The sequence below is a fragment of the Dreissena polymorpha genome, chromosome 11 (assembly GCF_020536995.1).
Source record: "Dreissena polymorpha isolate Duluth1 chromosome 11, UMN_Dpol_1.0, whole genome shotgun sequence".
NCBI lineage: Eukaryota > Metazoa > Mollusca > Bivalvia > Myida > Dreissenidae > Dreissena > Dreissena polymorpha.
In genome coordinates, this window is record NC_068365.1 from 81,635,935 (window position 1) to 81,687,364 (window position 51,430).

The 51,430-nt window shown below is 34.5% G+C and overlaps 2 protein-coding genes and 2 long non-coding RNA genes across 6 annotated transcripts; 2 read left to right on the forward strand and 2 right to left on the reverse strand.

Annotated features, from left to right (window-relative positions):
* Window positions 1-1,141: 1,141 nt before the first annotated feature.
* On the reverse strand, window positions 1,142-7,176 carry LOC127850860 (uncharacterized). 3 transcript variants are annotated; one of them, XM_052384200.1, is made up of 3 exons: window positions 6,400-7,162; window positions 3,477-3,600; window positions 1,142-2,588 (listed from the first exon to the last, which is right to left on the reverse strand). In XM_052384200.1, exons 1-3 carry the CDS (start codon window positions 6,728-6,730, stop codon window positions 2,582-2,584), a joined length of 462 nt encoding a protein of 153 aa, XP_052240160.1. In that variant the 5' UTR covers window positions 6,731-7,162; the 3' UTR covers window positions 1,142-2,581. The 3 variants fall into 3 exon arrangements, with proteins under 3 accessions (XP_052240160.1, XP_052240162.1, XP_052240161.1); XM_052384201.1 differs by lacking the exon at window positions 1,142-2,588 and adding an exon at window positions 2,621-3,150 and having other exon boundaries at window positions 6,400-7,165; XM_052384202.1 differs by lacking the exon at window positions 3,477-3,600 and having other exon boundaries at window positions 6,400-7,176.
* A 19,321-nt stretch (window positions 7,177-26,497) lies between these two features.
* LOC127851487 (uncharacterized) lies at window positions 26,498-30,137 on the forward strand. Its single transcript, XR_008035792.1, has 7 exons — window positions 26,498-26,612; window positions 26,770-26,819; window positions 27,476-27,528; window positions 27,804-27,870; window positions 28,390-28,483; window positions 28,839-28,883; window positions 28,971-30,137. It is a non-coding gene; the product is annotated as an uncharacterized LOC127851487 (long non-coding RNA).
* A 3,916-nt stretch (window positions 30,138-34,053) lies between these two features.
* On the forward strand, window positions 34,054-45,180 carry LOC127850757 (uncharacterized). Its single transcript, XR_008035438.1, has 2 exons — window positions 34,054-34,338; window positions 40,483-45,180. It is a non-coding gene; the product is annotated as an uncharacterized LOC127850757 (long non-coding RNA).
* A 1,479-nt stretch (window positions 45,181-46,659) lies between these two features.
* On the reverse strand, window positions 46,660-48,838 carry LOC127849976 (uncharacterized). The gene is made up of 2 exons (XM_052382713.1): window positions 48,359-48,838; window positions 46,660-47,989 (listed from the first exon to the last, which is right to left on the reverse strand). The coding sequence occupies exons 1-2, from the start codon at window positions 48,836-48,838 to the stop codon at window positions 47,123-47,125; spliced, it is 1,347 nt and encodes a 448-aa protein (XP_052238673.1). The 3' UTR covers window positions 46,660-47,122.
* Between the last annotated feature and the right edge of the window lie 2,592 nt (window positions 48,839-51,430).

Genomic DNA, 51,430 nt, shown 5'->3' on the forward strand with positions numbered 1-51,430 from the left:
ATCGGCATTATTAATAACAGTTTACCGCGGTATGAACAGGCTTCTTTTATTATTATGTAGTTTCAGAACAAATGTTAAATAACTGTAAAATACAATTATACAGAATTGGGTATGCCCAATGTATTTTCATACTTTGTTGTTGTTTTACTTTAATGTTTAGTTTTAGTCCGATAAAAGTAATATTGATGAGAATTTTTCTGATCGCAGATAATTGGAAGCTTAGATGTGTCAACAACCAGCTCGATCTTTGTGGTTACTGCTTAAATACTGAACACATTACACGCATTTAAAACTTGTTTAATTATATTAAGAAACAATTCAAAAAAGAAAAGCTATACATTAAAAATCGTGTTATTTCATTTCAAATGTCTAATTCAGACATCATGTATTTGCAAAATATTTTATACACATTGAATTATCGTGAAATAAACGAAGCTTTACTCGATTTGTATACACATACATTCATACCGATCATTTGTCTTACGCATCAACCTCGCTGTATGAAAAAAGTAAAAATTAAAAGGGACAAATATTAATAAAAGCTGCATCCTACTAGATTCATATGTTCTGTCGAAATTATTTTAATACTACACATTCTTGGACGTAATGGTGAAAATTGATTTTAAATGTTGTACATGTGAATTTCTAAAACGTGTTGATTCACTGACTCTTGATTAAGACGGTGTTATCAGATGAACATAGTACATACATACTGTTGAAGTTAAGACTTTAACACACAAGAAAGGTTAGTGCCTTGCATTATCCTTTCCCTTTTAGAAGCACGTGTATCGATATATCACTAGAAAGGATATCGCTTTACGTATACTTTAATGTTCTTACTGATTTAAAGAAAACACAGACTGTTTCGAGCTTATTTATGCGCATTGATTTATTGTATTGGTATAGGGCTTCTGATACTTCTGAAGGGCTTTATGTATACAATAGAAACAATGAGTTTAAGATCACCCCGTGAAGATAAGGCATTTGTGTGAGATAACACATTCTTAGAGTGTTTACTGATTAATTTAATTACTCGAAGATGTCTTACTTTTCGAAAAGGTTTGTGTTAATAGTAAAACGCAAAAATAACACAATTATACTCCGATCACAATTTAATTACACTTTAAAGTAGTTCGTACAACAATATCTTTTACTTTAAACATACTTTATTTCTAAAAAAATGACTTTGTACAAATATATACATTGGTCCATACATACATAATGGAAAAAGAGTTAGACCTGAAGTTCTTCAACATTATCGGGGGTCTTTCCCTTGCGATAGTTTTAACATGTTGTAATGGTGACAAACTTACAAATTGTATTCCGCAAGTTATTATTAAACAGAAATCATTCTAAGTTCTAATAACCGTTCGATCCTTAGAATAAGTTCATATTGAAACACAAGTAAAACATTTAAATGATAATCAAATTTTATTTGTCCTTGTTACACAGCGAATCGATGAATCAACATTTAATTACCATACAAATGTAACAGTTCAAATGTAATAATTCAAAGAATATTCATATAAAGCCACAAACAAAAGTACAGCAACATATCGAATATTCATACAAACTCGAAACATTTCATTACAAATTCAATAAATACAAATATACATCATTAAATTTACATTTAACACAAGTTTACCTTTATATATTTACAAAAGCACACAAAAACCTTAATCTCTCATCTGCAATGACTGAACTAAACAACTCTTAATTAATTACCATTCGCAATGATAAACCAATGTGCCTATAACTGAATAATCAATTACCATTAAACATGACATAAACATATAATCTATACATATACATTCTGTACAACTGGCTTATTTTTTAAATGATTTAAAGATCAAACGATGATAACTTGTCAATCATAAGGGTGGGAGGGATTAGGTCAATAAAAATTATTTTCTAGTAAATTTTTAAACGCTGTGATTTCATCTAAAACAAAAACAAGTATGAAAACTTCTTCACGGATACCGTGCGCACGAGATATTAAATCGACCAATCAGAAATAAGATGAGTGCATATCACCTGTCTAAAAATAGATAATCTTAGATAAAAATAGAATCTTTGACAACATGAACTTTTGTCAAGACAATTAAACATTTTAATCGTATTAAAATTAGCCAATTGTATTCCGCAAGTTATTATTAAACAGAAATCATTCTAAGTTCTAATAACCGTTCGATCCTTAGAATGAGTTCATATTGAAACACAAATAAAACATTTAAATGATAATCAAATTTTATTTGTCCTTGTTACACAGCGAATCGATGAATCAACATTTAATTACAATACAAATGTAACAGTTCAAATGTAATAATTCAAAGAATATTCATATAAAGCCCAACCATAGGCCAATTAGAAATAAACCCACATATAAAGACAACACATCAACTAAACAAAAATTGCATGCAAACAAATTTTTTTTTTTTTAAAACAGATAACAAAAACCAAATTATCTAATTAAGCGAAGCAAGAAACGAAACCATGCTCTGCGAAAGCACAATGCGTAACAAACACTAAAACAGTGCTTACCAGTTATTCTTGTAAACAGTGTATTAATAAACCACTACGCCTACATTCTGGAAATAGAAATATGAATACATTTGTACATATGATGTTAAAACATAATTCACAATTTTTCAGAAATAAAGCTAGCAATGTCAATCTTGTCTTCTAAAGACATATGCAAATATCTTTTATACGCGTCAGATGACCAGTCACCTAAAAGCTGAATTTTATCAGCTGATATATTTAATTTGAAAGCAAAAGAGGCAAAGCCTCTCCTAAAAGAATGATTCGAGTATGCTCTAGGATCGACATCACATTTAGCAAGTACTTCTCGAAGCTTTTTGAGATAAAGACTATATGTGACTGGTCTTCCTGACTTCAATATAAATAGAGGCGATCCAGGTCCAGCGGGAATCTTACTAACCATATTCTTAAAAGCTGCCACAGGACATAGCGGAGAGTTCATGACAACAACCAATGGTGTAACCAATACACGTTGTCCAAACTGAATAGTTTTTGTCCATTTCATAGAAACTAACAATTTATTCTTATCAATAGAAACATCCTCTCTTAATAAGAACCTTTTATGAAGTAAATCTTCAGTCGTTGTAGGTACCAAATTTGATTTTCTAGCTAACAGAAAAAATGCAAAAACAAACAAGCACCAATAAACAATGTAATTTATATCAGACTTATCTAAAGCTTAATAAATTTTTAGCAATAATTCTGGAGTGATAGGGCATGCTTGTTTAATTTTATGACATTTTATTCTCTAAATGCCTTTCAACGTAAGATTCAATATAAATTGATTAACTTTTTCTAAAGGGAAACCAAGAAGTTGATGCATGGTACGTACTCCACTGACGTAATTTCTAATTGATTCGACAGCTTTAAAAGATCTACTTAAAAATTGTACATATAACTGCAATTTAATTGTAGAAGCCGAAAGGAAAACTAACCCGAAATGGCAGCAAAACAAAAGAAAAGATTCCCACTGGATCCTCAAATTTTTCCTGGATCCCTCAGCATAAGCCCTTCTATTGGATGCCTTGAGGTCATCCCTCAGAACACGTAATTCTCTGTCTGAAACAAACATACATACATGTAATTAAGATTACTACCAATTATTTACAAATTCAAAGTCTTCTTTTCGAACAAAATGTTCATTCAATGCAATATCTTTTGTACAGTCTTTAAATAGATTGGCATGTCCCTCGTTTAAATGCCATCTAGACAGATAATCTGCTAATCTGTTATCAATGCCTGGAATATGTACAGCTTTAATTTCAAATTCATACAACGCTGCAAAAAAGGTTAATTCTCTTAAACACTTTTGCATAAACTGACATTTCGATTTTCCAGAATTTAAAACTAAACAAACAGCCATATTGTCACACTGTACCACAATTCTTCTGTTTTTAAATTTCATGTACCACAAGTGCACACACACCACAATTGATAACATTTCTAAAGCGCTTATGTGCAAGTTTTGATTGTGTATGGCTGTGGGGAAAATTGCATGAAAGTAATGTCCCTGTAGATATCCACCACAGCCACTTAAGCAAGCGTCACTAGAAAATATATCGTCAGGAGTAGACTATGTCTCTGTTGAAATGACTGAAATACCATTATATAATGGTAAAAATGTTTTCCACCAATTCAAATCCTGTTTCACATGAGATGGAATTATATGAGAATTAATCTCAGAGTTCACCACATATATCTCTCAAAGCCAATTCAGTAATCTGTTTATGTATACACGACTGGCTTTGACACAAGCTCCTACAAAATTAAGCTTGCCCAACAACTGTTGTACTTCTTTCAAAGAAGCAACTTCCTTAACTAACCACTCATCTACTAATAACAATATTTCCTGCAACCTATCAGCAGTTATTTCCATAGTCATTTTAACTGTATCAAACAAAACGCCTAAGAACACCATTTTAGTACAAGGTTCTACTGACTTATCTTTGGCTTCTTCTAACCCACACTTTTGTAATACTGTCTCTAAACACAAATAAGCAAATTTTGCATATTCTTTCCTCTCAGCCCCTGCAAAGTCATCAAGATAATTTAAAATTATCACACCAAGCTTTAACAAAATGTAAGCTACAGCGTTTGTTACTCTCTGACAAATATAAGCTGCAGATCTAAGACCCATTGATAACACAGTATCACAAAAAATATGTTTTTTATAAATAAATGATACTTAATTGTAATCTCCTGGACATATATTAATTTGACGATAAGCCCGTTTTAAATCTTTTTTAAACAGCAAACAACCTTTGCCTTTTGATTTAATCAAGCTACACATATCATCTATCTTAGGAAACATTAAATTTATAGTGTCCCCTAAATATTCTGATTTTGCTATACAATCATTCAATGCCTCACCTTTTGGGAAACTCAAATCTAAAATTATTCTTCTATTGTTAACATCTTTCTTGGGGACTGAATTTAAAGGTGATATCTTTAATTTGCTACTAAAAGGATTAGATCTAAACGGACCTTATATAGCATTATATTGCTTTTCTGTAGTCAAAAAATTTAACATTTGTTCTGGAAATTCATTGCAACCTTTATGATTAAAATATTTCCAAACAGGAAGTGTGTTTTCTAGTATGCTATCACATCCTACTGCACCAGTTGGAAAACCATATTTCAACAATTCACACACAGTTATGTCCGTATAATCTTGTAACATTGTCTGCATATAAGCTGTGTTAATTTTGAAATTTACTGGGATTTTGCATCCGATAAAATTATGTTTACCAGAAAGTTTTACTTTCTCATGAATCTCCACTTTTTCTTATGTTTCATTTACTGTGCCTTTTGTCCTGGTACAGATTTTACACGATTTAGAATGTGAACATAAATGCTTATTTATTGTTTTGTACATGATTTTGATTTAAAACAGAATTTTGGCAAGAAAGCGTCCAATATCTCATTTTCATCTTCGAACATCTGCGATACTTTTGTGAGTCACATCACTCGACTGGGGCATTCTGAGGAGCATTCTGGATGGGGTAATTTGGATTGATCATTTTGCCAGCAGGTCGCACAGATGTGTAAAGCATATCTCATTTTGCCTTTAACTACGGCGGTATGGTCCGTTTTATGCTGGCATTTGTTTCTTTGATATGAAGCACAAAACCAAACTGTGGACTCTTCTTTGAGTGGATTTTCAGCTTTTCTTGTCTTGAAATTAACATTAGAGTTCCGTTTTATGCTGCCATGACTTTTAATTAAGAATCTATTTAAAATAGCTATTTCTAGATATTGAAATTCGTCACTCCATTTCTTTTTTCCCACCTCAATTTCTCTCAATACTGCCGCGTAATAACATTTGAGACCTTCAAATTCATACGATGAACTTAGATAAAGAATTCGTTTGAGAAGTTCTAATCTCCCTTTTCTTTCAGTTCTATTTGTTTGTGAATCAGATATGATTTCCAACTCTCCAGCAATAATTAAATTGAGCTCTAGATCTTCGAACGATATATTTTTGCTGACAAATTCATATCGTAGATATGTATGAGGGTACCTTTGTGCGTATTTAACTTTATCCTGTGATTTTATTGCTATTCCTGATTTTTTTGCGTTTATCTTTTTTAATTCTGTGCACACTTTCCCTGTCAGATTCAGATTGGGATTCTTCATAAGAACTAGTTGAAAACTGTGCAGAAGAGGAAGATGAGCTATTAACTTCTTCACTAGAATCACTACTATCGGAATCTGATAACAACCCTAATGTAGAGATTTGTTTTTTAACAGTCTTTTTCAAATTGTTATTCTTTCTTAAGTCTTTGATGGTGAGTTTTTCTGCCTTATCTTTCTTAGTTTTAACATAAACAAAGTCATTCTGTAAAGAGTTTACTTTACCCTTCAGTGATTCCACTTTTGCCCTTTGTCTGTCTAGTTCCTTTTTCGTCTCCTGGAAGGCCCTTCTCCTGGTCAACTTTTCTTCCTCCTGCTTCAGCATTTCTAATTCTTCCTTCATCACCAGAAGTTGCTGTTCGTCTACTTCTTCGTCATCTGGCAACTGGAGGACGCCATATTGCTTGACTTCCGATCCCGCCATTATCTCTGAACTCTTTGTTTGGTTCGTCTCAATCCCTTCGAAGGCCCCTTCTTCTGTCTTTCCAGACGTGTGTAAAGATTTATAATCTTTTCTTCTTGTGTCCCTTTTTGATCGATTACTCATTATATACATTTAAAATAACATTTACATAGAGACTATGTTTGCTAGGGGAAGCAACTTTCCCCTTTAAATTATGTGGTTACACTACACTCAATTGTACTTTCATCGTTCTTTCCAATGTTTATAGAATTAATACGACAGAAATCTCTACTTGACAAAAGAATCCTGTTTACAACATTTCATCCAAATAAACCGAAGTCACAAACGATAACAATGACTTAGAACCACAATAAAAATTATTTTCTAGTAAATTTTTAAACGCTGTGATTTCATCTAAAACAAAAACAAGTATGAAAGCTTCTTCACGGATACCGTGCGCACGAGATATTAAATCGACCAATCAGAAATTAGATGAGTGCATATCACCTGTCTAAAAATAGATAATCTTAGATAAAAATAGAATCTTTGACAACATGACCTTTTGTCAAGACAATTAAACATTTTAATCGTATTAAAATTAGCCTAAAATAATAATGATGTCATTTACACAGTATACAATTGAGAATATAAATCGCAATAATTAAATGTATTATTTGATGACAACAGTACTACTAATAATAACAGTAGTTACCAATAACAGTAATAATAAAAGTAATAATAATAAATAATAATAATGATTAAATAGAAAATATACATATATATATATTATACAATAAAGGATATTAATAATGATAGTTATAATGATAGTAATTAGTCCTGACCAGCAAAATAAAAAAAATAGTTAGCTAAGTTATTAATCGCTTTGTCGTAATAATATATTTTTTAACTTCGTTAAAAATGATGGTGTTGTTTTCAGTATTTAGTGAAGGCTTACCACCAAGGAGCATCTCACAATTAAGGGGATGACAATATCAATATACATTTGAACCATTTAGTAGTATTATAAAGATTTACGCATAAGGTAAACTAATAACATGTCTAAACGCAGTGTTATAGTTTCACTGTCGCAATCTCGTTAGTACAAAGCATGGTTTAAATATAACAAGAGCATTCAAAATCACATACACACAACAAAATATGGCATAATAATCAAATACATAATGACGTGAATAAATACATAAATAGCATATATAATATGTTCTAACTTTTCCTAATAAATGTTTACTTCGTTTGTTTCGAAACTTTACCATATATCAATTCTATATTTCATAAATTATCACTGTTTCTGTTATTACTTATAACAGTATACGGATAAACAAATAATTCAGCAAGCATACCGTTTTTATAAAACAAATACGTAACGTTGGATTAGAATAATGTTGATTTTATGTGCAACACATTTACATATCATCTGTATCTTTATTGTTTTGTCTTGTTATTGATTGCAGATCTGTTCCGCCAGAATATTTTGATAAGAGCTTCCTAATTTTACAGAAAATCTTCACAAATGAATCGCGAAACACTTTACCCGACAATATATATATATATATGAAGAAGTTAACCCAGTTTTGAATTTCAGATATTACAAATCCGATGAATGTATATAAACTAAAACGAACAAAATCAGTTGGACTGTTCATCAATATAACGTCTGTGTCCGGATAGAGTGTATACCACAATAAAGCGAGCGTTAGTGGACATGAAGAAACACAAAGACTGAAGAAACTGAAATCAAAGTAATAGTTAACATCCTCTGTTCTTCTTTCTTTTTCTCAATAACTTGCTTGTCTTGCCATCGCTATACGGGTTTTATTTGTATTTTTTAGGCGTAAAATTATTGCTATATATGACGTTACGATTACAATTAAGGGTATTAACACAAGATAAAAAGCTTCAATATAAAACCAAACTGTTGACAAAATTTCTGTTGGATGACAAATCTGGACCTGTCTCGTTGGTGAAGTCTCAGCAATAGCACCAAATTTGTAGGGGCTTGTTACAGAAAATGAAAAAATAAACAACAAAACAAGTATGCTATTGATACGTTTAAGAACAAACCAAGATGCAAATTTTAATGGAAACCATACCGCACAGAATCGTTCAACTGTCCAAAAACAAGAACATAGTAAGAAAACACAGATAATGAAATAAGTACATATTGAAAAATACGATATAGCTCAGTGGTCCAATAAAAATTTATCGAGTCGATATAGCTGTATATAAAACGACATATATTTATTATGAAATCATTGACACCGAATACCAGAATGAACAAGGATGTTGTATTAAACGGTTTCATATGAACTATTAACACAATCGTACATGGGTTTGTTACAAAACCGGGGACATTCGTAATATAGTAAAAGTATTCTATTAAAAAGAGATATATTTTCGCTTCATATATGTTCTCTAGTCTAATTGATGTAAAACGATTTGTGAAGTTATCGCATAAGTAAGCGGTATCCAGTGAAACATTGGATGCACCAAGACATAAATGTGTCACATTCAAATATGTAGTCACCAACTATGGTGCGGATGATGCGGTGATATTAGAGTCTATAAAGAAGTTTGCAGAAGGTTCGGTCAAGTTGTCTTCTTTTTGCTCTGCATAAGCGGCAAGCACACTCAGTCCGACGACAACCAATAAAGTAACCATCCTTACTATAGATATGTCCGTCTCTGTAATAATAGAATATAAAGGTTGGTTGAAATAATATATGTTCATGGATACGCAATGTCTCGCGTATATTATTTACCATTTATTAGTTTTTAACAATTTCAAACATGTGCATTAAATAATTTTGCTATTAACCAAATTCGCCTAATTTTAAACCAGTTTCGTATTATAAATTGAGTGAATATTAATACTTAATAATATGTGTTCCACTAACATTATCATTCCTGTGAGTGTTTAATTGTGCAATATACATGTATTAAATGCGAACTTGTCTATTCTATAAATACATTACTTCATGTTTTTAGATACTGTCTTACGACTGAAAAACACAATACCAAAAACGTTATTCAAATGAAAGTTTCGACTTTGTAGATCGATTTGTTATACATTCAAAGTTTTCGTTAAAGCTTGTGTCACATATTTAGTTTGCATATGCAAATTACTACATATGTTTATAAATCTGAAATGTTTTATCAATAAACACAAGAAATACGCACATTTCATTCATATTTAAGTCACTAAAGTCGTTCTGAATGAACATGTGAACTTTTAAGTCGATATGATGCACTAGTATATTTAAAGCACCAAACAAACCGGACACACCTTTGCGTTTATAATACAGAACAACTTTTGCGTTAATTATATTGACAAGCCTTTGCGTCATCAAATCCAGTTTTCGTTTTGGTCAGGTTACAGCTTTTGGTGTATTTTTACCGATAAACTTAACGCCGGCTGTTTTGTTGTTGTTGTTGACGGTTTTAAATATATTAAGTTACTCGTGTTTCAAAGTTAAACTATACTCAAAACAGACGGGAGCAAAAAAAGCATCATAGAGCGAGGTAAGAGATACAAACTGGATTCATGGCCTGATGGTAACACATTGGTATCAAAAAGGCAGGGGCCGCAGTTTTGATCGATCGCTCAACTCTAAACTACAAAACACCGGGTCGTCCCTGAAACGGGGCATCTTATGTATCGCGTTCTACTCCCACCCCACAAGCCAGTCTTTTCCGGGGGTTGATGATCATATATGAAGTTTCAGGTTCAATCGATAAAAATCTACTCCTAATCTTGCAAAAATGAAAACATGCAATGGTGTGTTTTTGCGATTGAGGTTTTATACGATTTGCATAGAAATCAATTTACCGGGAACAATTTATTTGTCGGGTGCATAAGTACATCCGTTTGCATCCGTGAAGTTACTTTTCTTATATGGCACATCGTCGTCAGAAGGTTGTTACTTTTTAACAGCGCCCGTGTTGCAGAATTGAATGTCATAGATTGGGTTTGATATTGTCAAAATGTCGTTTTTTATTAACAAACGGTGTTTTTATGCAAAGGAAGAATACGGAGAGAAAAATTATCATGGTCAAACTTGTGTGACAATAATATCGTTAACCCTCACCTGAATGCAAATATATCAAATGTTCAAAAAACTGTCAATTTCAGTAATCCAATGTCGGCAATATTTACGACATCAACATTGAATTTTTGTTCATGCCTACTGTATCATTTATGACCATACCGCTGCCATTTTAGTTTCGCTTGTACCATTATGATTATTGTCCTATTTGCAATATAGTAACCATTATCATTTGAGGATACCTACTAAACACATAAACCAATAATTCCCGTGCAAACGAAATGGAGGTTTTGTTCTTATTCAATTAAATTAACATACTATTTTAAAGGAAAATAACATAGTATATTCTTTTTGACAAAACGTTCGTTTATGAAAGGATTTTTCTCATCTGCGCAAGTACGTATGGAACTTAGTCATTGATTGCGGTTTTACACATAGAGCTGGGATTGCACCAACACGAAATACTTGTCCGTTTTCCCAGGGCCCTATAAGTCAAGTCGCCGCGTTAAAAAGACAATTCGGAATAACCCAAAACGGAAACCTTCAATCTTTATTCAATACTTAACGCAAATAAAGAAGCACGTTCATGTTATTCTGAATTAATGATGATAATGATAATTACAGTCGCAATGAATGACCCGCTGTTTGCATACTCGAACATTCGATTAAAGCTCTTTGACACGTTCAGACAGGAACTAAGTGATATAGTATTGCTAAATGCAATTGAGGCCAATACACAATGGCCTTTGTATATGTCCGTGAAAATAGAAATTGACATCCTCTGTCAAAAAAAAATCGCGCAATAACATAAAATCTTTCTAAACTCCATTTTACCAGTGGCACACGACACATATACATATTTTTTAACACACGTGTGAGTAGTGCACTTTTATCGAGTACAATTTGATTCTAACGCATATGGTCATCGATCATAGAAGACTTGTTTGTTCTCTTTTTTGAAAACAGTCATACATTATACAAGAGAGTACACCTGATCGATAGTTACATGGTCAACATTGCTTCTCGTTTTAAGCCTATGCGAAAGGAGACTATATGTTATAGTTGCATGGATTCGAACCTGAAATCCCCGAAATGTAGAGGCACTGCTTTACTTATGCGACAAGATTTAATTAGATCAACACCAAGTCGCTCGGTGGAAGATAATAACCTGATGCAGCTCATACGTGGTGAGTAAAAATAGTTTTGAAAGAGTCTACCGACGCGCAGCAAATGCATTTTAACTTACGCCAACACCAGAGCACTTGTCGCGTCCCTAATAGACCTAAAACATTAAATAAATACAATAGTATATAAGAAATAGCACGAACCTGCTTGCTTTTCAGTGACCTCCCTCAGCTGCGTTCTGTCCTTTTTGTTGTCTTGTGGACTCTGATATAACGTAGTATGCATTTAGTGATCATCTGTACTTTTTATAAGCCAAACGAGCATAGCAAACCGAAGAGGCGGAGCGAAACGAGCACCTGTTTAGCAAATAAGATTCTAAGGATGTTGGCGTTAGACAACCGAAAATTTAGAGTGTCAAATCAGAAACACTTATTAGGGTAAATTATGTGACCGGAAATAAAATGCGTGTTGTTTGAGTCATATAATTGAAAGTTAAATTAGCAGATGGTAATTGAAATGAAATATTTACACTAATTCTGGCAGTATTGTGTTGTCATTCTTGTATATAAACACAAAGATTGCTCCCGGAACGGGCTACATGCTACTATACTGCCTGTTCAAATTTCTGTTTTTGACGTCTTATTTAAATTATCCTTTTTCATAGAATCAAACTGTATTTTGTCATCATCGGATAAATATATATGAACATAGTAAATAAAGCAAATGTTAATACAATGAACGCTATTTAGAAATGTCGGTGTTAATGGCTACTCACAGCTAATGTTATTTTGTTAATATGCCTTCCCGAAAATATCTCAAATTTGTATTGTAATTGAATTGTTTTGTATAGATTTATTGTTTATTACGTATTGTGTACACATTACTCAAATGAATGTGTTTGAACACTCCATTTAATAGTTCCCCTTTGTATCTTGCATCATAGTAACAATATCTAACACTACTATTATCTGTTTACATTATGGATGATATAACTGAGCACAACTTGAACCGGACAATATTGTTAGAACTCGTTTTGTTACGTTGCCCTTATTGTATACCTTGTATACTTTGGTGTAACATAAAAAGTTGTTCTGTTCTGTTCTGTTCTGTTCTTTTCTGTCAACCAATTTTTGTTGTAAGCTGTGTTTAAAATTGTCTGTTAAATTAGATTTACCTACCAAACATAAAATTTGATATTGATTCTTAATAAATCAATATAATCTGCTTTGTTATTTCTGAACCGATCAAAGATCTTTCAGGGCTGCCACTTAACTTGAAAAGTCAGGGAAATTTGATTATTTTTTCAATGTCAGAAAAGTCAGGGAATTTAAAAAAATGGTCAGTGAAAAATGAAATGTCAGAAAAGTCAGGGAAAAATTAAATTTTGGGTCGATGAATATCTTCTTTTCTGTCAACCAATTTTTGTTGTAAGCTGTGTTTAAAATTGTCTGTTAAATTAGATTAACCTACCAAACATAAAATTTGATATTGATTCTTAATAAATCAATATAATTTGCTTTGTTATTTCTGAACCGATCAAAGATCTTTCAGGGTTGCCACTTAACTTGAAAAGTCAGGGAAATTAGAAAAAAATTTCAATGTCAGAAAAGTCAGGGATTTAAAAAAAATGGTCAGTGAAAAATGAAATGTCAGAAAAGTCAGGGAAAAATTAAATTTTGGGTCGATGAATAAGTTATGTAGTGGCTATGTCAGTCTTCAGGTATCACTTGTTTTAGTAGATTCAACAATTTATATTTTATTTGAAATATTTTGACTATTTCTATGTACATAAAACATTAACATGTTTAAAGCATGTTCAAAAATGTAAATTTATCTATTTGTATGCCCCCGAAGGAGGGCATATAGTGATCGGACCGTCCGTCCGTCTGTCTGTCTTTCCGTCACACTTTGCATTTAGGTTTCGCATTTAGGTTTCGAAAATGCTCATAACTTCTATATCGCTTCAGATAGCAACTTGATGTTTGGCATGCATGTGTATCTCATGGAGCTGCACATTTTGAGTGATGAAATTTCAAGGTCAAAGTCATCTTTCAAGGTCATACTTCAAGGTCATCCTTCAAGGTCAAAGGTCAAATATATGGCTTCAAAGCGGCGCAGAAGGGGCATTGTGTTTCTGACAAACACATCTCTCGTTTATCTTTGATTAAATTGTAGTATCCTTGAAGGCTGAAAGGCTTTGCAACACTTGCCCCCAGAGCTGAATAATTCTTTATTTTATGCTTTGCAGGATCATTAGAGATGACAGCATGAAAGAGCTTTGCTTATTTATTTCAGTTTTCAAGAAGACCTGCTTCTGCTCCTAACTGCATGATTTTCATGTATTAACCTACCATAAATCACAGATCACAAATTGATTTTCTCTTTTAATTTCAGATTTTATATAATGTACACATAGATATACATATTATCAGCATGAGTAAACCGACATTATTTAATGATTGTTGGCCCAAAGATCCTGAGTTGTCATCATGGGCTGGCAATAATTCTAAAAATGAAAATATTTACAAATATATTAATTTCTATTTACATTTTTAATTACCCATACTCATATGTATTCACCTATGCTTGTGTCTAGATGTTAAAATATGATCATAGTATGTAATGGATATTGCATATGGACAAAATTTTGTGTCATAGGTGTTGTGCTACTACCGTATTGCAAAAACTAACATCACAAGTATCTACCTATAGAAGTATGTTTTGTTCATAGATTTTAAGACATAATCATATTATGTGGTGGTTGTACATGCATAACTTTTTTTGCCCCCTTCGCAGAAGAGGGGGTTTATTGTTTTGCACATGTCGGTCGGTTGGTCGGTCGGTCGGTTGGTCGGTCGGTCGGTCCGTCCACCAGATGGTTTCCGGATGATAACTCAAGAACCTTTAGGCCTATGATCATGAAACTTCATAGGTACATTGATCATGACTTGCAGATGACCCCTATTGATTTTCATGTCACTAGGTCAAAGGTCAAGGTCACAGTGGCTCGAAATAGTAAAATGGTTTCCGGATGATAACTCAAGAATGCTTACGCCTAGGATCATGAAACTTCATAGGTACATTGATCATGACTGGCAGATGACCCCTATTGATTTTCAGGTCACTAGGTCAAAGGTCTAGGTCACAGAGACTCGAAATAGTAAAATGGTTTCCGGATGATAACTCAAGAATGCTTGCGCATAGGATCATGAAACTTCATAGGTACATTGATCATGACTGGCAGATGACCCCTATTGATTTTCAGGTCACTAGATCAAAGGTCAAGGTCAAAGTGACTCGAAACAGTAAAATGGTTTCCGGATGATAACTCAAGAATGCTTACGCCGAGGATCATGAAACTTCATAGGTACATTGAGAATGACTGGCAGATGACCCATATTGATTTTCAGGTCACTAGGTCAAAGTCAATGTCACAGTGACTCTAAATAGTAAAATGGTTTCCGGATGATAACTCAAGAATGCTTACGCCTAGGATCATGAAACTTCATAGGTACATTGATCATGACTGGCAGATGACCCTTATTGATTTTTCAGGTCACTAAATCAAAGGTCAAGGTCACAATTACTCTAAATAGTAAAATGGTTTCCGGATGATAACTCAAGAATGCTTACGCCTAGGATCATGAAACTTCATAGGTACATTGATCATGACTGGCAGATATCCACTCTTAATTTTCAGGTCACTAGGTCAAAGGTCAAGGTCACAGTGACTCGAAATAGTAAAATGGTTTCCTGATGATAACTCAAGGGTACTAAGGCCAAGGATCATGAAACGTCATAGGTACATTGGTCATGACTCGCAGATGACCCCTATTGATTTTCAGGTCACTAGGTCAAATGTCAAGGTCACAGTGACAAAAAACGTATTCACACAATGGCTGCCACTACAACTGACAGCCCATATGGGGGGCATGCATGTTTTGCAAACAACCCTTGTTTATCTTTGGTTTTGTGGTATTTACTATATAGCCTTGCATCATGCATAGTTTAGTGTACAAGAAGTACTGCTTTGTTATTTGTTAACTATTTTATGTCTAAGAATAAAATAAACAATAAATGGATGGATTTGGTAGGCTGTATGGGGAGGAGGAGGCCGAATATGTCGCGAAATTAGTCAGTGAAAACCAAGATTTGGTCAGCGAAAAGTGAGTGAAAAGTCAGGGAATTTTATTCCATCAGGTTGGTGGCAACCATGTCTTTAGTTGTGATTGGACTTCTCATTATGCATAAATATTATTTATGGAAAATGTGACATTAGGAATGTAATTCATAAATAACTTTAAAACATATCAATGCTTCACAATTTCTTCTTGCACTGATTCAAAATAAAGAAATATGTATTCAAAGAGTAGTTAAATAATTGCCTAATTGATCTGACTATGAATTCCTTATTATGTAAATTATTGTAAAAAAAACTTCAAGAACTCATGCTCATCTCAAAATGTATATAGAGAGTGCTTATAATTAATCGTAGGATCACTTTATAAAGTTATGCATATATTAAACAACGTTTAATGACACATGTAATGTTTAAAGCGTGAATTACCAAAATAAGAATACACGTGTACAACAGTACAGTATGGATGAAAGCTTATAATCGTGCCGGCTCAATGTTTCTGATCTTTGCTTTCATATTAAAGCCATCAAATTCAAATGTCTGTAGTTTGAGAAAAGCAACAACACCTGTTTCTTGTAAGGAAACAGGTTTAAAAGCTAAAACAATCAAATGTTCATTTCGACTTTTTAGCCGAAAGTCCAATTCTTTTATCCGTTTGTCAAAGAATCCCTTTAATGCTTATCGGCTGTCACGCGTACCACATTTGTAGCAAACGGTCACATTGATCCTAAACGAAACACATCTTTTATTGTATCAGCAAATCGGCTGCTTATAAGTTATCAATATCACAGACATTTACAGTTGCTGACGATTCATCTGTAAACGGAGTTAGTAAAGAATTGGGTGTGAAACTAGGCGTGACAAAATTCTTGCCATGTAAACTGGGAAAATTCAAAAAAATATTCCCAATACTATACGCAAACGCATCTCGATATGTGTTAATAACATTTGAACGTCACATTTATATCATGGTCATGAATTCAGTCATGCATGTAACCGTCTAATATTTTTTCTATGCGGTATTGTTTGATTTTTTTATGTTGCCTTAATCAATACATAAACAACACAGAACGTTGCGCCAAATAACGTTTACGTTATCAATAAAAACGTAACGGTATCTGATTATGCCATGCTGAATAGTAATTTACAATTCACGTATCTTGAATTAATCTTAATTCGTTATTTTGTGATAATACTTAATTTATTTTAATAATATAACAAACAACAGGCTAATGATAGTGTCATGTTAGATGTGTGAGTAAACTATTATTAAATAACTTGACGTAAGCAATATCGTAAGTAACGTGCCTTTATACAGTATAATAACCTACTGTCCAAAATAAATATTCAGAAAAAACACCATCAGATTCGTAAGCACATAAACATTATTAACATAGAACCGTACATATATTATAGCAGCACGTGCACGCAATAACTGTTAGTAAGGGATGCGTGTTATAATACTATACACTAAATACACTCCATTTTATTTAGCAGTATATCAATATAATTGTGTACAGTTAATTGCACACATTCTCTTTGAACTCCATTGACAATCTCGTGATATCAAACGTAACCCATTGGAGAGGGTTGTTAATTAATTTGACGAAGAAGACTTATGGTAATGTGGCGTCTTTTGCTGCATTAGACAGAAACACTTTGCATATTAACATGCCGTGAACAGTTATCTCATTATTCATACTAATGTTGTTCTTAAATATGACCCAACAGCCCCCAACTACAAGTGAGTTGGTTCCGATATATATACATGTAGTCTAACTAAAGCTTCTTAAAACGTTTGCAATTACTACGCATGATACTCGTATTTTATAGCATACCCAATGCATCTCATTATCCAGTTTTACCTTTTGTGTAAACCATTGTTTATGATTGGAGTTTCGGTTCCTTGACATTAATCAATGACCGCATTGAATGATCAGGTTTCTTTTCTACTGGTGCAACTAAATGTTCACTTTGCGTATATTTTGTAGAGTAGACGAAAGGAAAACACCTACACCGTTTGCATGTATTGTATTTATTAAGAACATATACATGGTTTACATTATAGTATATACTGAAATTTGAATATCGTAAACTTTTAAGTTCTGATATTATTATAAACATGTTTGTGGAATAATCAATGAGCCTAAATACACAAAGCATATGACTACATGCATGCTTTAAAACGGACGCAGTAAACTATGGCGGCGCGATGACCCGAACACTGTTCAATATGTTTTCAACCAGTTTGATTATGCATATAAGCGTGCTCTGTGAAAAGGGGGCTTAATGCATGTGCGTCAAGTGTCATCCCATATTAGCCTGTGCATTCCGCAACAAGATTTTTGCTACGAAGAGACTTTCTTTAAAAGAAAAATATAAAAAGTCGAAATCAACATTGTATAATTATCGATAACAAACACGTTTTCGCGTTCTACAGACACTCGAAACTGGTGGCTTCAATAGGCAAGTCATATTAAATGAAAGAAAACATCGAGCAGGTACGATTACCGGTATACTTTTATATGCACACTATACTGTTTACACTTGTATTCATATTTTGGTAATTTACTCGCACTTATCTTTAAATACTTTGTGTCTCGCGTGTGCTAAATATATGCATACCTTAATAAAGTGATCATTGGATTTATTGTAAAACCTCTGAATACATTTTGAGATGTGCATTGGTACAAGCACGTTTTTCTGCAATCATGATGTACATAGTAAGGAATTATTGATCAGATCAATTAGGCAAATATTTAACTAATCTTTAAATATATTTTTCTTCAATATGAATCAGTGCACGAAGAAATAGTCAAGCAGTTTAATGGTGTAAAGTTATTTCTGAAACTCAAATATATTAATGACGCACATTAACAAAATAACATTACGCATACTGAGACACACTGCCAATTACAAAAGAGGATAAGTGATCTGTTCAGAAATCGAAAGGCAGATTAAATTCCTAATTGTATGCTGGTAATGTTTGTTGGGTTAAGCGTAATTTACACAGACGTTTTCATAGCTTACATCAATAAATGTTGGTGAACGAAAACGACAAAAACATTTCCCGAATGATGTTTAATATTTCGTAACAATTAGCATCGGCTAAATTAACTTCCCATTGCATGACTCAACAACCAGGTATTTTATTTCCGGTCACATACACATGTATTTGACTGACTTTAGAAGAGTAACTGTTTATCTGGCATCAAAAGAAGTGATTTTTCAAGTACTAGTTTCTGATTTTACACTCGTAATCGGCCGTTGGCTAACGCCCGCATCTTAAGAATCTTATTGGCTGGACAGATGCTCGTTTTGCTTCGCTAGCTCCTATGGAACGCCTTGACTGTCTTATAATACCAAAAACTTGTGATATTACGTCAATCTGACTCTGCATGAATGCCTGTAACCATTATATATATGCATAATCACAATATATAAATACATAATTTGAATATATACATATAAAGCATTAATATATATAGATAAAATGTAAAAATATACAGATACAAATGTATTATACACAGATAATCTTCCATTATATAAAGGCATTTCTTCTTTATATGAAGGCAAAATATCTTTATATGAATGTCTGTAACCATTATATGTATGCATAATTATAATATATAAATACATAATTTGAATATATACAGATAAAGCATTAATATATAAAGATAAAATTTTCTTATATATAGACAACATGTAAAAATATACAGATACAAATGTATTATACACAGATAATCTTCCATTATATAAAGGTATTACTTCTTTATATGAAGGCAAAAGATCTTTATATGAACATAAATCGTTATGCAATAATTATAAAAGATCCTTATATATACATAAAACATTGAGAGATACAGATAAAATTGTATTATATATATGTATTATACCTCGATACATAGATATTATGTATTGATATGAAGATATATGTATTTTAATTTTCTTATATGAAGTTTAGACATTAATATACGAAGCTATTCGTTATTTATGTATTGGTCACTCATCATTATATAAAGTGCTTTCCTCATTATAATACTACTACTAAAGAGTGAATTTTACAAGCCAAATATTTTGCACGCACCGGAAAATTGCGCGGTAATCTACGGGAAACACTCTTTTCCATTTTCCTGATTCCATTGGCTGTTTCGATTGGCTGTTTCGGCTATGAAAAAATAGTTGTATGGCCATAGACGAGAAAGAGCGGTTATGGAAGAGAAAGACCGGTTATAGAACATTTAGTTTTAGAAAGACGTCGGAGGACTAAAATATAAAAAGTAAATAGTAATAACATAAATTTCATTCTTAAATACGAATGAAATTATATGTACTGGTACTAGTCTTCTATCTGCAATGGTAAAATATGGATGTGTATGGTGTACTTAATATATAAATAAACTACATGTATGGTTTATATGATTAATGTACATCGATAATAAATATGTAATCAGGCAACTTGATAGTGCGCGTGCATGTGATGAGCGCTACTGCAAGTCGACTATGGCCACAGTAAATAACTATTAAAATGACAACATTGCTCATTTCTTCAAGTCGACTATGGCCACAGTGAATGACTCTGAAAATGAAACAATTTTTCGTTACTGCAAGTCAAATATAGCTACAGTAAATGACTCTTAAAATGTCACCACTGTTCATTAATGAAAGTCGACTATGACCACAGCAAATGACTCTTAAAATGACACAATTGTTCATTATTGCAAGTAGATTATGGCCACAGTTAATCACTCTTAAAATGACACCATCGTTCATTACTGAAAGTCGACTATGGTCACAGCAAATGGCTTTTAAAATATCCCCATCGTTCATTACTGCAAGTCGACTATGGCCACAGTAAATTACTCTTAAAAAGACACCATTTTTCATTACTGCAAGTCGACTATGGCCACAGTAAATGACTCTTTAAATGACACCTACGTCAAATACTACAAGTCGACTATGGCCACAATAAATGAATCTTAAAATTACACCATTGTTCATTACTGTAAGTTGACTATGGCCACAGTAAATAACTCTTAAAATGACACCATTGTTCATTACTGCAAGTCGACTATGGCCACAGTAAATGACTGTTAAATAACACCATCGTTCATTTCTAAAAGTCGACTATGGCCACAGTAAATTACTCTTAAAATGTCACCACTGTTCATTACTGCAAGTCGAATATGGCCACAGTAAATGACTCTTAAAATGACACCATCGTACATTACTGCAAGTTGACTATGGTCACAGTAAATGACTCTTAAAATGTCACCACTGTGCATTATTGCAAGTCGACTATGGCCACAGTAAATTACTCTTTAAATGACACCTACGTCCAATACTACAAGTCGACTATGGCCACAGTAAATGAATCTTAAAATTACACCATTGTTCATTACTGTAAGTTGACTATGGCCACAGTAAATGACTCTTAAAAAGACACCATTTTTCATTACTGCAAGTCGACTATGGCCACAGTAAATGACTCTTTAAATGACACCTACGTCCAATACTACAAGTCGACTATGGCCACAGTAAATGAATCTTAAAATTACACCATTGTTCATTACTGTAAGTTGACTATGGCCACAGTAAATGACTCTTAAAATGACACCATTGTTCATTACTGCAAGTCGACTATGGCCACAGTAAATGACTGTTAAAATAACACCATCGTTCATTTCTAAAACTCGACTATGGCCACAGTAAATGACTCTTAAAAGACACCATCGTTCATTACTGAAAGTCGACTATGGCCACAGTAAATTACTCTTAAAATGTCACCACTGTTCATTACTGCAAGTCGAATATGGCAACAGTAAATGACTCTTAAAATGACACCATCGTACATTACTGCAAGTCGACTATGGCCACAGTAAATGACTCTTAAAATGTCACCACTGTTCATTTCTGCAAGTCGACTATGGCCACAGTAAATGATTCTTAAAATGACACCATTGTTCATTACTGCTAGTCAACTATGGCCGCAATAAAAGACTCTTAAAATGACAACATCGTTCATTACTAAAAGTCGACTATGGCCACAGTAAATGACTTTTAAAATGACACCATCGTTCATTTCTGCAATTCGACTATGGCCACAGTAAATGACTCTTAAAATAACGCCATCGTTCATTACTAAAAATCGACTATGGCCACAGTAAATGACTCTTAAAATGACACCATCGTTCATTACTAAAAGTCGACTATGGCCACAGTAAATGACTCTTAAAATGACACCATCGTAGAGTACTGCAAGTCGACTATGGCCACAGTAAATGACTCTTAAAATGACAACATCGTTCATTACTGCAAGTCGACTATGGCCTTAGTAAAAGACTCTTAAAATGACATCATCGTTCATTACTAAAAGTCGACTATGGCCACAGCAAATGACTCTTAAAATGACACCATCGTTCATTACATACAGTCGACTATGGCCACAGTAAATGACTCTTAAAATAACATCATCGTTCATTACTGAAATTCGACTATGGCCACAGTAAATGACTCTCAAAATGAGACCATCGTTCATTACTGCAAGTCGACTATGGCCACTGAAAATTACTCTTAAAATGATACCATCGTTCATTACTGCAATTCGACTATGGCCACAGTAAATGACTCTTAAAATGACACACCCGTTCAATACTGGAAATCGACTATGGCCACAGTAAATGACTCTTAAAATGTTACCACTGTTCAGTACTGCAATTCGACTATGGCCTCAGTAAATGAATCTTAAAATGACACCATCGTTCGTTACTTAAAGTGGACTATGACCACAGTAAATGACTCTTAAAATGACACCATCGTTCATTACTACAAGTCGACTATGGCCACAGTAAATGACTCGTAAAATGAAACCATCGTTCATTACTGCAAGTCGACTATGGCCACAGTATATGACTCTTAAAATGACACCATCGTTCATTACTGCAAGTCGACTATGGCCACAGTAAATGGCCCTTAAAATGACACCATCGTTCATTCCTAAAAGTCGACTATGGCAACAATAAATGACTCTTAAAATAACACTATCGTTCATCACTGAAAGTCGACTATGGCCACAGTAAATGACTTTTAAAACTACACCATCGTTCATTACTGCAATTCGACTATGGCCACAGTAAATGACTCTTAAAATAACACCATTGTTCATTACTAAAGGTCGACTATGGCCACAGTAAATGACTCTTAAAATGACACCATCGTTCATTACTGGAAGTCGACTATGGCCACAGTAAATGACTCTTAAAATGACACCATCGTTCATTACTGCAATTCGACTATGGCCACAGTAAATGACTCTTATAATAACACCGCTGGTCATTACTAAAAGTCGACTATGGCTACAGTAAATGACTCTTAAAAGGACACAATCGTTCATTTCATAAAGTCGATAATGGCCACAGTAAATGACTCTTAAAATGTCACCACTGTTCATTACTGCAAGTCGACTATGGCCACAGTAAATGACTCTTAAAATGACACCATCGTACATTACTGCAAGTCGACTATGGCCACAGAAAATGACTCTTAAAATATCACCACTGTTCATTACTGCAAGTCGACTATGGCCACAGTAAATGACTCTTAAAATGACACCATCGTTCATCACTGCTAGTCGACTATGGCCACAGTAAATTCCTCTTAAAATGAAACCATCGTTCATTACTAAAAGTCGACTATGTCCACAGTAAAGGACTCTTAAAATAACACCTTCGTTCATTACTGAAATTCGACTATGGCCACTGTAAAAGACTCTCAAAATGAGACCATCGTTCATTACTGCAAGTCGACTATGGCCACAGAAAATTACTCTTAAAATGATACCATCGTTCATTACTGCAATTCGACTATGGCCACAGTAAATGACTCTTAAAATAACACCAACGTTCATTACTGAAAGTCGACTATGACCACAGTAAATGACTCTTATAATAACACCGTTGGTCAATACTAAAAGTCGACTATGGCTAAAGTAAATGACTCTTAAAAAGACACAATCGTTCATTTCTGAAAGTCGACTATGGCCACAGTAAATGACTCTTAAAATGTCACCACTGTTCATTACTGCAAGTCGACTATGGCCACAGTAAATGACTCTTAAAATGACACCATCGTACATTACTGCAAGTCGACTATGGCCACAGTAAATGACTCTTAACATATCACCACCGTTTATTACTGCAAGTCGACTATGGCCACAGTAAATGACTCTTAAAATGACACCATCGTTCATTACTGCTAGTCGACTATGGACACAGTAAATGCCTCTTAAAATGACACCATCGTTCATTACTAAAAGTCGACTATGTCCGCAGTAAAGGACTCTTAAAATAACACCATCGTTCATTTCTGCAATTCGACTATTGCCACAGTAAATGACTCTTAAAATAACCCCATCGTTCATTACTTACAGTATACTATGGCCACAGTAAATTACTCTTAAAATATCACCACTGTTCATTACTGGAATTCGACTATAGCCACAGTAAATTACTCTTAAAATGTCACCACTGTTCATTACTGGAATTCGACTATGGCCACAGTAAATGACTCTTAAAATGACACCATCGTTCATTACTTACAGTCGACTATGGCCACAGTAAATTACTCTTAAAATGTCACCACTGTTCATTACTGGAATTCGACTATGGCCACAGTAAATTACTCTTAAAATGTCACCACTGTTCATTACTGCCAGTCGACAATGGCCACAGTAAAAGACTCTTAAAATGACATCATCGTTCATTATTGCAAGTCGACTATGGCCACAGTAAATGACCCTTAAAATGACACCATCGTTCATTACTGCAAGTCGACAATGGTCACAGTAAATGACTCTTAAAATGACACCATTGTTCATTACTGCAAGTCGACTATGGCCACAGTAAATGACTCTTAAAATGACACCATTTTTTATTACTGGAAGTCGACTATGGCCACAGTAAATGACTTTTTAAATGACACTATCGTCCATGACTGCAAGTCGACTATGGCCACAGTAAATGAATCTTAAAATGACACCATTGCTCATAACTGCAAGTCGACTATGGCCACAGTAAATTACTCTTAAAATGACATCACCGGTAATTACTTCCAGTCGACTATGGCCACAGTAAATGACTCTTAAAATGTTACCATTGTTCATTACTGGAAGTCGAATATGGCCACAGTAAATGACAATTAAAATATCACAATTGTCCATTACTGCAAGTCGACTATGGCCACAGTAAATGAATCTTAAAATTACACCACCGTTCATTACAGGAAGTCGACTATGGTCACAGTAAATGACTCTTAAAATGTCACCACTGTTCATTACTGCAAGTCGACTATGGCCACAGTAAATGACTCTTAAAATGACACCATCGTACATTACTGCAAGTCGACTATGTCCACAGGAAATGACTCTTAAAATATCACCACTGTTCATTACTGCAAGTCGACTATGGCCACAGTAAATGACTCTTAAAATGACGCCATCGTTCATTACTGCTAGTCGACTATGGCAACAGTCAATGCCTCTTAAAATGACACCAACGTTCATTACTAAAAGTCGACTATGTCCACAGTAAAGGACTCTTAAAATAACACCATCGTTCATTACTGCAATTCGACTATGGCCACAGTAAATGACTCTTAAAATAACACCATCGTTCACTACTTAAAGTCGACTATGGCCACAGTAAATGACTCTTAAAATGACACCATTGTTCATTACTACAAGTCGACAATGGTTACAGTAAATGACTCTTAAAATGACACCATTGTTCATTACTGCAAGTCGACTATGGCCACAGTAAATGACTCTTAAAATGACACCATTTTTTATTACTGGAAGTCGACTATGGCCACAGTAAATGACTTTTTAAATGATACTATTGTCCATGACTGCAAGTCGACTATGACCACAGTAAATGAATCTTAAAATGACACCATTGCTCATAACTGCAAGTTGACTATGGCCACAGTAAATGATTCTTAAAATGACATCACCGGTAATTACTTCCAGTCGACTATGGCCACAGTAAATGACTCTTAAAATGTTACCATTGTTCATTACTGGAAGTCGAATATGGCAACAGTAAATGACAATTAAAATATCACAATCGTCCATTACTGCAAGTCGTCTATGGCCACAGTAAATGACTCTTAAAATTACACCACCGTTCATTACAGGAAATCGACTATGGTCACAGTAAATGACTCTTAAAATGTCACCACTGTTCATTACTGCAAGTCGACTATGGCCACAGTAAATGACTCCTAAAATGACACCATCGTTCATTACTGCAAGTCGACTATGGCCACAGTAAATGACTCTTTAAATGACACCATCGTTCATTACTGCAAGTCCACTATGGCCACAGTAAATGCTATCTAGGTCCCTGTGGCATACAAAACGTGCTTTTCCATTGTCACTTCGACGGTGGAAGACAGGTGAGCAATGGTTTCATAGGGTTTCTACATGTTCTAGTGGTTACAATATTGTAAAAGAAAGTCATATATATTTTACTCTCCATTAGATCACATAAGTTCATAGGAATTTGGTCGAAGTTCTATCGCCATTTCATTCCGATCTTTTTTATATATATTTCAGTGACGTTTTGTGGTTGCAAAACCATTGCAAATTTATTACAAACGTAGACGCGGCACCAAAAGTTCCATCGGATATGGATTTTGCGTCTTCACGTTAGAGGTATTAATTCATACATTACTCTCCGTTGCATGCCTATTGATTATCATATTCAAATATTAATGCACAATTTCATTAACGTATTGTCATACTCTTGAAACAGTGTACATGCTATAATCATTTGGTTCTTTTTTATCAGTTTTTTCCTCGTGTAATTCAGGCACTGACTGTCGTGGAGAAAAACATCCAAGATACCTTTTCAGAAAACGGGTAAGTTGTAATTGTCATTAATAAGGTAGCTTTTCTGCAATTAAACTCAAGGCACTGATATACTAAGCTTCTTCAAAATGCGTACAAAAACTGACTTTAACAGCAGAAAAGCTTTGTAAACGGCGTAGTATTCGAACTCGGTCTTGCCACCGAAACCTATGTGTGACGGTGTTGTGGAATTGGTCTTGATGCGTCTGTTACTTGCCCAAAGTCAAGAGCTACTTCGAATTCTATGAGCTCCGAACGAAATAGATAAACTCTATATGAGAAATTCGTAAAGACCAAAGTATAGCAATGATCCGGTTGCATTACGAACAGGCACTTAGTACAGTACAATGCATAGCAATGGCAACTGTATATTGCATAAGCGCTTGGGATTCAAAATACCAATTATATTGAAAGCTATCTGTGTTCCCTTATTTATATAACCACTTTATATTTAGAATAAGAGCCGAAATATTTTGAATCAATGAACGATAAAAGTCGAGGTTCGATTGTAAAGAAAAAATATGTGTTATTCGCTTATTCACAATATCTCCTGACAAACGGTACCATACACAATGTAAAACTTTCCCTTTCTTTGATTTCATACAAATTTCACAAAACATGGGAAATTGATTGCTTACTTAAACTGTCAATAATGACGACATTTACAGGAACCACCCTTTGGTAACGAAAAGCTGAAATCAGCTTTCAAGAAGAACAAAAGGTATTTCGTATTATTTTTTTTTATTGAGTATTGATTTTTTTCATGAACTATTCCAGTCTGCCATAACATAATTATTTGGCCGTTTACAAGGGATTTAGAAAGTGAAAAATAAACATAATCTTGCATATGACCGATTTTGTAAAGGTTAAAAATTTGTATGTAGAAAGATATACATCTAAGGTCGTGCTCGATCAAGACTGCCATCAACATTTGTTAAAAACTTAACTTAAACTTATAATAATTAAAACCAATACCATTTCTATATTGAATTACAGACTAGTGGTTTCATCGTATACAGAATCCGTCCTCGTCAAGGAAGCGTGTTCAGTGATCATGCAAGAGGTATAGAGTATGGTCTTTGATTATTTTTAGTAACAAGTATTATCTTACAATAATATATACGTTTTCAAAACATGATTTTATTTATAAGAGTGCGTAACATTTTGTTCATTTTGTGCACAACCACATTTCATTCACGAAAGTATAAACTTGCGCTGTGTTTGTGTAAATTTAATTCGTCAAATGTAAATATTTTAAATGTTAATGGGAAGAACAAAGTCTTAAAATGTACAATATCTCCATATAACATGCCTGTTAGACTGTCAATAGACATAGAATTCCGTTTTATTTTTTACGCGGTTTTTAAAGGCGAGTCCAAACAATATAAATAGTAAAGGCAAAAGTTTAAAGTTATATAATTAATTGAAAAAAGTATATCGGTTTCGAACGTCATACAATAATTATTTTCTTCTTTGGTGTCAAAGTAAACTACATATTCGTACAGAAAATATTTCACAGTACATGTATGTAAAATTTGTTAAATATTCTCATGATCGTTTGTTTCAAATCATAAAACTGCAGGCGACTGGATGTAGTTATAAAGAGGCCACAGAGGCTCTGCAACGAACGGTGGCCAAATGTATTTTCACAGCATATAGCTTGGCAACAACTCACCGTATGTATTGTCCATATCATTAATACTACAATGATCAGTTTTGTAAAAAAAATATAGCAGTCATATTAGGTTTTTCGTTTTCTTTTCGTATAAATGTCATAGAAATTTCATTCGGATTTACATTTTACAAAATGGTTTAAAGAGATATCTGTAACGTGTTTTAGCATAACCAAGCCATTAATACAATTACTAGTCACAGGCAATTTATGATTAGTAAAAGTTTATCGTATCATCGAAATAAAACAATTACTTATAAGTGTCTTCGTAGCCTTTGACACTTTAAAAGTTTGACTTGTTATGTAACTTGATGTGTTTTTAGTTCATTTTCACAAAAATTTTGGGTTTTTTAATGCAGGCTCGAGCATAAAAGAATATTGGTCAAGCGCCCTAGCGGATAGACGTAAGTAAAACACGGAACATAAATTTTACAGATAATCCTAGTCAATATGTCGTACCAGATTGGATTTTGTTGCAATCTATTTCAAAGGTAAAGCCTGGTGAACACAAAGACACTAACATCCTGCAGAAAAGTTCAACATGGCTGACAACACCGTACGGTCGGAAGATGTGTAAGGACAAAATGGGATCGTTGCATTACAGACACCGGTTTACTGTTAACTGTTGAGTTATCGATCCGGACAGAACTTAAGTGTACACCACTGCAGTATGATGACATTTAAGTTTTATAGACTTTCAAGCATTAGTTACTGTCACACAGCTCCGGACATTGAAAGTGGAAGGACGGAGAACCACACAGAAACAATATCGGCGAATGATGATGCATATTTGTTTTAAGTTTCGTGAAATAGGTACTGTGAAACAGCTCCGGACGTACAACCTTCCTGAATTTCAATCTATTAAGGGGTAATAAATTAATTACGCGTGCACCGCAGTATGACTGAACACATTCATATTAAGTTTAATGAAATTTAATAAATAATTATTGATAAACACCTCCGGACATCGCCAAAATAATATTCCTTCACTGTCTTAGAGGGGTAAAAAGCCATCATAATGGAGGTGTCATTTTGTCTACTTACAAGAGTTGGTGCATCCGGATTAAATGCGTATTCTACATGCAATAATAAATGCATGCAAAAATAAATATCTTTCTTGCAACAAGCGTAAATCTACTGCAAATCTTAGCAAAACATTTGCAAACGTATGTGCGTGTGTATAGTGACGCAATCATACGTTTTTCCATAGATAATTTGTTTCTTAATGACAATATGTTTGTATTGGATTAATAAAATACCTGGATATTATATGAATATATCAGTTTCTGTTCCGAATCGCCACCCTGCTTCTTTCTAGCAGCACCATGTACCTTTTGGGATCCAAGATCTTACCCTGTATTATACAGACGTACGTGGTCCTTTATTCATGGCAGGTGATGAATTGCCAAAACAGAACGGCACAAAACGAAACAAAATACAAAAAGAGTACAATAAAGCCGGTGTCACCGCTTTGGAACGGTCAATGTTAACAACTGGGGTTTAAACAGGTTAATGAGCGCTCAAACTCATACGTGAATCATGAATATTCATTATACATACAAGTGTAAAATATAGTACTCTTACATTGTATTATATTTATGGCTATATGGTTGATAAGAGCGCCTATGTCTTTTGAATAAATGCTTATAATGGGATAAGAGCGCCTTTGTCTTTTCATTAAATCTCGTTCTAATTTCCGTATTTATTGCCTATATGGATGATAAAAGAGACTATTTGTTTTAACAAAATGTCGTTCATATTTCCGTGTTAATGCTTATCAAGGGAAAAGGGCGCCTATGTATATTGACTAAATCTTGTTCATATTTCCGTATTAATGGCTATATGGCGGATAAGAGCGCCTATGTGGTTTGCCTAAATCTCGTTCACAATTTTGTATTAATGCTTATAATGGCATAAGAGCGCCTTTGTCTTAATACAAAATCTCGTTCACATTTTCATATTAATGCTTAAAAATAGATAATTGGGGTTATTTACTGTGGCCATAGTCGACTTTCAGTAATGAACGATGGTGTCATTTTAAGAGTCATTTACTGTGGCCATAGTCGACTTGCAGTAATGAACGATGGTGTCATTTTAAGAGTCATTTACTGTGGCCATAGTCGACTTTCAGTAATTAACTATGGTGTCATTTTAAGATTCATTTACTGTGGCCATAGTCGACTTACAGTAATGAACGATGGTGTCATTTTAAGAGTCAGTTACTATGGCCATAGTCGACTTGCAGTAATGAACAGTGGTGACATTTTAAGAGTCATTTACTGTGGCCATAGTCGACTTCCTGTAATGAACGGTGGTGTTATTTTAAGAGTCATTTACTGTGGCCATAGTCGGCTTGCAGTAATGAACGATGGTGTCATTTTAAGAGTCATTAACTGTGGCCATAGTCGACTTGCAGTAATGAACGATGGTTCCATTTTAAGATTCATTTACTGTGGCCATAGTCGACTTCCAGTAATGAACGATGGTGTTATTTTAAGAGTCATTTACGGTGGCCATAGTCGACTTGCAGTAATGAACGATGGTTCCATTTTAAGAGTCATTTACTGTGGCCATAATCGAATTGCAGTAATGAACATTGTGTCATTTTAAGAGTCATTTACTGTGGCCATAGTCGACTTCCAGTAATGAACGGTTGTTTCATTTTAAGAGTCATTTACTGTGGCCATAGTCGACTTGCAGTAATGAACGATGGTGTCATTTTAAGAGTCATTTACTGTGGCCATAGTCGACTTTCAGTAATGAACGATGGCGTCATTTTAAGAGTCATTTACTGTGGCCATAGTCGACTTGTAGTAATGAACGATGGGTGTCATTTTAAGAGTCATTTACTGTGGCCATAGTCGACTTTTAGTAATGAACGATGGTGTCATTTTAAAAGTCATTTACTGTGGCCATAGTCGACTTTGAGTAATGAACGATGGTGTTATATTAAGAGTCATTTACTGTGGCCATAGTTGACTTGCAGTAATGAGCGATGGTGTCATTTTAGGAGTCATTTACTGTGGCCATAGTCGACTTTCAGTAATGAGCAGTAGTGCCATTTTTAGAGTCATTTACTGTGGCCACAGTCGACTTGCAGTAATGAACGATGGTGTCATTTTAAGAGTCATTTACTGTGGCCATAGTCGACTTCCAGTAATGAACGATGGTGTTATTTTAAGAGTCATTTACGGTGGCCATAGTCGACTTGCAGTAATGAACGATGGTTCCATTTTAAGAGTCATTTACTGTGGCCATAGTCGACTTGCAGTAATGAACAGTGGTGTCATTTTAAGAGTCATTTACTGTGGCCATATTCGACTTGCAGTAATGAACGGTGGTTTCATTTTAAGAGTCATTTTCTGGGGCCATAGTCGACTTGCAGTAATGAACGATGGTGTCATTTTAAGAGTCATTTACTGTGGCCATAGTCGACTTGCAGTAATGAGCAGTAGTGACATTTTAAGAGTGATTTACTGTGGCCATAGTCGACTTGCAGTAATGAACGGTGGTGTCATTTTAATAGTCATTTACTGTGGCCATAGTCGAATCGAAGTAATGAACGATGGTGTCATTTTAAGAGTCATTTACTGTGGCCATAGTCGGCTTGCAGTAATGAACGATGGTCTTATTTTAAGTGTCATTTACTGTGGCCATAGTCGACTTTCAGTTATGAACGATGGTGTTATTATAAGAGTCATTTACCGTGGCCATAGTCGACTTTTCGTATTGAACGATGGTGTCATTTTAAGAGTCATTTACTGTGGCCATAGTCAACCTTTAGTAATAAACGATGGTGTTATTTTAAGAGTCATTTACTGTGGCCATAGGCGACTTTTAGTATTGAACGATGGTGTCATTTTAAGAGTCATTTACTGTGGCCATAGTCGACCTTTAGTAATGAACGATGGTGTTATTTTAAGGGTCATTTACTGTGGCCATAGTCGACTTGCAGTAATGAACGATGGTGTCATTTTAAGAGTGATTAACTGTGGCTATAGTCGACTTGCAGTAATGGACGATGGTGTCATTTTAAGAGTCATTTACTGTGACCATAGTCGCATTGAAGTAATGAACGATGGTGTCATTTTAAGAGTGATTTACTGAGGCCATAGTCGACTTGCAGTAATGAACGATGGTGTCATTTTAAGAGTCATTTACTGTGGCCAAAGTCGACTTGCAGTAATGAGCAGTGGGGACATTTTAAGAGCCATTTACTGTGGCCATAGTCGACTGCCAGTAATGAACGGTGGTGTTATTTTAAGAGTCATTTACTGTGGCCATAGTCGAATTGAAGTAATGAATAATGGTGTCATTTTAAGAGTCATTTACTGTGGCCATAGTCGGCTTGCAGTAATGAACGATGGACTTATTTTTAGTGTCAATTACTGTGGCCATAGTCGACTTTCAGTTATGAACGATGGTGTTATTATAAGAGTCATTTACCGTGGCCATAGTCGACTTTTAGTATTGAACGATGGTGTCATTTAAAGAGTCATTTACTGTGGCCATAGTCAACATTTAGTAATAAACGATGGTGTTATTTTAAGAGTCATTTACTGTGGCCATAGTCGACTTGCAGTAATGAACGATGGTGTCATTTTAAGAGTCATTTGCTGTGGCCATAGTCGACTTGCAGTAATGAACGATGGTCTTATTTTAAGAGTCATATACTGTGGCCATAGTCGACTTCCAGTAATAATCGATGGTGTCATTTTAAGTGTCATTTACTTTGGCCATAGTCGACTTTCAATAATGAACGATGCTGTCATTTTAAGAGTCATTTACTGTGGCCATTGTCGACTTGTAGTAATGAACGATGGGTGTCATTTTAAGAGTCATTTACTGTGGCCATAGTCGACTTGTAGTAATTAACGATGGGTGTCATTTTAAGAGTCATTTAGTGTGGCCATAGTCGACTTTTAGTAATGAACGATGGTGTTATTTTAAGAGTCATTTACTGTGGCCATAGTCGACTTTGAGTAATGAACGATGGTGTTATTTTAAGAGTCATTTACTGTGGCCATAGTTGACTTGCAGTAATGAACGATGGTGTCATTTTAAGAGTCATTTTCTGTGGCCATATTCGACTTGCAGTAATGAACGATTGTCTCATTTTAAGAGTCATTTACTGTGGCCATAGTCGACTTTCAGAAATGAACGATGGTGCGATTTTCAGTGTTATTTACTGTGGCCATATTCGACTTTTAGTAAAGACTATAGACTATTTATAGTCAAGAACAATAATTCGATTTTATAATAATCTTTAGTGGTAAAGGATGAGGTGTGCTAACGAATGCAATTTGAAATATTATTTTCTCACGCCGTGGCTAGACTTCTAAAAGGAAAGAACTAAAAAATAGACTATTTGTTTTAAATGTTTTAGTCCGTCGGTACCGTACATATTACGAACAAACGTATTCGCTTTTAAATGTAACAAATCTTTTGAGCAACATGCACAAACTATTTAGCGTTGAACTGTTTTGCTGAATAAAAAAAATGTTGCGTAATTTGGTTTTTCACTGCCTTTTTGCAGACAATGGAAAAGAGACATTTCAGACAATGGAAAAGAGACGTTCCCGTAATCTACAGTCTACGTCTACAACATGGCAGACGACGCCGTAAGGAGTGTTTTGCATTCAATTGGTTTACATTCACTGTATCAAAATTTTATGAGTCAAAAAATAGATTCTATTGAGATTTGTAAATCGTTAGAAGATAACCAGTTAACAAATTTAGGTCTGGTGACCATTGGTGAAAGAATTAAGTTTAAAAATGCAGTGCAGCATTGGCAATCCATGCCCATCATGCCCATGGCTGAGAGCGATACGGCCGCATCTGGATCTAGGATCTCGACAGGTACACTTTTCTAATATATTTTATTAAATGTTTATTTGGTTATTCAGTACAGTGTCATTGTTTTTCCTGTCTGTCGTTAGCAAATCCACATGCCAATGCAAACCAATGAACAAGTCACAAGGCCATTTGAAGTCAAGTTAACAGCAAAATATAAATGTTTTTCCTTTGAAACTTTGATTTATTTTGTTAAACTGGACTATTTTAATCAAAATTATGGTTGTGCCATCTTAGATATATATAGTTCAAATAATGATTAATTTACGATCGTTTTCCTATTGCAAATTGTTTTTCAAATTTTATTTCAGTTCTTCCTGTTTAATCTTTGCTAACACATGCAATTATCATTAGTTACATGTAAAGACCACCATTACCCCTTTAAAGTGTGCGAATTATGTCAGAATATCACTTTGTAGATCTTTAAAATAGATATTGTTAACAAAATACACATTGTTTTTGTTTCTTACTCTTAAATATAAAATTACTTCGGATGAAAAGATACTTATGTGCAGGTTCTAATCTTTTGCTAAAATCAGTTAACAGCGGTTTTTTTCCCCAATTGTGAATTTTTGCGTCGTTAAATCTTCAAATTGGGAAAAAAACAAGTCGCAAAATCAATAAATTGGGAAAAAAATCGAGTTGCAAAATTGATGAATTGGGAATCGTTAAAATGCATTTTATCTATCATTAGGGGGTACATGTATATTCTGCATCACAAAGCATTTTAAGCTCTAGGTTTTAACAGAAAAACTACTAGTGATGATATTTTGACAATCATAACATGTCATGTGAAAATTGTTGTCGCGAAATGCCAGTAATTTACCAGACATCATGGTGGGGCTGATACTTGACTCCCTGACCTGTAGACTCCCTAGAGCATGGCGATGGGACTGATAAACTTGGGTTAATGGCCTTATTAATTAGTTCAAATGGGGTTAGATGTTTACATTTCCAAGCTCTCTCTTAATTGTAATCAGAGAACATGTCAATTCTGTATCTCTTTGATTTATGACAGACACCAGATACTTTAGAAATTCTCGGGTTTTTAGGGATTTTAGAGTTAGTTGCAATAAGACCAGCAAGAAGTAAACATCAGTTGCAATAAGACCAGCAAGAAGTAAATATCAGTTGCAATAAGACCAGCAAGAAGTAAACATCAGTTGCATTTAGACCAGCAATAAGGAAAGAACTTAATATTAAGTGTTAAAGTAAAAATAGCTTATTTTGGAATATTATGAAACTTGTGGTTAAATAGAAAATAAAATATGATCAAGAATATTATCAAAGTGTTGTGTTGTAAATGAACTCAATGTGGTGATTTAATTGTATATAGTCCAAACATTTATAATAATAGAACACTTGGAAATCCTCACCACAATTGTGTAATTGCCACTTCAGTAGGAATGTGCCTGTCAATAGATTTTTTTTTAATGATTATCACTGGGGTTGCATAAAAAATGATATTAATAATTGTGTTTAAGCCCTTAAAAGTCTCACAAGCCCTGGAAAGTAATTTTTGTGTTAACATTTTCAGTGATATCAATTAATAACAATTTAAAATAATAATAAGGAATTATCAAATTATATGTTTAATTCTAAACAGGTGATAATCAGATCAAAGTCAAACTAATCTCTCCTCACAGTGACACAGGCACAAAGTTACATTTAACTAAAAGCAATCGCTCAAACTCTATTAACAGCTGGTAATTGTTTCTTTCTTTAATCGTTTCCGGTAGTATTTGGCGTTAATTGACTCATTATGATGTCCATTTAAGATTTTTTTTTGATGAAATTGCTGATAAAAATTAGTGTTGATAAAGTTTATTTATGTAAGGAAGACTGATTTATGTAACGATGAAATTCTTTCACGGGAAAAAGATATTTTCAGCGAACATAAAAGGCACTGGCCATTGGGAAAGGCACTGAGGATCGTTGGGAACGGTAGATATGGAGATTGGGAAAAGTCCGGTGCTAAAATTGGGAAGCCTCCGGTAGGCTTTGGGAAAGGTACCGTTCCCCGGTACTAGTTAAAGAAGGAAAAAAAATGCTGGTTAACAAAAAGGACTACACAATTGAAATCTTTCTGAAATGTAAAATATTAATAAACACACATGGCAAAATAAAAAAATTCATCTTAAATCGACAGGATATTCTTGGCATATTAATTTCATCCAAATGCAATCCCATACCTGCCATATGTCCCGGATCGGAAATCTGGCAAATGTGTTGCACACAGTCCTTGTTTGAGTGTATACATGTACAGTGAATGTAAATCAAATCAGCACTGAACTACCTAATAGACAAAAAGCATAACCAGGGACGTATAGGCATTACCAATAAGGCGCATTTTGCTTGTTTTACAAAATTTTATCTGTAAAAGTATCGTTTACGGTAAAGATCACCTTATTTTACAACTACGCGCTACATAATTTTCATACAAAAGTAAAGATCTACTACAAAGTTTTTATGTGGCAGTTGATACGCCCACGTGTTTCCTGCAGACCATGTGACCATGTACACAAAAGCAACTTCGCAACCTTTTTCTAACACCAACAACATGTGGCTTGTATCTAGTAATGAAAGTAGTAATGCTTAATTTGACGTTAATAGATCTACAGACTAGTGTATTTCCGATAGGCGTTTGGACTTATTGTTTGTGTATTGATCTCATGGATGTTAATTTTTGTTTATTATAGGTAAGTTACATGTGAAATTTACCTAATTACATAGCTTGGATATCGCGAAAAAAATGCGTACCAAAAGTGCATATATCGTACATGTATGTCTATATATCGCTATATGTATACATGTCCCGGTAATTTGAAGTCAAAGTCCCAGATTTGGTCTGAAAATTTATGGCAGGAATGCCAATCCTATGTATAGATAAACAAGTTATTTATAAACGACCAATGACGTAACACTATGCAGCTTTCAATAAACACAGTGCAATATGGCTACAATCGGAATCCAAACAGTGATAGTGTTTTCATATCTAGAATAGCATAACTTGTAAGTTTTGACTAATGCAATAGTTGTAATTCGGAACTCGGTCCAGTCTGGGTTTTTAGCTCCACTGGCCAGAGGCCAGCGGGGCTTATGTCATGGTCCTGTGTCCGTCGTGCGTGCGTCAGTGCGTGCGTGCGTTAACTTTTCCTTAAAACATCTTCTCCTAAAGTACTGGTCCAATTCTGATGAAATTTCTCAGGAATGTTCCTGGGGTGAACCTCTTTCAAATTTGTTCAAATTATGCCCCTGGGGTCAAATTTGACCCTTCCCCGGGGGTCACAAAAATGAAAATTTGCTTATAGAAGGCCTATTTTGTGAAAACTTAAAAAATCTTTTCGTCCATAACCATTGGGCCTAGGGCTATCAAATTTGGTATGTAGAGACATCTAATAGTCCTCTACCAAATTTCTTCAAATTATGCTACTGGGGTCAAATTTGACCCTGCCCCGGGGGTCACAAAATTGAACATATGCTTATATAAGGCCTATTTTGTGAAAACTTTCAAAATTTCTCGTCCATAACCATTGGGCCTAGGTCTATCAAATTTGGTATGTAGAGACATCTAATAGTCCTCTACCAAATTTCTTCAAATTATGCCCCTGGGGTCAAATTTGACCCTGCCCCGGGGGTCACAAAATTGAACATATGCTTATATAAGGCCTATTTTGTGAAAACTTTCAAAATCATTCGTCCATAACCATTGGGCCTAGGGCTATCAAATTTGGTATGTAGAGACATCTAATAGTCCTCTATCAAATTTTTTCAAATTATGCCCCTGGGGTCAAATTTGATCCTGCCCCGGGGGTCACAAAATTGAACATATGCTTATATAAGGCCTATTGTGTGAAAACTTTCAAAATCTTATCGTCCATAACCATTTAGCCTAGGGCTATCAAATTTGGTATGTAGAGACATCTAATAGTCCTCTACCAAATTTCTTCAAATTATGCCCCTGGGGTAAAATTTGACCCGGCCCCGGGGGTCACAAAATTGAACATATGCTTATATAAGGCCTATTTTGTGAAAACTTTCAAAATCTTCCAGTCCATAACCATTGGGCCTAGGGCTATTAAATTTGGTATGTATAGACATCTAATAATCCTCTACCAAATTTCTTCAAATTATGCCCCTGGGGTCAAATTTGACCCTGCCCCGGGGGTCACAAAATTGAACATATGCTTATATAAGGCCTATTTTGTGAAAACTTTCAAAATTTTCGTCCATAACCATTGGGCCTAGGGCTACCAAATTGAGTATGTAGAGACATCTTATAGTCCTCTACCAAATTTCTTCAAATTATGCCCCTGGGGTCAAATTTGACCCTGCCCCGGGGGTCACAAAATTGAACATATGCTTATATAGGGTCTATTTTGTGAAAACTTTACAAATTCCTGTCCATAACCATTGGGCATAGGGCTACCAAATTTGGTATGTAGTGACATCTTATAGTCCTCTACCAAGTTTTTTCAAATTATGTCCCTGGGGTCAAGTTTGACCCTGCCCCGAGGGTCACAAAATTGAACATATGCTTATATAAGGCCTATTTTGTGAAAACTTTAAAAATCTTTCTGTCCATAACTGTATGGCATAGGGCTACCAAATTTGGTATGTAGTGACATGTAATAGTTCTCTTCTTAGTTTGTTCAAACTATGCCCCTGGGGTCAAATTCGAAACTGCCCCGGGGGTCACAAAATTGAATATAAGCTTATAAAGGTCTTATTTTTTGAAAACTTTAAAATCTACTTGTCCATAAACATTGGGCCTAGGGCTACCAAATTTGGTATGTAGTGACATCTTATAGTCCTCTACCAAGTTTGTTCAAATTATGCCCCTGGGGTCAAATTGACCCTGTCCCGAGGGTCACAAAATTGAACATATGCTTATATAAGGCCTATTGTGGGAAAACTTTAAAAATCTTTTTGTCCATAACCGTATGGCATAGGGCTACCAAATTTGGTATGTAGTGACATGTAATAGTTCTCTTCTTAGTTTGTTCAAATTATGCCCCTGGGGTCAAATTTGAAACATATTAACAGGTTTGGTGACGTAATTATGTCATTGCATTATTATACAATTGTGTGTAGGCCTGGGCATACAGTTTTAATGGAAGTTTGTCAACGGAAATACAAAGACATTTACTTTATCGTATATATATTAAACTATTCACATGTATTGGTAATAATAAAGACAAGTACCAAACAACAAAAACATAAATATCCTCAGTCCATTCGTAGTACTAGAACTAATATATTGATTCATATAAGTTGGTTATTTATATGTCAATGTATATAGCCCTATTGCGATGTTTTTCCTTAAATGTCATCTAAAAAAATAGAAGAAAATTATTTGCTCAAGACCATGCGCGCGCTAAGAAATCGGAAAAAACAACAGTGCGCGAGTTCCGAATGAAATCTTTTATTAAGAAATCTCGTCCATGAGGATTCCGGGTTGTTATATGAATTTGCAGACTTTAAAGACGAGTTTGAAAAAAAAATCACCTGCGGTCCAAAACTAGGTCACTAGGACTGGTCAAATCTTAGAAAAGCTTTTTGACACCCTAGAAGTGACATTTTTTACCTAATCTTTATGAAACTTAGTAAGAATGTGATTCTCATTGAAGTTTCAAATGAGTTTGAAAATGTGTCATCCAGGGTTAAAAACTAGGTCACTAGGTCAAATCTTAGGAAAGATTGTTTTTACCCTAGAGGCAACATGTTTGACCCAATCTTAATAAAATTTGTTCAGAACATACATGTGCCATATTGAAATAATATGGCACATGTTAATATTGACAAAAATATTATAATATTGACAAAAATATGTTGACTCAATCCTCAGGTGAACAATAAAGGGCCATCATGGCCGTCTTGTTATAAGATATTTTTTTTTACATATTATTTTGGCTTTTATTATATAATTTGGAAAATTGCCTACAAATTAGGAAAACATATTGAGTCATATTTTGCATTGGGAATCAGTAAGATATTCTGACCCACAGAATCTCTAGAAAAAGGCCTGTAGAGCTTCTCTGCACAACTGCTCATTTGTGTGTGTTTTTCATTTGGCTAACACAATGAATATCTCAGTGCTGCAACAGTTTAACATTTACCAAATTATTTTAGTATTATGTATATCTTCAGGTGGAAGACGAGGTGCTGTAAATCTTGGGAGCATATTAAGGTTTGCCACTGGTACAGAGGAGGAACCTGCCTTGGGCTTTGCTCTTCAGCCTTCCATTCAATTTATGGAAAGTGCTAATTTCCTGCCCACTGCAAATACCTGCATAAACAGAATGAATTTATCATTGCCAGATGAAAGTAATCCACTACCACTGCAAGAGGAACTGTTCAATTTGTTTGATCTAGCATTTTGTAACACATTCTTTGGTTTAGAATAAAAAATGACATTCACATATAATTATACCCCCATTACCATTGGTAATAGAGGCTATATAGGAGTCACTCTGTCGGTCAGTCGGGCTGTCACAAAATTTCATCCAATCTTCACCAAACTTGGTCACAAGTTGTATCTAGATGATGTCTAGGTCAAGTTTGAATATGGGTCATGCCAGGTCAAAAACTAGGTCACGGGTCACTTACTGCGTTTTAAACCGAAAGTTTGTCCGGACCATAACCATGTCATTTATCATTAGATTTCAAAATCACTTGGTACATTTGTTCACCATCATAGGACGGTGTGTCATGCAATAGAAGGACGTCGATGTCTCCAAGGTCAAGGTTACACTTTGAATTCAAAGGTCAAGTCGGTCGGTCTGTCTGTCCCAAAAATTTCATCTGATCTTCACCAAACTTGGTCAGAAGTTGTATCTAGATGTTGTCAAGGTCAAGTTTGAATATGGGTCATGCCGGGTCAAAAACTAGGTCACAGGTCACTAACTGCGTTTTAAACTGAAAGTTTGTCTGGACCATAAGTTCATAACCATATCATTTATCATTAGATTTTAAAATGACTTGGTACATTTGTTCACCATAAGTGGACAGTGTGTCATGCAAAAGAATTAAGTCGATATCTCCGATGTCAAGGTCACTCTTGGAGTTCAAAATTCAAAAAAGGCCATAAATGAGCTTGTCCATGCCATAACTATGTCATTCATTGTAAGATTTGAAAATGACTCCCTACATTAATTTTGTTCACAGTCATTGGACGGCATGTCATGCAAAAGAATTCAAGAGTTCAAAGGTCAAAATGGCCATAAAAGACAATGGCATAATCATTCTTCCAAATCGCCATAAATCAGCTTCTCTTGTTTTGTGAAGACAGCGTGCAAAATATTCAATGTCACTGCAGCATTTTGGGTTATATGTCACGTCTGTGACAAAGCTCTAGTTGTGTATATGTATGTAGTAAAAAATGTTTTGAATGTAGTATGTGAGTTATATTGGTGTAATCAACATTTACTTTGTGAACCCTCAAGAGGCCAACCTTTTTTTGCAATCTTGAAACTTGGTCAGCACATTTGTCCCCATAACATTATTACCTCTCCTGAGCACTATAGCCCCTATGTAGAGCTTATGTGATAGTCCTTTGTTTTTTGTGCATATAGTCCTTTTTTTTTGTGCATCGTCAATATATGCCATGTGAACGCTAGAGTCTACATTTTTGTCCGATCTAAATGAAACTTGGTCAGATAATTAGTCCCAATGATATCTGGACTCGGTTTGAAATTGGGTCATTAAGATGTCAAACACTAGGTCAAAAAAGAAAAACCATGTGAACACTAGAGGTCAAATTTGATGCCTAATCTTCATGTAATTTTGTAATAATGTTTTTTTTAATGATAGGTTCATTGTTGGTTGAGCATGAAAATAAGCCTTTTTTCCATGAACATTTACAAATTTTACTGTATTGTAGTGTACACATTGTGTAAAGTATATCAATTCTTTGAATTTGCTTATTAGCATGTTGTTAATTATGTCTTATTTACATGCAATACATTTTGCTTGTTTACATTGTAAATGTGATGTTCATTTAAGTGTTGTCTGGGCTTGTTTCCTTCTTTTGCAGCAGCAAAGTATATTGACCCTTTTACCCAAGAAAAACTATGCTGTTTACCTTCAAATTTACTTTTAAAAACCATATTATCTCCTCAGTGGTAACTTTTCCTCATATTTAACATTTTGACCATTTCCCCAAATCAAAATCATAAAAATGACGTGTAATTTGGTTTTGTTCCTAATGGTATGTAACCCCATGTTTTTGTCATATTTTTGTGATATCTTTTTCATTGTTTAAAAGTTTTTTTTCACAAATTGTTACTTATGAGCTATTGTGACCTGTCTTTGTTGGTCGTCCTGTATCTTGTGTCAACCTATTTACTTAAACGACATCTCCTCCTTACCAGCTGGTCCAATATTAATTAAACTTGGCAAGAATGTTCCTTGCATGAAGCTCTTTTAAAGTTTTTCAAACAAAAGCATTCCATGAATAACTCTGGCTCTTGTTGCCATGGCAAGCGAAAGGAAAAACTTTAAAAAATCTCATCTGTTTTACCCCCACTACCATTGGTGGGGGGGGGGGCTATATAGGAATCACTTTGTCTGTCTGTCCCAAAACTTTGTCCGGACCATAACTTTGTCATTAATCGTAATATTTTAAAATGACTTGGTTAATTTGTGCACCATTATGGGACGGTGCATCATGCAAAAGAAGTATGTCAATATCTCCAAGTTCACGGACACACTTTGAGTTGGAAGGTCAATATGCCCATAGACGAGTTTTTCTGGGCCATTACTATGTCATTTGTTGTGAGATTTTTAAATCATCTGGCAGGTTTGTTCACCATCATTACACGGTGTGTGATGCGAAAAAATTATGTCCATATCACCAAGGTCAAGGTCACATTTTCAGTTCAAAGGTCATATATGGCCATAAACTGACCTTGTCTGGGCCATAACTATGTCATTCCTTGTGAGATTTGTGAATGACTCAGTGCATTTGTTCACCATCATTGAACAGTATGTCAGGTGAAAGACCAACACCGATATCTCCAAGGTCAAGGTCACACTTGCATGATAATAAATTATTCTTTAAAATAAAATAAAATTAGTTTCTCTTACTTTGTGAAAACAACGGGTTAAATATTCAGTGTCAATGTGGCATGTAGGGGAATTAGTTAGTTCTTCTTGTCTGAGTTATTGTCCTTTAAAGATTCCTATGTTATTACATGTTGTTAAGCGCAAGTTCTCTGAGCCTTACACATGTTCCATTTTTCAGCCACTGTTGTAGGTGTATTGCCAAAATTAGAGACAAAGCACATTCAGGGAGCATAACCTTTGTGGTCTGTGACAGCGACTTGTACTTGTAATTGCTTAGCATGAATGGCAATCTTTTGAGACAAGACCATATGGTGCAGGTAAAGACGTAATTAATGAGCTAAAGGTATAGTTCTAGCAATAACATGTTGCCCGTGTCCGTTTGAATGACTTCATGTGATATTTCTTTTGTACAACTTTGTGAAAGTATGCACACGAGCTGCGTTCATGTAATTGAGAATCTTATTAAATGTTTAGTTATTTGAGGTTAGTCTGTGTTACTTCATTTAGAAGCAAAATGAAAATGCCCAAGGAAATTATAGACAGCCAGCATGAGATATGTAATTATCCCCCGCCAGAGGCGGAGGGATATTGTTTTGGCGTTGTCTGTCCGTCCGTCCGGAACACTTGTGTCCGGAGCAATATCTTGGAAGTGCTTTGGCGGATTTCATTAAAACTTGGTATGAGTATATATATGGATAAGACGATGCACGCCAAATGGCATTGTACACCATCTGTTAATAACGGAGTAATGGCCCTTTGTATCTTGAAAAAATGCTTTTTACTATAGGCACTTTTGTGTCCGGAGCCATATCTTGGAAGTGCTTTGGCGGATTTCATTGAAACTTGGTATGAGTATATATATGGATAAGACGATGATGCACGCCAAATGGCATTGCACAACATCTGTTAATAACGGAGTTATAGCCCTTTGTATCTTGAAAAAATGCTTTTTACTATAGGCACTTTTGTGTCCGGAGCCATCTCTTGGAAGTGCTTTGGCGGATTTCATTGAAACTTGGTATGAGTATATATATGGATAAGACGATGATGCACGCCAAATGGCATTGTACAACATCTGTTAATAATGGAGTAATGGCCCTTTGTATAGTAGTACGTCATCCGTCCGATTTGCACCCATCCTTGAACAAAATATATGTTGCGGGGGATATCAATTCTACGAATTTGCTTGTTCTTCTTGAATCTTGCTCGATTCCTGTATGTACAGTGGGAATAGTTTGTGCAGGTATGTTTGATTATACTGTTTTCTTCATGTTCATACTGTGTGTTTGTATGTGAACACAGTACATGCTATGTAAGTAGTTCTATGTGTTATTATGTTCTTGTAACTAGATATGAAAACAAAATGATAAGCTGCATGAAACTTTTATTTACAAATTCAAAATAATCTCAATTGACCAACTGTAAATACATAATAGAGTGATTGAAATAATGTATCATATTTCTTTATTTTTTATTGCATTAGTGTAGGTTTTTTGCTAAATTATTTATATACAGCAACTTTCCTTGAGCCAGTAAATATCATTGGGGATTATTTCTTAGTAATTTTATATTTAGTTTTATTTTTTCAAATAAATATAGAGATAGGAGATAACTTTGTTAACAATGGAGCCAAACATTTTTAAATGAAAGTGCTTTATTACTGTTTTGATTCCTATATTTTAGTTGTTTTCCATGTATGTTTTGTTTTATTTAAGAAAATTTGTTTTATTTGTAATTGAAAGTAAATAAAATAACCTGAGCAAAGTATGCTCATGAAACGCTTGTGTTGTTGCCTTAATTATGTCCAGCGTGTATGTAAACGTATTAGCTTCTGTCCACTCTAGATCTCAATGACACACTTTTGCCTCCAGCGAACTTTGCTGGAACATATATCCCAATATCTCGGCTGAGTGTAAAACTTGGTCATGGGGGTCATAAACTAGGTCATTAGCTCAAATTGACTGGGTTATGTGGACGGGCTTGTTAACACTCTTGTACTCAACCTTGTTCCAAGCAAAGCTCATTTCAAATCCCTGCCATCATAAGCTATTTAACTTATGACAGCAGAATGGTTACTTTATCAACCGACATGTTAGTAATGTTTACTGTTTTGAGGAGTAATAAGTACATTAACTTATTATCCCCCGCCAGAGGCGGAGGGATATTGTTTTGGCGTTGTCCGTCCATCCTTCCTTCCGGCTGTCCGTCCGGCACTTTTGTGTCCAGAGCCATATCTTGGAAGTGCTTTGTTGGATTTCATTGAAACTTGGTATGAGTATATATATAGATAAGAGGATGATGCACGCCAAATGGCATTATACACCATCTGTTAATAACGGAGTTATGGCCCTTTGTATCTTGAAAAAATGCTTTTTACTATAGGCACTTTTGTGTCCGGAGCCATATCTTGGAAGTGCTTTGGTGGATTTCATTGTAACTTGGTATGAGTATATATATGGATAAGAGGATGATGCACGCCAAATGGCATTGTACACCATCTGTTAATAACGGAGTTATGCCCCTTGGTATCTTGAAAAAATGCTTTTTACTATAAGCTTAGAGCTTTATCTCCATTAACACATGAGCCAGAGCCATGAAACTTGCCATAGTTGTTATCCCCCGCCAAAGGTGGAGGGATATTGTTTTGGCGTTGTCCGTCCATCCATCCGTCCGTCCGGCACTTGTGTGTTCAGAGCCATATCTTGGAAGTGCTTTGACGGATTTCTTTGAAACTTGGTATGAGTATATATATAAATAAGAGGATGATGCAAGCCAAATGGCATTGTACACCATCTGTTAATAACAGAGTTATGGCCCTTTGTATCTTGAAAAAAGCTTTTTTCTGTGACAAAGCTCTTATTTGGCGGGGGATATCAATTCAACGAATTTGCTTGTTGCACTAAGAAGCAGCTGAACTCCGTTATATGATTGAAATGGTGTTGACAAAAATAACACCGTATTTCCTCATTCACATCAACCCTCTTGACCTACAGTAGTTCATAAACGAGGAAATGAATGTAACAAACCATAAATATGATTATTTTTGTTATGCTTGTTAGTCATCAAATGGTGCAACCTTGAGGTATACATTAGTGGCGAAAAGTAGGTCACATACATTGAAGTGTGCTGGGTAAATGTCAGTTCCGACGGACGAACAGGCATGTCTCTGGGGCGGAACAATTGAAACAATTGACTAGCGTAATATTCCGTATTATCACGTGGTCAGTTTAATGAAAACTAGCCAATAAAAACGCTTAAAGGTATATTACACATGTTTATTATAAAACTATTCGTAATGGCTGTATAATATGGGGAAGCAAGGTATAGCATGTGATAAAAATAATGTGCAGGCGGAGTATGCTGAATTTGCACCTCCGTCATCATAAAATTGCTCATTCTCAATTAATATTGAAAATGAAAATGTTACGTTGATAGCGCAAATGAAGGAAGTGCATTTGTATCTTGAAGTATAGATTTTAATACACTATAATAACCATAATTAAGTACAAAATATTATAAAAATGAATACTTGCGTTTTAGTAGATTTAATTAAGTCAATTTACATATCGGGGACTAAATAAATTGCTTTGATAATTGAAACGTATGTTGGTATAGATGTCACGAAAACACTTTCTGCAAAGGTTAAACGTCTATGAACAGGCCCCTTAAACTTCGCTTGGAAATCATAAAGCAGCTTGTAAAAATCGAGCAATCAATTGTGTTGTCATTCACTTAATATCTGTTTAGCTGTCAAAAAGATGTCTATGCCGTGATTGTTTGACCTCCAGTTTTGAGGACATAGCTCGTGGAGCCGTCGCATCCGGTTTTCTTCAACACTAATTTGAAGAGATGATAATACTGGCCTGTTGTCCAGGGACTCCATATCCTCATCAGACGAAGATTCTGTACGAGTGTTTGGAAGAATATCATCAACATGTGCTGATGGGTTGTCCATCATACCGGCCGTGTAAAGCCGCATTGGTGTTGAGTTCACTGTTCGTATTCGATGGTGATTCCATGCACCTTGCCAGGTGTTTAACCTTTCATTTATCTTTGAAATAAATACGTAATGAAGTGCAAACAAGTCTATTTCATTTAAAATGTCAAGCCGGCTATTGTCCTCTAAAAAGTAAAATAAGTCATAAAAATAACTCAAGACTCCGTCATACACGTCCCTCCACAATCGTTCAATACGTTGATTGTGTGTACTTTTACCAGTGAGCATACTTCCACGTCCTGTCCCGCGAGCATTTATCATGAAGTCGGCAACCTTCATATTTTCACGGCCTTGATCTGATCTGACCCGGTCAGGAACTCCAAATTTCGAAACACCATCTCTGAAGCAATGCAAAACCGTCTCCGCTTTGTTGTTGTCCGTGCATCTAAGATATGTAACTAAACGACTGAAACCATCAATGCCGCCTATTATAACAAAATGCCATCGAATTAATTTATGGTTGCTGTCAATGTGCCATAAACAATTTGGAGCTGAAACGTTGTAAATGCGACGTCGTAATCGCCTTCTTTTTCGTGCACGAATTCCATCTTCGTCTAGGTGTTTTAGACACTGACGAAGCCTGAAACGTTGAACCTGTATAAGAAATAATACTTTATGTTGGTTTTATGCAAAAATGAATATGCTTTAATTTACTTCTACATTTTGCCAAGTGCCTTATAAACAATAGAATTTTCTATGAAAAAAATCTAACAAAATTCTTATTTTTAATAGATTAAAGCGATAGCCGTTTCAGGTATGATTGTTTGGCACAAATCAAACTGTACTCTAAAACTAGTCTTAACAATTTAGTTAGTTTTCAATTGTTTGACAATACTTTATTGGAATCTGCACGGACAAATGTATCTGTTTATTTATAGACTGTCTACTAAAATCAATCAACAATGTACCGTATACGCCTTCAATTATAAAAAGATCTAGTTATGCATAGTAAAATCATGGTACCTTAATTCCTTTTTGAAGTAAAACTTTTCGCAGCATTTCTTCTCCACACCTAGGAAATTCAGTGATGGTCGTGGCAACAACAATGTTTAGTTCTTCTTCATCAATTTCTGTAAATGCGAGCTTTGACAAGCCAAATTGACCCATCTTCCGGAATAAGGTACTTTCAGAAACCCCAAGTGCAATACTAGTGTCCTTCACTGAATATCCGGCTTCGAACAATGTTTCAATCATGATACTTGAAATTTCAAAACGTATATTCCGACACCGTGTACTATCATTATTATGTGCCCACGGATTACTCCGGTAACAAACACATTCAACACGCAATTTCATGATAGTTGTTTTGTCATTTACACCCAAGCAATTAAAGTCGTACAGTGACATAAGTGATATGATGTCCGGTGTTATCTTCTCCTGTCTGAAGCGCCGTATCACTCCTTCTTCCACTCCAAGTCGCTCAAGTATCAAATCCATATCCATTGTTGTAAAATGATGCAGAACAAATTGTCTTCCGTGTGTAATAAAAGCTTCGTATATAAAATGTTATCGTTAATGATTTTTAACGTATTTTTCAAATTTTATCTGCATAAAAAGACGATATGTGTTTATATAATTACGATTTATGTTTATATAAAGGTCTTTTGCCTTTATATAAAGAAGTAATGCCTTTATATTATGGAAGTTTATTATATCTTTATATATTAATGCTTTATCTGTGTATATTCAAATTATGTATTTATATATTGTGATTATGCATATATATAAAGGTTACAGGCATTCATATAAAGATATTTTGCCTTCATATAAAGAAGAAATACCTTTATATAATGGAAGATTATCTGTGTATAATACATTAATATCTGTATAATTTTACATTTTATCTATATATAAGAAAATTATATCTTTATATATTAAAGTTTTATCTGTATATATTCAAATTATGTATTTATATATTGTGATTATGCATATATATAATGGTTACAGGCATTCATGCAGAGTCAGATTGACGTAATATCACAAGTTTTGGTATTATAAGACAGTCAAGGCGTTCCATAAGCTCCGCCTCTTCGGTTTACTATGCTCCTTTGGCTTATACAAAAGTACAGATGATCAATTAGAGCATCCTATGTTATATCTGAGTCCACAAGACAACCAAAAGGACAGACCGGAGCTGAGGGAAGGTCAATGAAAAGCCAGCAGGTACGTGTTCTTTTTTATATATACTCTTGTCTATACTATGTACTAAACATTATAAATTCTTTATAAAAAGTTTTTCAAGATATCAAACATCATTTTGTATGTATATTTTAATGTGCTGCTTAACTTAAAAAGTTAATGTTAAAATAATATTCTTGTACATGTGTGTTCAGCTTGCTCCAGTCTATTTATATATGAATAAAAATTCAAAATGCCAGTCAGAGTTACATAACTTTGCCTGCACAGTCCCCTTATGATAGTTAGTAAGTGTTGCAAGTATGAAAGCAATAGCTTTGATACTTTAGGAATAAAGTGGACCTAAACACAAAACTTAACCAAATTTTCTATTTTCTAAGTATAAAAAGGGCACATAATTCCGTCAAAATGCCAGAGTTACATAACTTTGCCTGCACAGTCCCCTTATAATAGTTAGTAAGTGTTGCAAGTATGAAAGCAATAGCTTTGGTACTTAAGGAATAAAATGGACCTAAACACAAAACTTAACCAAAATTTGCAATTTTCTAAGTATAAAAGGGCGCATGATTCCGTCAAAATGCAAGCCAGAGTTATCTAACTTTGCCTGCCCAGTCCCCTCATGATAGTAAGTGAGTGTACCAAGTTTGAATGCAATAGCATTGATACTTTATGAGAAAAGTGGACCTAAACGCAAAACTTAACCGGACGCCGATGCCGACGCTGACGCCGACGCCAAGGTGATGACAATAGCTCATTTTTTTTTTTCAAAAAATAGATAAGCTAAGAATGAATTAATGTCATTTGGCCTCCATAAACGTGATCTAAAATTCTTCTGTAAAACAATAGAAACTGTAAACAAATGATGGTAAAGCATTAAAAAACAGTTCGGGCATTTAATATGATATCAATATTGAAATCAATTTGTGTACAGTTACTTTCTGTTTTTTAATTATCTATGTTTTACAGTTAAGTATATTTCAAATAATTCACGTATAGCCTTAACGCATGTTCCAATTTTACATATCTTGAACAAAGTGGTTAAAATATTAAATAACTAAGTTCTCTTCATTTTTTCATATCAAGAAGAAGTAGAACGTTTAAATATTTGCACTATGTTTATGGTTTTCATCCTCCAATATTTTTATGAAAGTTAATAACAAAATTATTGTTTTCATCATCTGTATATTTAAATCTAGCAAAACACGAACACTATATTATTTTTTGTTTCTTTAATATTTGTAAAAAAAATATCTTTATTGTGTATAACTTATTAATTAAATTCATGTTTGTATGTATTTAATCTTTACGCGATCAATATGATATTTAAATATTCGTATTTGTACTCACGTTGACATAATGCTTTGTATAACTATTTTGTAAATGACAAAAAATGTAAAGTTTACGTCAATAAAACATTCTGTCTCTGTCTGTCTGTCTGTCTGTCTGTCTGTCTGTCTGTCTGTCTGTCTGTCTGTCTGTCTGTCTGTCTGTCTGTCTGTCTGTCTGTCTGTCTGTCTGTCTGTCTGTCTGTCTGTCCGTCCGTCCGTCCGTCCGTCCGTCAGTCCGTCCGTCCGTCCGTCCGTCCGTCCGTCCGTCTGTCTGTCTGTCTGTGTGTCTGTCTGTCTGTCTGTCTGTCTGTCTGTCATTGAATACAGTGGAAATCTGATTAAATTACTTTATTATTTATCAAAAGCGAATCCCATTTTCTTAATGTCATGGTGTTACATCTCGCGCACAATTAGCCCAGTGTGTGTGTAAATAATACGGCGATTAATCAACTGCACTAACCCACTCTACAGTTTAATACACCGTTTTTGATGACAAAATAATATATTTATGATATTCTTACCAAAGAAATATATCTTGATACTTGAAGTCTGGTTATCCCGTGAACATTTG

Excerpts from the sequence above, each read along its gene's own strand:
- LOC127850860 (XM_052384200.1), bottom strand. The coding sequence starts at position 6,730 with ATGTATATAATGAGTAATCGATCAAAAAGGGACACAAGAAGAAAAGAT. Across the intron at positions 3,601-6,399 it reads AAAAGTGGAATCACTGAAGG|ACAGAGAATTACGTGTTCTG; the intron begins GTAAAGTAAACT and ends TGTTTGTTTCAG.
- LOC127849976 (XM_052382713.1), bottom strand. The coding sequence starts at position 48,838 with ATGGATATGGATTTGATACTTGAGCGACTTGGAGTGGAAGAAGGAGTG. Across the intron at positions 47,990-48,358 it reads TACTTCAAAAAGGAATTAAG|GTTCAACGTTTCAGGCTTCG; the intron begins GTACCATGATTT and ends TTTCTTATACAG.